This window comes from Mus caroli, unplaced genomic scaffold (genome assembly GCF_978045245.1).
Source record: "Mus caroli unplaced genomic scaffold, Mus_caroli_1 scaffold_15, whole genome shotgun sequence".
Taxonomy (NCBI): Eukaryota; Metazoa; Chordata; class Mammalia; order Rodentia; family Muridae; genus Mus; species Mus caroli.
In genome coordinates this window covers 341,906-413,994 of record NW_028227270.1, presented here as the reverse complement: position 1 = coordinate 413,994, position 72,089 = coordinate 341,906, and the positions used below count along the sequence as shown (strand labels likewise).

The 72,089-nt window shown below is 42.8% G+C and overlaps 2 pseudogenes; one reads left to right on the top strand and one right to left on the bottom strand.

Moving 5' to 3' along the window:
* Positions 1-28,856: 28,856 nt before the first annotated feature.
* LOC147000828 (annexin-2 receptor-like) lies at positions 28,857-29,441 on the top strand (annotated as a pseudogene).
* Positions 29,442-34,130: 4,689 nt separating this feature from the next.
* Positions 34,131-39,192, bottom strand: LOC147000827 (igE-binding protein pseudogene; annotated as a pseudogene).
* Positions 39,193-72,089: the final 32,897 nt, after the last annotated feature.

The following is a 72,089-nucleotide window of genomic DNA, read 5'->3' as shown; positions in this document are numbered from 1 at the left end:
TAACTTGATAGTCTTCAGACTGCCAGGATCATTGCTCTTTGGGATGCCTGTTTTTGGTGGTTAGATCTGCCATCTGATTTCTTTTGTTCACAGCATCTTAGGTCTTTTTCTGTAGATGTCAACAGCTCTCTTTGTCTGTATATTGTTCCATACAGTGGCAAAAGCATACCTGCTGTCAGTGTAGACTTTTATAAAGCTTGTATCAAAGCCACAAGTTTAGCTTTTTGGGCTGAAGTCCCTTTAGGGAGGCTGCTGGCCTAGATCACTTGCTTTTTGTCCACCACTGCACTGCTGTCCCCGCCTTCCGCTTACCTTCAATCGTGAGGCTACTGCCGTCCGTGTACCAGCTCAAACTCTCAGGCCAAGGCTGATCTGATCTTTACTTGCCGAGGTAAGTAGCCCCCTCTGTTGGTAGATGGCCCCATGGATATGAGCTGCTTTTCATCTACTACTGCTGCTCCTGTGACAAAGCTGCTGCCATCTGTATACCAGGCAGGCACACCTGGCCAAGGCTGATCAGTCAGATCTCTCCTTGTTCCAGTTTCCTCAGCCAGGACATCAGCACATTGATGTACAGGAGTGGAGTCATCCGCCAAGGAGCAGTAAACTCTGGTAGTGGGTATAGTCACATGCTGACCCAGAGTAAGCTTGTCAGCGTCTTTAACAAGCAGGGCTGCCTTTATGCTGTCAAAGGCTTTTTGGTGTTCCTCAGTCCAGGTGAATGGGACTTTTTCTTTCTGCAAAAGCCCGCCGTCCCCAGAAACTCACGTACTTGGCGTGGGGTGGTGGGGGTTGGGATCAGCATCACAGTCTTTTTTCTGGCCTCGGTGAGCCACCGCTTTTCGTCGTCTCGGCACCTCGGTACGACATAACTGAGCTTTCTTGGCTGATACTCGGTACCCCAACTCACCCAGTTCATTCAGGAGCTTCTAGGAGGGCCAGAATTTCTTCTTTGCCTTTGATGTCTCTGCCTTTAGCCAACCGCAGGGCTTGGGTTAGTGCCAGGAGTTCATGTTTTCCAGAGCATTAGTCAGCCATCGGTCAGGGGGCTGAACCACACTTTTAGGGCATGTGCCAAGTTTTGTCTCAGAGTCAGTTTATCTGCGTCCTTGACCCGAAGCCACTATGTGCAGACAAGCAGGTCATCTTACAGTCACCAGGTCTAATTTTTACAAGTATGCCACCGGTCTTTTTCAGGGTCCCAATCTCTGAGTAAGAACCTCTTTGGCAATACTTTTGTTCTCAGTCACATCTAGGAGTCCCAAAGTTAGGGACAACATTAGGGCAGTCTCAATAGCATCTAAGGCCATCCAAGGTTGTTCTTTTTATTTTTTATACGAAGGGCTGTTTATCTTTTTAATTCAGCAAAACCTGGAATCCACAGTTTGCAAAGGCCTGCAGTGTCCAGGGACCTTTTAAACTTGCTTTGCACTGGTCAGTGGAGGAATATGAAACACAGTCTCTTTTTAGCTGCTTTTAACAGGTAGACCACCGGTCTCTTTTAAGGACTCAGCTTCTGTGTTAGCACCCCTTCTGCTTTTTCTTTAGTTTCAGCCACAAACAGGTGAAGGGTTTGGTCATGAGGGGGGGCTCCTCTTTTTTTTGTTAGGGCAGTCTCTCACTCAGTGCTCTTTTTCTTTAACAGATAACAGTAAACACTTTGATCTTCAGCCAAAAGCTTGCTTTTGTTGCCGGGTACTAAGTTTTCTAGTCTCCCTGACTTTTGTGACCAGCATTTTATTTCTCTTATCTTTTTAGAAAATTTTCTGGCTCCTTATTTCTTGCAGATCATCTCTAAGTGCTAGTATTATTAGCAAGTGTCACTTTGCTAGGTTCTAGTCTTTGTCATTTATCTCTCTTTGCTCCTATTTCTTAACTGCAATGGAGATCTCATATAATGTCTCTCTTTCTATCTATAAATATCTCTTTCTTGTCTTTGCTTACTTTGAATGTTATCTAATTATTACATCTATATTCTGTCACTTAACTTTTTCATAGTTCACCTCTTTTTACTGTTAACCTATTTCTTTTGAGTCTGCTGAAGCTTTGCTCTCAGCTCTTTTTTGCAGACCTCTATCCTTTTCTTAACCAGATCGTTGGGGCACTTTTTAGTCCCACAGAGACGAGACCTTTATCAGAGCCTGGCAGTTAGACCCGTAGGTGCTCCTTACCTTGTATGTCTCCCTCACCGGAGCCCAGAACAGACTCACACAGCTCAGGGCAGTGCCTGAGAAGAGAAAACACATGGGGCAGAGAAGGGAGTGCAGTTCTCACATCAGACCACTGATATTTCAAAATGAACACAATTTTTTCTGTTTACAAGAGACAGGATACAGGGGGCAGGAGAATGAGCCTTTCTCCCACCCAAGAGGCAGGCAAAGGCTGAAAACAAATTCTTTGATGTGAAGAGCCCAGCGCCGAGTCTCCGCTGCGCGCCGCGCCGGAATGCGGTGTAAACTCCTGGGAGTGGCAAACAAACGCTGGCAGGCAGAGGCAGCAATTTAACTATTTAACTACCTGATAGATTCCTGGTGCTCTCTGCACTGTCTTTGGGGAGGGAGCACGCAGCCAGGCCGGCACAAGGGAGTGCGGGTAGACTCTGGGGGGGGGACCAAAAGAGGGACGCTGTAGTCGGCCCCTCCCCAGCTGTGGCAGGCTTCACAGCCACTCCGGGACTGGCAGGCGGGGGCGGCAGGCCGCTGCACTCATTATCAGCATTTTACAACTCATTCGCAGGGCACAGACAGCCTCCGTTGCTGCTGTGTCTGCAGAACTCAGAACCTCAGCACCACTGCGGCAGCTCTGGATCTCAGAGCTCTTTTGAGCAGCCTGGGGAGGACCGGCCTGGTGGTTTTCTTTCCTTTTTTAAAACCATTTCTGACAAATTCTGTCCTGACGTCAGTCCAAGTCTACAGTCGACAAAGGGTTAACACACACACACACACACAGTCTGTCATGTGGCCACAAACAAGCACACTCGTCCACGCCTGGACTTACACAACCAGCCAAACACTATTTTCTGACGGGGTCGGATTTCACATTGACTCCTTTTCCTGATAGGGGTGGGATTCCACATCCACTCCCGCCCTGGCAGAGAGAACACTCTCTCTCTCCTTCACTCTGCCAGGCAACAGCCAGGTCTTTTTGACTGTTCTGTACCCTGGGCACTCCTTCCAGGGTCTCCCTTGGAACATCTTTTTGGGGTGCAGATTGTGAGGCCATAGACAGTCGTCCTCTCACAGCCACTGACACGACAAGAGCAGACACGAGACTGAGATAAAAAGAAAAAAACCAAAGCACGAGGTGGGACTCGAACCCACGATCTCGCAACCTGAAGCACGAGGTGGGACTCGAACCCACGATCTCGCACAGAGGGGTCCACTAAGCGTCCTTAGTCCTCCCCTTGTCTTCCTGGGGCGTCCCCCAGGGCGATCGGACGGTGAGCACCAGACACGTCTGTCTCTACTCACCCCGTGCTCTCTATTGAGACCTGCTTGGTCTCCAGTCAGATGGCCTCTCCCAGGCCCACAGTCCCGGAGCACGGTCTCTGGTGCTCGTACTGAGCACAGAGCGTCACGCAAACCCAAAACAGCGATCGCACCAGATACAGATTCAGATGGCCTCTCCCAGGCCCACAGTAAACAGAACACAGACACTAGACCAAAGCAGAACAGTAATTTTCCTCTTTCAAGAGCTGAGTCAGGAAAGGGAGGAGAGGAGTTTATACTCTGCATAAAGGCCATGGCTGGAGAGAAAGTGGGAGAGACCACAGCAACTCACACCAGCTAAACACACACACACACACACACACACACACACACACACACACACACCACACTACAGTGGACTTTGGATGATAAGTCACTTCCTTTATCATTGTGAAAAAGGAGGCTGGCAATGGTCCTTCTGCCCTGCAGTCAACATTCTGGTCATGGAGGGAGATGTTGGCAAACTGCATCAAAATGGAATGGGAGGTCTTCGGTGTCTCCACCTTAGGAAAGAAACAAATACAGTCATCACAAATACATTCTTCTCTCTTCAGCCTTCATAGTAATTCTCTTAAATTGGCAGTGAATTGGAGGGGACAAGCATAGGTTAAAACTATCCTGGATATAAAGAGGAACACTCCTTCATTGTTGGTGGGATTGCAAACTAGTACAACCACTCTGGAAATCAGTTTGTTGGTTCCTCAGAAAATTGGACATAATACTACCAGAGGATCCAGCAATACTTCTCCTGGGCATATATCCAAAAGATGTTCCAACCGGTAAGGACCCATGCTCCACTATGTTCATAGCAGCCTTATTTATAATAGCCAGAAGATGGAAAGAACCCAGATGCCCCTCAACAGAGGAATGGATACAGAAAATATGGTACATTTACACAATGGAGTACTACTCAGCTATTAAAAGGAATGAATTTATGAAATTCCTAGGCAAATGGATGGACCTGGAGGGCATCATCCTGAGTGAGGTAACACAATCACAAAGGAACTCACACAATATGTACTCACTGATAAGTGGATATTAGCCCAAAAACTTAGGATACCCAAGATATAAGATACAATTTGTGAAACGCAAGAAACTCAAGAAGAACGAAGACCAAAGTGTGGACACTGTAGCCCTTCTTAGAATTGGGAACAAAACACCCATGGAAAGATTTACAGAGATAAAGTTTGGAGTTGTGACGAAAGGATGGACCATCTAAAGACTGTCATATCCAGGGTTCCATCACATAATCAGTTTCCAAACGCTGACACCATTGTATACACTAGCAAGATTCTGCTGAAAGGACCCAGATATAGCTGTCTCTTGTGAGACAATGCCGGGGCCTAGCAAACACAGAAGTGGATGCTCACAGTCAGCTAGTGGATGGATCACAGGGCCCCCAATGCAGGAGCTAGAGAAAGTACCCAAGGAGCTAAAGGGATGTGCAACCCTATAGGTGGAACAACATTATGAACTAACCAGTATCCCAGATCTCTTGACTCTAGCTGCATATGTATCAAAAGATGGCCTAGTAGGCCATCACTGGAAAGAGAGGCCCATGGACACACAAACTTTATATGCCCCAGTACAGGGGAACGGCAGGGCCAAAAAGAAGGAGTGGGTGTGTAGGGGGGGTAGTGTATTGGGGACTTTTTGGATAGCATTGGAAATGTAAATGAGAAAAATACCTAATAAAAAAATTAATTCAAAAAAAATCCAGCACACACAAAAATAATACATCATGTCTAACTTGTATGTATGTCCCAAGAACACATGGATCATTAGACAATCTATAAATGTAAGTTACCTAAAAATGTGTTAAAGAAGGAAACAATGTCATCATCTCAGCAGATGTAGAATAAAATGTATTAGTAAATTAATCATTTTAAAACAAAAAAAATAATTTTCACATATATAAGGCATTTCATATGAATATGCAAAAGAATACTACATTGGGGTTTCATTGCTGTGAAGGAAGAGACCATAACCATGGCAATTCAGAATTATATTTGATTTTACTATTATTCTGTTTTATTTATACACTTTACATCCCACTCACTCCACTGAGGACTTCCTTTGAAATGAACCACCAGTTAGTCCTGTAACCAACAGTAGGAAACAATGGAGTATCCTCATCTGTGTCCACTCCACCCCTTATCTTTTCCCTTGGGCCACTTTAAAAACATACAAATTTTCAGCTTTTTAACACTTTTATTAAGAAAGCTAAGCAAACAAACACACACAAAACCCAGATGGCTTCAAAGACACAACTACCTTTGTGTGCTTTTGCTGTAACACCAGGAGCTGACAGAAGATTCACTAATTGAAAGTCTTAGGAGGTATCAGGACTCCTGGGCTCCAAGCAGAGTTCTGGGTGGGTTTTTCACTTGTTCTGGCCAAATGAGCTTTGAAGCCATGCCCAGCAGCCTAGGTGCCTGGCACCATCAGAAGCAGGATCCTTGTCAGGGCAGTCTCCACCATCACAGGTCTCAACTTCCAGCCCTTTGTCCCTGAGCAAGCTTAGTGAGGGTTGATCTGGCTCCTCTGCATCTTTCTCTTTCTTATTGTCCACATCTCCTGGAGACACTTGTGGCTCCCTCTGACTCTCACTCTGGAAGACCTCTGTGCCCTTCTTCTTGGCAGAATTCAATCTGCGGTAGGATCTCAGGTAGTCCACGCTCTCAAATACACAAAAGGAGTATAGATCCCAATCTGCAATCCAGCCATCCTCAGAGCAGTGGCTTTGCTCTTTGCCTAAACAAATTGTCAAAGACTTGGAACACCTTGTACTCTGGGCTGCCACGGCTTGTGCACTGGGCAGTGCATGTTCTTCAGTATCAGATGTATCCTTGACAAAACTGGAAAAGGACTGCATCATCTTCTTGGCTTTATCCATTGATCGCTGAGGGTAAGTCCTAGACCTTCTGATTCAGAGAAGAATCAAATTAATTGTACACTATACTTCGTGACCCCTCCCAACCATGACACTGTGGGAAGCTGCATTTTAAACCCACAATCCTAGCATCTATTTGCCTTAACTAAAGAGGCAAGATTCTGCCCAGTCTAGTGGCAAAATCTTTTCATCCCAAATGTAAGGGAGAGAAGCAGATCAGATACAGATGCAGAGGCAGGTGAATCTCTGATCTCAAGGCCAGCCTGGTTGTCAGACCTAGTTTCAGATCAGGCAGTGCTACACAGGAAAACCTAGTCTCAAAAATCAAAACAAGCAAACAAAAAGGAGTGAAGCTTCTCAAATTAAGATGCTATCAGTCTAGTCTAGATGCAAATGTCTACAGTTATACATTATAGGCGACTCACTAGACAGGCAAAGTGCTAATGAACCATCAAATCTACTTGGGGAGCCTGATTTAGATAGTAAAATATTAAATATAATGATCCCTCTCTCTCTTTTCTGGAAGTTGATTTATTAGAATGACTTACAGGCTGCTGGTGAACTTATTCCTCAACAGCAGGATAGGAAGCAAAGTCCAAGAATCCAGAAGTTCTCAGTTCCTGAGGCTGGATGTGTCAGCTGGTCTTCAGCAAAGGATGGAGTCACACACAAGTAGGCTCTAGTGCCAGGTAAATAATAGACTAGCTAGCTAGGAGAGAGTAAGCAAGCAAAGTGAAAACTTTCTTCCTTTGTGTTCTTATATAGGCCTCCAGCTGAAGGTTTGGCCTGAATTAAAGGTGTGTGTTCCAGTTTCAACGTGTGGATTAAAGCTCAGTGTCTTCTGCTAGGTGTGGTGTCTCACGCCTTTAATCCATTCAGCATGGAATTGAATCAAGGAAGTGGATCTCTGTGAATAGTCTGGTCTACAAAGTGAGTTCCAGGAAAGCCAGGGGTAATATAGACAAACCCTGGCTTATAACAACAATCACATTAACAAAGATATGTGTCTTTCTAGCTTCACATCCTGATTAGAGGGAAGTGTCTTTCAAACTCAAAAAGATTTATATTAAAGACAAGTCTTCCTATCTCAAAGATATGGATTACTTTCTACTAATTAAGCAAAAGTTACTTACAGGTGTATCCTCCAATTTTGGATTTTATTTAATTTGAGATCTAATTAACTTGACATCAAGGACAGAGAATGTTTCTATGTGTAACTATGGCTGTTGTGAAACTCACTTTGTAGACCAAATTATATACCAAGTTAAAGGTCTCCCTGCCTCTGCCTCCCTTGTGCTGAGATTAAAGGCATGAGTCACTGGGTCCTGCTTGGAAGTCCTTTGTTCAGCTGGAGTCTTGAGCAGATGCTAATCCTCTATTGCCACCAGAGAAGTGGTTAGGGGAAACAGCTAAGTGTAGAGATGAAGCTTCAGAACATGGAATCTCCTCTCCACCTACCCACTCCCACAGCTCACTTTTCTATGCATGCATTTGAGATTAATGCAAATAACATTTGAATCCTCTATTCTCTGTGTCTGGACAAAAGGCAGGCAGGGGTCTGCTGGGATAGCTGTGCTCTAGGCTGGCCTGGACTGGAGTCATATTTGGAGGGAAGCAGACAGCAAGACTGGAAAGCAGTTTCTTAAGGGAGTTTCCAAATAATTTGGTATCAAAGTTGAATGGGGGATTATCTTGAAACTCATAGTTCAGCACTCTCTCTAAACCAACCTTGATTGGTTTCTGGGCATAGTAATGTTTTGAAAGGTGTAAATTTAATCAAGTAGAAGCCTCTTCAGTTCCGTTCCTCTGAAGCTGGACTAGATAATAAGAAAATATGGACTTTTTTTTTTTCATTGTGTTCACTCCTGTCCCTATGTATTTGAGATCTTGGACTGCCTGAGAAATCACCACAGATTGAATCGTGACATGAGAAAAGAGAATTAAATGAGAGACATTCTAAGTCAGGGATGTCAAGTGCAGAAAGCCATGGCTGAAGATCTGCTCAAGGCAGTACTGGAGGAGGCCAGGAGCCACTGGTGCAGAATCACAAGACAGCTTCTTCACACACAGGACCAAAAAAGCCAGCTCTACTGCTCTAGGCCCAGGTACACAAGGACCTCAGCAGAGTATATCTTGGGATGGGTCACATGAGTTTTCTGCAGTCACACTGTGGGTGGTATTCATATTCCTGAAGGAGGTGGAGGAGGTAAGCAAAGGGCCCTGAAACCTGGTGTTTACAAATCCACAACACAGATGAAGAAGTCAAAAAGGCACTAGTTCCTTTTAGAGTAGATAAAACAGAAACAACACACCAAGGAGAAGAGGGGCATAACAAGAATTTTAGTGCAAGAGAAATGTTAGCTATCTGAAAAATAACGGACAGGCTCCAATATAATGTAACTAATTTTAGGATTTTTATTTCATTTGAGTTAGCTTGGTCCCCTCCAATGAACCGCTGTTATCCAGGATGGCATTGGTAGTTGTAGGGCAATGCAGGAGCCAGGGCCAAGGAAGGAATCCTGGCAAGAAGCCAAAAGTCTCCATTGGCAGATCTACACTTCTACTTCAGAGGTGCAGCCCAGAGACTTCTTCACAACAGGGGCGCTGCAGAGCTGTTGCTCCAGCTGGTGGGGACCTCAGTGCTGACACTCTGGACTCCGTTCTCTAGTAACTATAACTTGTCTCCAAGCCAAGTTCGGCTGGGCTGTCCGCAGTCCAGAGCTGAAATAAGAAGGTGATTTCAAAGGTCGTTCATGATTTTGTTTCTCAGTACATTAACTGTGCTGACAGGATTTGACTCTGTCAAAAAGGAGGATGGGGGATTCTGTCCTGACTCCTGCTCAGGGAGATGTGCACCTAAACGCTGACCAAAACACTTGGCACCTGTGTGGGAGGATGTAGGAGATACTACTCAGGATCCGTGGATTTGGTTTGTTTTCTTGTCCACTCAGCCTCCCGACCTTTCGAAAATTAGACTTCATACCGTCTACCATCAGTAAATAGCCATCTTAGTCCTGCAAGTGTGCCAAGAATTGTGACACTGTCCCCCTATCCCAAAGAGGACAAACTCAGCACAAACACATATCTCCATCGTAGCTCCTTTTCTTTCTGTTAGCCTAAGGTTTTCGGGACGGTCCGGACCAGGGCTCCAATACCTTTCAGTATCAGCTTGTGTTTTCCATCTCACAGTACTTTCTCTGGTTGTCTCTTGGCCATGGCCCAAGAGTACATTTGTCCAACAGGTAAAACACGGGACGACCCCGGTTGACTCACTTGCACACCCCGACTTTTAGGTAAGTTGTGAAATCCTGGGCAAGTCCATAGTTAGTCCTATGTGCACTTGTCCACACTTGTAGTGACCATAGTTGGAGCAGGGACCTAGGAAGGAGCCAGAAGCCCCAAAGCTTCCTAGATTCCCCAGCTCTGTCTCTGAGCTCCAGGGACATCTTCACAGCAGGGGTCGCTGTGGCACTGCTCTTCTTCCAGCCAGGAATGTCAATCAATGATAAATGCCCGCCCTTTGGGTCTTCAGTGACCCAGTAACTGCTACTTTCTCACAGAGCCAAGTTCTTGGCTCTCAGCATGCTTGAGCTGAAATCCAATGGTCCTTTCAAACCGCGTTCGTGATTTTGTTTCTTGGTGCTTTCGTTTTGTCAACCAGATCAGATTCTGTATGTGGTGGGATTCAATTCAAACCCAGAGTGAGCTCCTAAACACTGACAGAAACACCTGGTGCCCAGGTATGAGTCTTTTGGAGACAGGATGCAGACACCCCGGTTTCCCATTGCCTGGCGTCCTCTCTGCTCTTTGTCCTTTCTAAACGCTGAAAATTCATCCAATTTCTTTTCATTACTAAACGCATGGCTAAGCTGTCCACGGTAAAGGCTCCCATTCTGCCCTACAAGTGTAACAAGGCATCTTCCCCATCCCACTGCCGCCCACCTTTGGAGGTCTACAAAATTGCTGTCTGCATGAGTTGAAGCTGTGTTCCTTTTGTTTTGAAAAGGTTTTTGTTGTTGTTGTTGTTGTTGTTTTGTTTTTTTAGGACAGCACTGCCCAGGACACTAAAGCTCTGCCTTCGGAGTTGTATTTCTCTGAGTGCAATTCCGTTCTGCAGTTGCTCCAATGATATGGCCTTGGTGTGCACTTGTCCATTGTGTAACAAGACAGATGATGCTAACTGATGGCTTCTCACTTGCACACCCAGGTTTTGGGGCCAGCTTTGTGATCCTGGCCAAGTCCATAGTTAGTAGTAGTTTGCTAGCTTGTCCACACTGATGGATCCCCACAAAGGGAGCCTGGGAAATGAATGAGTCTGGCCAGAAAGATAAAGGGTTCTGAGCTCCAAGATGCAATCCAGCAACTTCTTCACAGTAGAGGGCTCTCAGGTACCAGCAGTGTGTTTTGGCCCAATTTAGGAAGGCCAGAGTCTATCCCTAATAGAGAGTACTTGCTACTTGTAGCCAAGCAAAGTTCTGCTCTGATGTCAACAAGCCCGGACTGAAATCCAAAAGCAATTTCAAAACGGATATGTGATTTTCTTTCTCGGTGCTTTCATTTTGCTCACAGGATGAGACTCTGCCAGCCAGGCTGCAGTTCAATTCTGTCAGAACCCATGATCCAGACGTTGCACCTCAATGCTGACCTTCAAGGCATTGTCCCGGGCACTAAAACAGTGCCAGGATGCTGGACATCTCTCTACACACACTGTCTAATGAGGCCTCCAGGTTATTTCCCTGGCAGGCACTTGGTCTGGCTATAAGAAACAAAAGATGTTGGCCTGATGGATTTTCACTAGGACTGTCAGTGTTTTTCCTCAGCCTTGTGGTTCTGGATAAGTCCATGGTTACTGCACCCTCAGACGTTTCCATATCCATAGGGGAATGACTTCTGCAGCCGTGGACACCATGTCTCCAGGAATTGGCCTCTCCCACATTACCAATTTCCAGTGCCTGAACTTTGGGTTGTCTGATCTTAGATCAGGAGTGATGGCCACTTGTCAGCCAAGTTAAGTTCCCCTGTGCTATCAGCAGGCAGAGGCTGAATCTGATCTTGATTGCTAACAGCATGGTTGATTTTGTTGCCAGCTACTTTCGTTTTCAGATGGAGCCAGACATAGCCAGGGAGGCTACAGTGTGATCCATTGCAAATCCAGGGTCCAGAAGGGGTAGAAAAAACTCTGGATGAAACCCATGGCACCTATGCACCAGTGTGTAGGGAATGTGATCCAGAAACAATTTCATTTTCATTTCAGATCTTCTCTGCTCGCCATAGTTTCTAAATGCTGGAAAACAGTCTGAGTTCTAAAGATTGTGGACTGTCTGCCCATCACCTTAGAAAAAAGTGGGTTTTCAGTCTGGCAAGTTACCCAAAGCATCTGACACGGGCCCCTCTTGTAAACCTAATCTCAGTCATAGCTATGTCCAATTCTCGTATGAGAAATTTTTCTTTCTCTTTGAAAATCCTGTCTTTCACATAGAGTTTTCACACTATGTTGCCAGTTTCTGCATGAACTAGAATTTTTCAACTGTATCGATTGCAAAGCTCTGTGTTAGGTTTTGTCTGTGTAAATTTTTGATGCTGTATGGTTTCAATGCTGTACCTGGGTTGTGTAGCTAATATCTGGGAACTTTTAGATTTTTGAGATTTTTTAGTAAGAACATAGTTCTTCTGTTTCCTCTTTCCACTCCCTCCCAGGTACCTATTCCAGCTCTACTTCAAATTCCTAAATTTGTTGTTTAATTGATAGTCTATGCATAATTTTATTTATACATATATTAATAAGAATGATCTCCATAATGTTTTTAAACTTTGTCTTGATTCTTTTGACTTGTACATTTAAACCCAAATCCCACTCGCCTTCCCATCCCTCCATATCCTTACTCTGGTCTTGAAAACCCAACTGCAAAAGAAACCAAATATAAAAACAAATAAAGCCAAGCATTAAACAAAAGTCTAATCTGTTCAATAAAATGTAATCTTTTGAATGAAGACTCAGTCATTTACAAAGCAACAACACAAACCTCTACCCTATATTAAAGCACTGAAACACCAGATGGGAAACACACCCTGCAAAAGAAACCAAATAGAAAAATGAATAAATGAATAAAAAACATCTCTCCATAACAGCTGAGGTGTGTCACAAAATATACTCTTGCCCAAACAGCTTTACTTGAAAATGTTCATTGCAATGAGTCCTTGGTCTGGTTTGAGGCCTCTGGCCTCTCCTACTGTAGCACTACAGGATCCTCTTTGGGACTCTCAGAACATTGTAGCCCCTTTCTGCATGACTTTACAGTTTTAACTCTGTACCTGGCATGACACTGTATCAGGTCTCTATGTACATTTTCAGTTTTTAGTGTTGTAACTCACACAATGCTGCATCTGGTTTCTATGTATTGACCTGGTTTGATTTGGTGCTATTGTTGCTTGGAGCTTCATTTTACCTCTTTTGGATTTCAGTCTCTATGAATGGCTGACTACCATTTCCATGTGGTGTTTTTGGATCCTATAGAATCAACCCACCCCAAAGATACATAAATATCAAAGTCACCTGCAGCCCTGTTTCTAAAAGTTCATTGATACAACAACAACAAAAAGAATACAGAGGTAAAAGACTGAATGAAGAGGGTGTGGGGATCAGATGTGCACAAATTATTGTCCTTCACAAGAAGAATGAAGTTGTATGTTCTGCAGAAAGATGCTTGTGCCTGGAGACAGCCACACCCAATGGATGATCAAGTCTGCAGATGACAGATATCATTTTTGGTCCCAAAGCTTGCTACATAATTGAAATCATCATGTTTTCCTCTTCTCACATGAGAGTATCTGGGCAAAATGTGGAAAAAAATATTAGCAAATGATTTCCAGGATGAATGAGATGTAGGAGGGGCAAGAGTCAGAAAGAGAACTCATGGTTGTATGACATGAAACTCCACATCATCTGAAACAGAAAACTGGTGAATATGCCTATTACTTTTCAATGGCTCTGATAAAAGAACCCAATCAAAATCAAAACAAGTTATGAAAGAAGTGGTTAGTTTGGACTATAGTTTCAGACTGTAGAGTCCATGATCACAGAGAGATGAAATGGCTGAGATTGCTCACATCTTGATCCACCACTAGATGGCAGCACCACCAGAGGGAGGGAGAGAGGGAGAAAGAGGAGCAGAGACACACAGGAACAAAGAGAGACAGAGATGGAGAGAGAGAGAGAGAGGGAGACGGAGAGGGAGAGGGAGAGGGAGAGGGCGGGGGAGGGGGGAGAGAGAGAGACAGAGGGAGGGACAGAGGGAAGGAGGGATTGAGGGAGGGAGGGAGGGAGAGAGAGAGAGAGAGAGAGAGAGAGAGAGAGAGAGAGAGACAGAGAGAGAGAGAGAGACAGAGAGAGAGAGAGAACAAGTAAGGATACTTCCTTCCAAAAAGATCACATTTCTAAATCTTTCCAAAAGAGTTCAACCAACTAGGAAAAAACATTCAAATATGAGGCTGTGAAGACCACCTTTCTTTAAACACCACAGAATGAAGGAAAGAAATTTGAAGGATGAATGAAATGATGAATGAAACAATACATTTATAAAGGATGACACAGCTTCCATGCTTATACACTATCATTTAAAGTCAGGGTGCTTGCATCCACCACATCTGGGTGTCCAGATATTTAATGCAGCTCTTTGAAGACTGAAACACCAGAAAGTACTCAGGTTATCTCTGGTTCCATGCCTAGAAGAAACAGAGTCAATGTGAAGCACTTTAGGTCATTTTGTTTTTAAATTCTAAAATATATGTTGATTTGCTTGTCCCCTACCGAGAAGGTAAGAAAGGTTGATTTTATGTGAGAGAGTTCCAGTGGGATGCAGTTCATCACAGCAGGGTAGGCACAGCAGCAGGAAGAACAACCAGGTGTTCTCATTGCATGAGCACTTAAGAAATACAAGAAGTGGGCCCAGGATTTCAAACCTCTCAGCCAGTTTGAATCTCAGGGGATAGACTCCAGCATCACAGACAGAAGCATGATAGTCACATTGCTCAAAGTTCTTTCTTGTGTTATGTGACAGGAAACAGACCATTGATTTTGCAGCCAAGAATGCTTATGTGAGAGGATTTCACATGAGGCTCACTGGCTGTCCACTGAGCTCACCTTACTTCCTCTAGAGCCAGGAGTTATCTTCAAGATGCCCTTTCTGCATGGCCTGCTGCAGCTCTGCTCTCAGCCTCCTTCTTTCCTCAAAGCTTCTTTGATCTCTGCTTGAATGGAGGACATTGCCATAAGAATTCAAATTCTCCATATGAGATCACTAATGTCCCTTAGGATCTGTTATTGCACAGGTGGCCTGCAGTCTCACTTGCTAACCCTCCCATGCCTCTCTCTTCCTGAGTGAGTTCAGAGCACCTTTCTCCGTAAGTTATCATAATCAGGAACACTTTAGATCTTGGGACATCCCAATGCTACAGGAAACTATCCAGCTCTGTTTTGCTTTAAGACACATTTTATGCACAGGTCCTGCGGAAGACAGGATACTTAGGAATGACCCCAGAATAAAACAATAGACTTAAAATAATAATTAATAGGATAAATTAAATTAGACAATAAAAAGATCCTAGGTAGATTTGACTTTGTGAAAACTTATAAAAAGTATTTGGTGACCCATGAAAACAAGTTTCATAAAACCTAGCAATGTTGTAAGCACAATATAAGAAGTAAACCATCTCTGGTGTGAAGTAATGTAGGAGAATGTGAGATATTTGGATACTCCATGGAAAGTTGATTTCTTTAAAAAAGATCATTACATTATGTTTTAAATATTATTTCCTTTTTAAACATTATATCATAAAGGTCATTCATTATCCTTACAAAATAAAACTAGATCATATTTAAGCCAAATCATTACAGGAAAAATATCCTGAATGTATGCTACCCTATTTTTTTTAAATGTCTTTTTTTAATGTTTTTGACAGGGTTTCTTTGTATAGCCCTTGCTGTCCTGGAACTCACTCTGTAGGCCAGGCTGGCCTCAAACTCAGAAATCCACCTGCCTCTACCTCCCAAGTGCTGGGACTAAAGGCGTGCACCACCACACTCAGCTTGCTACCCTATTTTTTAAATTGAAGGATAATCTACATTTTAAAGAGACCCAAATGCTTGTGTGTGTGTGTGTGTGTGTGTGTGTGTGTGTTTCCTGCATGGATTAAGGTTCAAAATGTGTGTGGATGGTGCCCAAGAGTCCACAAGAGTGCTTCAGACACCCTGAGATGTGGGGAGTCACCATTTGTATGATGGGAACTAAACCTGGGTCCTCTGCAAAAGGTATTTGTACTCTTAACTACTTAGCCTCTCTCTACCCAGCAAGAGTATTTTAATTTGTTTTATTTGTTTATTTAATGCATACTGCTGAGTTGTATGCACGTTTTTCAGTTTACCAAATGAGTTCCTGGTACCTGTAGATCCCAAAAGAGAGTTTCTGATCCCCTGAAACTCGTCAAAGAGTATTCTCAACACACAGCTAACATATAGGTTTTAAAATCAAGGTTATTACAATTTGCGAAACACATGAAGCTCAGAAAGAATGAAGACCAAGGTGTGGATACTTTGCCCCTTCTTGAAATTGGGAGCAAGGCACCCATGGAAGGAGCTACAGAGACAGAGTTTGGAGCTGAAACAAAAGGATGGACCATCTAGAGGCTGCCATACTCGGAGATCCAGTCCATAATCAGCCTCCGAACGCTGACACCATTGCATACACTAGCAAGTTTTTGCTGAAAGGACCCTGATACAGCTGTCTCATGTGAGACTATGCCAGGGCCTAGCAAACACAGAAGTGGATGCTCACAGTCAGCTATTGGTTGGATCACAGAGCCCCCAATGGAGGAGCTGGAGGAAGTACCCAGGGAGCTGGGGGGATCTGCAACCCTATAGGTGGAACAACAATATGAACTAACCAGACCCCCCCCAGAGCTCCTGTCTCTAGCTGCATATGTATCAGAAGATGGCCTGGTCAGCCATCACTGGAAAGAGAGGCCCATTGGTCGTGCAGACTTTATATGCCTCAGTACAGAGGAACTCCAGGGCCAAGAGGTGGGAGTGGGTGGGTGGGGGAGTCGGTGTGGGAGGGTGTGGGGGACTTTTGGGATAGCATTGAAATGTAAATGAAATAAACACCCGATAATAATAATAATAGTAATAATAAAAGATTCAAACCTAAGAGTTTATAAAGAGGTATGTGCAAATAAAAATGTTTAAACTTCAAAAAAAAAAATCAAGGTTATTCTGTTTCTGAGTTTGAGGTCAGCATGGTCTACAGAGTGAGTTCCAATACAGCCAGGGCTATACGGAGAAACCCTGTCTGGAAAAATAATTCAAGGCTATAAAACACAGGATATGAAAGTAAAATATGAAATAAATAGAATTGAAATTAAATATAAATAAGAAAAATATCAATATATTAATCATTCTTTTTTATTTTGATGAAATCAAAAGACAAAATTACAGCCAATGGTAACATTCAGGTTTGAGACAATGTTCAGTTTTTAATTTTAGAGTCATTAGAAAGACTAATGTGGGCCTTCTTGGGGTGGCTGAATGCAAAAAACACAATGCTACTCTCTTTTTTTTCAGATACAGGCTTTCAATAATTTCTCTAAAGGAACAAAACAAAGCAGAGTTCTGAACAAAAACACAAATCAGTCTTAGTGGTGTGGTGATACATTACTCTGAGTTCAGAGGCCAGTGTGATCTACATATGAGTTTCAGGATACCCTAGGTTAAAAAGACAGATCCTAATTAGGAAGGAAGGAAGGAAGGAAGGAAGGAAGGAAGGAAGGAAGGAAGGAAGGAAGGAAGGAAGGAAGGAGGGAGGGAGGGAGGGAGAGAGGGAGGGAGGAAAGAAGGAAGGAAGGAGGAAAGAAAGAAAGAAAGAAAGAAAGAAAGAAAGAAAGAAAGAAAGAAAGAAAGAAAGAAAGAAAGAAAGAAAGAAAGGAAAGAAGAAGGCTGCATCTCTCTCTCTCTCTCTCTCTCTCTCTCTCTCTCTCTCTCTCTCTCTCTGTGTGTGTGTGTGTGTGTGTGTGTGTGTGTGTGTGTGTGTGTGTGTGTGAAAACCAAATATTTACAGTGGAAATTTTATCCTAAAATAAAGGATATTTTTCCAAAAGGGAAACAAAGAAAAGGACAGCACAGAGCTTTTAACTATGTTAAAAAATGTGTAATGAATTTGCGACTTGAAAGTAGGCTATGGGTAGTGTACAAAGATTACACCAGAGAAGAAGATAGGCTATGATATCCAGAGAATTCTGTACAGGCTCTAGTGTACTGCAGGCTCCATGGTCTTCTCCATCCTAGTGTGGCATCTACATGAGTGGTGGCAAGAAGGCCTCCATGTTCAGGTGCACAGTTCCATTCTGAAGAGATGTCTGTCCCTGCTCCAGGATGCAGTATCTTGCCTCAAGACATTTGCTTTCACCTTCTGATGGTGTCTCCTGGGACACTATGCTGATCTGGAAAATGGAGACAACCAATTTCTGAAGAAAACTAGTGTTCTTTGGACTTTAATGTTCTAATGTGTGAAGTTAAACTGGTAATTCAAGGAAACAACTTGAAACAACCCAGGATAAATCCATCCTGCACTTCCTTCAGTTTCATGATCTAAATTAGAAGTTGATGCTTCTCATAAAGGCTAAATTTTTCATAAAATTAGCCTTTCAAGTTAAAAGTCTGTAAAGAAACATTGAATCTGTAAGAATCAGTCATGCTCATGAAAAGTCAATCTATCTAATGGAGCATGAAATATCTAAGGTCTCACCACCCTATTCTGACTCAAATTGCTTTGCCCAGAGAGTTCTTATCCCTCTACCCCACCTTCCAATGTCCACATATTTGAGATTTCACTGGCCTTGACCATGGTCCAAATATAGTAACCAAAAGAATTAAAGTAAACTAAAATAACAAGAAAGATATCAGTAAAAACTAATTGACAAAATTATTTCTGTGTTGGTGGTGGTGCACGCCTTTAATCCCAGCACTCAGGAGGCAGAGGCAGGCAGATTTCTGAGTTCAAGGCCACCTGGTCTACAAAGTGAGTTCCAGGACAGCCAGGGCTATACAGAAAAACCCTGTCTCGAAAAACAAAACAAAACAAAGAAAAAAAAACCCAAAGTCTCCCTGATCATTATCTAACTTTGATGTCAATTTCTGGTTCTGCCTTTAAAACTTTTGTGCCTCTGAGCTTGGTTTTCGTTGAATTTTCAAAGGCACAAGACTGTTATTTATCTGACCATCAATAAAAAGGAATTAAAAGTTTTAGTTGGCTTCATTAATACGGTTGTCAGTCACTATTTTCTGGAATTACTATTAAGTCCATCCTTAAATATATATTCAACATGTACAAAAAAAAAAACCGTCTTCATTTGAATAAATTATCAAGGTATGAATGGCTCTCTTGGAATTTCCATTTCTTCCCAGAGAAGAAACTCCACTCTAAAATCTACTTAGACAATCTCCAGCAGATGGAGAATAGTGGGCATAATTGTTGACACATTTTACCTTGATATTTGGAGAATGCATTTTAATGAAGTAGAAAGAGAAAGAAGGAGGCAATGGGGGTGGAACTTCAATCCTGCTATCTACTCAGATATTTTCTGAGAATCTCCTATTCCACCTTCTCTTACTTATCAAGATTTAAACATCAAAGTGAGAAGGAGTCCTTATAAGTACAATGGAAATTGCTGAGGCAGAGAAATGGCTCTGCAGGAGAGTTCTGATTTTATGAGAACTGAAAATTACAAGGATATCAAATATTGTAAGATTAATAGTATGAGCAGGAAGAAATTACTGTCAATACCAAAATGGTAATCACAAAATTAATTTTAAATAGATCACATGGCAGTTGCAGATACTTGTGGGGAATAAGTCATCTGTAGTGGCTATTCCTGGCTGTCTACTTGAATATATTTGGAATGAACTACAATCCAGAATTGGAAGGCTCACCAGTGACCCTTATCTGGAGGCTTGGAGATAGAAGTTTCTGATCTGGATCTTGGTATGGAGATCTTGAGGCATAGTGGCTGTGGATTCCAGAAGATTAAATCTCTGTGTTCAAGGTCATCCGGGATTAAAGGTCCTTTAATCTGGGCTACACATTTCATCTGGGATTAAAGGTGTGATGGAGCACACCTTTAATCTGGGCTACATCTTCTGCTGGAGACAATATAAGGACATTGGAAGAAGGGAGTCTTGCTCTTGCTCCTTCTCCTGCTTGCTGCGTGAGATGAGTAACTGTTAGATCCTTGGACTTCCATTCACAGCTACTACTGAACCATTGTTGTGAATTGGGCTGCAAACTGTAAGTCATCAATAAATTATTTTATTATATAGAGACTATCCATAAGTTCTGTGACTCCTAGAGAACCCTGACTAATACAGTCATTCCAGAGCTGAAGTGAGGCAGATGGGACAGGAGTAAGAAATCCAAAGCTAAGCATTGCAATGAGTGGAGAGACCTTTGCTCACCAAACAGTGACAGAGGAAAAAAAAAAAAAAAAAAAAAAAAAAGGAGCAGGAACCAAGGAAGGTGTCCTAGCCAGAAGGGAAAAGGGTCCATATGCAGATGCCAATTCTGCTCCGGAGCTGCAGGCACTGACGACTTCTTTCCACTAGGGGGCGAAGCAGTGCTGGCGTTCGGACTGGTGCGGATTAATGATGGTCAGGACTGGAACTTTAAATTCTCTGAACCAGGTTCCCTAGTAGCTGTGCTGAAAGACTCCAAAACTCCCAAAGGGAGGCACTTACTCAAGCCTCGGGTCAGCCGCGCCCCCAAGAAGACACTGAGACCGGTACTTAAGATGTATAGGGAGTAAGATTTAATATAGCAACGACAAGGAAGCAAACAAAACAAACAAAAAGCACATATACCAGATATCTGGGGTCGGACCTCATGCAGCCTGCAAGGTGCAGAGGAGATCCGGCGATTAGCCCAAACTTTTCACAAGCTTTTATAGGTAGGAGGCAAGGGGGGGAGCAGGGCAGGGAAAATACAGTTTTTACGTCACTAAGTGATTCAACCAAGGGTTTTTCCAAAGTGCTTTTGCAACCGCGTCCCACACTTTGGCCATGTACTTGATTCATTGGAACTGAGGTTTTTACTCACACCCTTATCTCAAAAATGTCCCTGGCACAGTCCTTAGTTGGGAGGGGTAGGACTGGGTTCGTTCCAGGAAACCCTTATCTCAGAAATGTCCCCGGAACAGTTTTCATTTGAGAGGGGGTCTGACTCTGGTGTGAGAGTTCAGAATGTACTCTGGGGTGAGAGTTCTGGTGGTCAGTAATTTTCCTCTTTCATTCCCCCCTTCTTTTAGTAAATAATTCTAATCTTAGAATTTCAGATACTGCATAATGCACCAAATGAAAGACTCTATTTTAACATGGGAACAAAAACAGAACAAGAAGCATTAGTAAACAGAACTAGGCAGGGGCCCTTTTAGCGAGGCTTGAGGGTCTGGGCATGATGTAGGTGCACGTAGATTAGATCTCTGGCTGGAACTGGTGAGATGTCCTTGGGGTACCCAGCTCGTTCACTGTCTCAGCTGTTGGGATCCCTGGAGCAATGTCGTCCATGTACTCAGTCCGATTTTTCCCAGTTGTGACCAGACCACCTGCAAGCCTTTTAACTTAGCATACAGAGCATTATTAACAACATAGGTTTAAACACATCATTTGAGACTATGATGGGCATAGGAGTTTCATAAAGGATTTTAAACAGAGTAAAACTGAATCAAGAGATAGGGCATAGGGAAGGAACACCAAGTCTGTGCCAGTCTCCACGATTAATTTTGTCAAGGTCTGTCATAGAGTTTTAAACTAATTTCTTTTATCTGTCCTGAGCTCTGAGGTCTATACACACAATGTAATTTTTATTTGACCTCTGAATACTTGGCCACACACTGACTTACCTGGGCAACAAAGCAGGGCTATTATCTGACACTATTGCTTTTGGCACTCTGAACCTTGGAAAAATTTTCTTCAACAATCTTCTTGATGACTATGTGAGCAGTCTCATTTATCCATTTTGAGAACGTTTTTTCTCAGTAAAGTTTATTTCTCAGTTGATGTCAGGTCTGTCTTTTCAAGGGAGGACTAGTTTTCTTTCTTTCAGTTTTTACCATTTTATACAGGGTTTCTTTTACCAGTCTTAATTTGTCTATAACTTGATAGTCTTCAGACTGCCAGGATCATTGCTCTTTGGGATGCCTGTTTTTGGCAGTTAGATCTGCCATCTGATTTCTTTTGTTCACAGCATCTTAGGTCTTTTTCTGCAGATGTCAACAGCTCTCTTTGTCTGTATATTGTTCCATACAGTGGCAAAAGCATACCTGCTGTCAGTGTAGACTTTTATAAAGCTTGTATCAAAGCCACAAGTTTAGCTTTTTGGGCTGAAGTCCCTTCAGGGAGGCTGCTGGCCTAGATCACTTGCTTTCTGTCCACTGCTGCACTGCTGTCCCCGCCTTCCGCTTACCTTCAATCGCGAGGCTACTGCCGTCCGTGTACCAGCTCAAACTCTCAGGCCAAGGCTGATCTGATCTTTACTTGCCGAGGTAAGTAGCCCCCTCTGTTGGTAGATGGCCCCATGGATATGAGCTGCTTTTCATCAACTACTGCTGCTCCTGTGACAAAGCTGCTGCCATCTGTGTACCAGGCAGGCACACCAAGGCTGATCAGTCAGATCTCTCCTTGTTCCAGTTTCCTCAGCCAGGACATCAGCACATTGATGTACAGGAGTGGAGTCATCCGCCAAGGAGCAGTAAACTCTGGTAGTGGGTATAGTCACATGCTGACCCAGAGTAAGCTTGTCAGCGTCTTTAACAAGCAGGGCTGCCTTTATGCTGTCAAAGGCTTTTTGGTGTTTTTCAGTCCAGGTGAATGGGACTTTTTCTTTCTGCAAAAGCCCGCCGTCCCCAGAAACTCACGTACTTGGCGCGGGGTGGTGGGGGTTGGGATCAGCATCACAGTCTTTTTCTGGCCTCGGTGAGCCACCGCTTTTCGTCGTCTCGGCACCTCGGTACGACATAACTGAGCTTTACTCCAACTCACCCAGTCCATTCAGGAGCTTCTAGGAGGGCCAGAATTTCTTCTTTGTCTTTGATGTCTCTGCCTTCAGCCAACCGCAGGGCTTGGGTTAGTGCCAAGAGTTCATGTTTTCCAGAGCATTAGTCAGCCATCGGTCAGGGGGCTGAACCACACTTTTAGGGCATGTGCCAAGTTTTGTCTCAGAGTCAGTTTATCTGCGTCCTTGACCAGAAACCACTATGTGCAGACAAGCAGGTCATCTTACAGTCACCAGGTCTAAATTTCACAAGTATGCCACCGGTCTTTTTCAGGGTCCCAATTTCTGAGTAAGAACCTCTTTGGCAATACTTTTGTTCTCAGTCACATCTAGGAGTCCCAAAGTTAGGGACAACATTAGGGCAGTCTCAATAGCATCTAAGGCCATCCAAGGTTGTTCTTTATTTTTTATACGAAGGGCTGTTTATCTTTTTAATTCAGCAAAACCTGGAATCCACAGTCTGCAAAGGCCTGCAGTGTCCAGGAACCTTTTAAACTTGCTTTGCATTGGTCAGTGGAGGAATATGAAACACAGTCTCTTTTTAGCTGCTTTTAACAGGTAAACCACCGGTCTCTTTTAAGGACTCAGCTTCTGTGTTAGCACCCCTTCTGCTTTTTCTTTACTTTCAGCCACAAACAGGTGAAGGGTTTGGTCATGAGGGGGGGCTCCTCTTTTTTTTTGTTAGGGCAGTCTCTCACTCAGTGCTCTTCTTTTTCAACAGCAAACACTCTGATCTTTAGCCAAAAGCTTTCTTTTTTTCTGTTGCCAGGTACTAAGTTTTCTAGTCTCCCTGACTTTTGTGGCCGGCATTTTATTTCTCTTATCTTTTTAGAAAATTTTCTGGCTCCTTATTTCTTAACTGCAATGGAGATCTCATATAATGTCTCTCTTTCTATCTATATATATCTCTTTCTTGTCTTTGCTTACTTTGAATGTTATCTAATTATTACATCTATATTCTGTCACTTAACTTTTTTCATAGTTCGACTACCCTGGTTTATTTTTCTGTCTTACAGCACATTTCTGATTCTGACTCTGGTCTCTGTACTTGCCAGCCTCATTTTACTGGTTCCTCTTTTAAATATTTCTCATTTAGAGTATCTTTCTCATTTCAGACCTAATTTTCTTTATCTCTATTTTTACCTCTTTTCACTGTTAGGTCAGATTGTCGGGGCACTTTCAGTCCCACAGAGACGAGACCTCATCAGAGCCTGGCAGTTAGACCCATAGGTGCTCCTTACCTTGTATGTCTCCCTCACCGGAGCTTAAAACAGATTCACTGCTAGCAGCTCAGGGCGATGCCTGAGAAGAGAAAACACACGGGGCAGAGAAGGGAGTGCAGCTCTATTTGGCCGCACACTGATATCTCAAAATGAACACAATTTTTTTCTCTGTTAACAAGAGACAAGATACAGAGGGCAGGAGAATGAGCCTTTCTCCCACCCAAGAGGCAGGCAAAGGCTGAAAACAGATCCTTTGATGTGAAGAGCCCAGCGCCGAGTCTCCGCTGCGTGCCGGAATGCGGTGTAAACTCCTGGGAGTGGCAAACGAACGCTGGCAGGCAGAGGCTGCAATTTAACTATGTAACTACCTGATAGATTCCTGGTGCTCTCTGCACTGTCTTTGGGGAGGGAGCACGCAGCCAGGCCGGCACAAGGGAGTGCGGGTAGACTCTGGGGGGGGGACCAAAAGAGGGACGCTGAAGTCGGCCCCTCCCCAGCTGTGGCAGGCTTCACGGCCACTCCGGGACTGGCAGGCGGGGGCTGGCAGGCCGCTGCACTCACTATCAGCATGTTACAACTCATTCGCAGGGCACAGACAGCCTCCGTTGCTGCTGTGTCTGCAGAACTCAGAACCTCAGCACCACTGCGGCAGCTCTGGATCTCAGAGCTCTTTTGAGCAGCCTGGGACTCACCAGCACTGAGTTTTTTTTTTTTTTTTTCTTTTAAAACCATTGATGACAGATTCTGTCCTGACGTCAGTCCAAGTCTACAGTCGACAAAGGGTTAACACACACACACACACACAGTCTTGTCACGTGACACAAACACAACCAGCCAAACGCCACTTTTTGACGGGGTCGGATTTCACATTGACTCTTTTTCCTGATAGGGGTGGGATTCCACATCCACTCCCGCTCTGGCAGAGAGAATACTCTCTCTCTCTCTCACTCTGCCAGGCAACAGCCAGGTCTTTTTGACTGTTCTGTACCCTGGGCACTCCTTCCAGGGTCTCCCTTGGAACATCTTTTTTTGGGGTGCAGATTGTGAGGCCATAGACAGCCGTCCTCTCACAGCCACTGCCAGAATAAACCCACAATCTCAGAATACACAAATGCAGCAGTTCCACACTTACACACCCAGCAGATTGTCCCATTTCTAGAATAATAGCAGACACGACAAAAGCAGACACGAGACTGAGATAAGAAGAAAAAAACCAAAGCACGAGGTGGGACTCGAACCCACGATCTCGCAACCAGAAGCACGAGGTGGGACTCGAACCCACGATCTCGCACCCTGAAGCACGAGGTGGGACTCGAACCCACGATCTCGCACAGAGGGGTCCACTAAGCGTCCTTAGTCCTCCCCTTGTCCTCCTGGGACGTCTCCCAGGGCGCACAGACGGTGGACACCTGGACACGTCTGTCTATCCACACCCTGCGCTCCTACCCGGAGCGCGGTCTCACTGTGCACATTGCACACTGAGCGTCTGCAAAACCGAAACTGCGATCGCACCAGATACAGAACAGCCTATCTGGCCTCTCAGAGACAAACAAAACACAGACACCAGACCAAAACAGAACAGCAGAATAGTAAATCTTACTTCTGAGTGGGTCCAGGACTTCTGGGTGGTCGCGCTGATTCCCGGCCAATGCACCAAATGAAAGACTCCAAAACTCCCAAAGGGAGGCACTTACTCAAGCCTCGGGTCAGCCGCGCCCCCAAGAAGACACTGAGACCGGTACTTAAGATGTATAGGGAGTAAGATTTAATATAGCAACGACAAGGAAGCAAACAAAACAAACAAAAAGCACATATACCAGATATCTGGGGTCGGACCTCATGCAGCCTGCAAGGTGCAGAGGAGATCCGGCGATTAGCCCAAACTTTTCACAAGCTTTTATAGGTAGGAGGCAAGGGGGGGAGCAGGGCAGGGAAAATACAGTTTTTACGTCACTAAGTGATTCAACCAAGGGTTTTTCCAAAGTGCTTTTGCAACCGCGTCCCACACTTTGGCCATGTACTTGATTCATTGGAACTGAGGTTTTTACTCACACCCTTATCTCAAAAATGTCCCTGGCACAGTCCTTAGTTGGGAGGGGTAGGACTGGGTTCGTTCCAGGAAACCCTTATCTCAGAAATGTCCCCGGAACAGTTTTCATTTGAGAGGGGGTCTGACTCTGGTGTGAGAGTTCAGAATGTACTCTGGGGTGAGAGTTCTGGTGGTCAGTAATTTTCCTCTTTCAGTGCCTTGTCAGACTTGCCAAGTTCTGCTTGTCTCTTTTCAATAGAGTGGAGCTGAAATCCGACCATATGCGGATTTCAAGCCCCATACGCGATTTGGTTTCATGATTTTTAAATTTTGTACGTGATTGTACTTTTGTGTTAGACTGGGATCAGACTCTTCCAGGCAGGCTCCAGTGGAATTCTGGGGGAATCCACTGTTCCCATAGCGAGTACTCAGGGGATCTATGCGATCGCCAGGGTTTCAGTTTGATTGGTCTATCGGCCTCCTGGTATTTCTTCTAAACACAGAAAAATCAATCATCTGGCCCTGTCAATCAGAGGATTTCCTGGGTCCGCAGTAGGTAAAGATACTTTTTCAGCATGTTTAATATCCAAAGAGCCAAGTTCCATTCAGAGCTCAGTAGAGTTAGATAGGAATCAGACTTTGATTTCAAAGTTCATAGGCGATTTTGTTTCCCCCTTTTTTTTTTTCCAGATTTCTTGCCTACTACCGTCGATAAAATTATATTTCATGGGGTTAAGTGTCCAAAGGGCCAAGTTCCATTTAGTGCTCCTCGGACGAAATCCCACAGTGATTACAAACACCATAAGCGGTTCCTTTTCGGTTCTGTGGTTTTGTATTTGATTGTGCCTTTGTGTTGCGACCAGGATTAGACTCTGTCCCCATAGCAAGTAAGAAGAGATGTGAGGCGATCACTAGGTTTTAGGTTAGTTTATTTGATCTCTTCGGGCCCGGTGTTTCTAAACGCAGGAAGATCAATGCACCGATTCCTGTTCATAAGCAGATTTCGTGCAGTCTGCTTTCGATAAAGTTATGGTTTTGAACCGGCTAAGTGTCCAAAGAGGCAGGTTCTGTTCAGCACTAAGCTTACTGCGGACTAAATGACAGTGATTAAAAACTCTTTGGGCGGTTTCTTATCTGTTCAGTGGTTTTCTATGTGATTGTGCTTTTTTGTTGGGACCAGGATCATAGTCTGGCAGGCAGGCGAATTTACTTTTTCTACACAGCAAGTAGGAAGGGATGTGATGTGATGCGATCTCTTGGTTTTTCCGTTTGTTTATTCTATCTCTCTGGCACCCTATGTTTCTAAACGCAGAAAGATCAATACTCCGATTCCTGTTCATAAGCAGATTTTGTGCAGTTGGTCGTCGGTAATGTTACGTTTTTAGACAGCTAAGTGTCCAAAGTGCCATGTTCCGTTCAGCAGTCAGCGGAGTATATACAAAATCCGACAGGGATTACTAACACCATACGCGGTTTCTTATTGGTTCCCGTGGATTTGTCCGTAATTGTCCATTTGTGTTGCGACCACCATTAGACTTTGACAGGCAGGCGAATCCACTGTTCCTAAAGCAATTAAGAAGGGATGCGCTGCAATCGCCGCGTTTTCCCATTTTGTTTATCCCATTTTTCTGGAGCCCGGTGTTTCTAAACACTCAAAGTTCAATGTTCCCATTCTGGTTCATGAACAGATTTCTTGCAGTTGGTCATTGGTAAAGTTACGGGTTATAGAGGGCTAAGTGTCCAAAGAGCCAAGTTCCCTTTTGCACTCAGTGGACTGCCAATGAAATCCGACAGTGATTAAAAACACCTTAGGCGACTTCTTTTCCGTTCCGTGGTTTTGTCCGTGATTATGCTTTTGTGTTGGGACCAGGATCATAGTCTGACAGGCAGGCGAATTCACTTTTCATACAGCAAGTAGGAAGGGATGTAGTGCGATCGCTAGGTTTTCCATTGGTTTATTCGATCTCTCTGGCGCTAGATGTTTCTAAACGCTAATAGATCAATGCTCGGATTGGTAATCATAAACAGATTTCGTGCAGTTGGTCCTCGGTAATGCTACATTTTTTTGGCAGTCCAAGTGTCCAAAAAGCCAAGTTCCGTTCAGCACTCAGCGGACTATGGACGAAATCCGACAGTGAATACAAACACCATATGCGGTATCTTATGCGTTGTGTTCCCTTCGATTTGTCCATAATTGTCCTTTTGTGTTGCGACCACCATTAGACTCTGACAGGCAGGCGAATCCACTGTTCCCAAAGCAATTAAGAAGGGATGCGCTGCAATCGCTGCGTTTTCCGTTTTTATTTATTCCATCTTTCTGGAGCCTGGTGTTTCTAAACACTGAAAGTTCAATGCTCCGTTTCCGGTTCACGAGCAGATTTCATGCAGTTGGTCGTCGATAAACTTACGTTTTTAGGAAGCTAAGTGTCCAAAGGATCATGTTCCGTTTCATACGAAATCCGACTGTGATTACAAACACCGTTATGCGGTTTCTTATCCTTTCTTGTGGATTTGTCAGTCCTTTTGAGTTGTGATCAAATTCAGATTCTGCCAGGCAGGCTCCTGTGGGATTCTGGAAGAACCCACTGTTCTGATACCAGTACACACGCAATTCAATGCGACCCCCAGTGTGTTGGTTTTTCCCCCTTGGCCTCACTGCCTTCCAGTGCGTCTAACCACAGAAAAATCCATAGTCGGAATTCTTTTGATAAGTGGATTTCGTGACACATGTGGTCCATACAGTTACGTTTTCATTCGGTTAAGTGTTCCAAGAGACAGGTTTCGTTCCGCGCTCAGCGGACTATGGACAAAAAACGAAGGAGCTTTCAAACCGCTTACCGGATTTTGTTCCTCTGTGATTTCCTTAGGTCGCAGGAATCAGCGTGCAACAAACAGGCTTCGAAAATTCGTCCGATTTCTTTCGTTTCCCGATTTCATTCGGAGGTTTGTCAAAACAAAACAAAACAAAACAAAACAAAACGGAATTTTTCAGCGGGGAGAATTTCCCAATTCACCCGACCCCGCCCTCCTCGAAGACTACAAAATACCCAGCGCAGGGAACCTACAGAAGACTGTTCTGCCTGCACTGGTGCACGTGCTGCTGTCTTCTGGATTCACTTGCTGCAACGTGGAATGGAGTCGAATTTCTGGTCAGTGCAAGTGAAGCAGGCCTGGGATTCTGTCCCTCCGGTGCAAGAGGCCCAGCCACCTCTGCTCCCCAGTTTTTCAGAGGACCGCGGTCCCTGGCCTCTCCCTTTCTATCCAGTCCTTGGCAAGATCTCTTCCTATGATGGCTGTGACTACCAGGAACAACCACTTCCAGTTTGGATGAATAACATCGCGGGAATCTACCCCAGGACCGACTCTTGCAGGATCCAGAGCACCTCGGATCCCAGCATTCCTGACTCTGTGGGCGCCATTCATGAGGAACAGCCAGAGAAACCCACCACTCTGGGAACCTGGGAGGATGCTGCAGAAGAATCACTCACAGTAGCAATGCAGCCCTGGTCCTGTTCCAGAGCGCCCCACCATAGCGACGACGCAAAGGATGCGGGGACCTGTGGCGGGAGTTGCTCCACAGAGTGTGAGCGACCAGCCATCAGAAATTGGAGAAGTAGACTCTGGACTTTGCCATGACTCTTTGAGTGCATTCCTAGCTCTCTAAGCCGCCTGTTCTGGGGCTTGTTCCCGCCAGACAGTGGCAGCAGTGAGCCTTAGAGAGCAGCAGGCGCCTTTCTGGCCTTTTATAGTGAGAGTTTTCCCTGTCAATGAGGAGCTGTGCCCTCTTCATTCCCTGAAGCCAGTGAGGTTCAGTGCAGGTCCCCTGCTTCCACACTAAAGAAGCAGTGATTTGTATTCGATGGTCCGTTTCATTTCTTAATTCTTTAATAAATAATCTTAATTCTTAATTAATTAATTAATTCTTAATTCTTTAATTCTTAATTCTTTAATAAATAATCTCAAATGGAATGTTTGGGGTTGTGTCTGTTTCCCAAGGCACTGATTGCAGACAGGATCGCTGGTTTCTAGGATTCATGGAAAGGCCTGGAAGGGGGCAATGGCAATTCGGTCTGCAATGGGAAGGCCAGTCTGGCTTCAGGTTTTCAAGATAAAGGGCTTTGTCCCAGGCGCTGTCCTGGTCTGCTGTCCTATTGATAGCCATGTTTTCTGAGGTGGCCTCCAGGGTATCTGCTGTGAGCAAGCAGCCTAAGTTATCCGACCAGATAAATTCTTCTTGGCTCTCAATAGTGTGGAGCTGAAATTCGATGGCGACATCAAACCTAGATACACAATTTTGTTTCGTGAGTTTTTTTCCCTGGGGTTTTTGTATGTGATTGTTCGTTTGAGTTGCAACAGGGATCAGACTCTGCCAGCAGGCTCAGGTGGGATTCTGTGGAAAGCCACTGTTCCTATTAGGAGTAAGCAGGTGGTGTGATGCTGTGATGTGATCTCTGGAGTTTCCCTTTGTTTACTCTGCTTCTTGACATCCCAGTGTTTCTAAACGCTGAAAAACCAATGATCCGATTATTTTTGCAGTCAGTCATCAGCAAAGTTACATTTTCAGCCTGTTAAGTGTCCAAAGAGCCAAGTTCTGTTCAGCGCTCAGCAGATGAAATCCAATGGTGTATAGAAACACCATAAGTGATGTTTTTATTCCTCCTGATTTGGCACGAGATTGTACTTTTGTGTTGTGACCAGAATGAGATTCTACCAGGCAGGCTTTGGTGGGATTCTGGGCAAGCCCACTATTCCCACAGTAAGGATGCAAGGCGATGCAAGGCGAGCCCTGGTGTTTCTAAAGGCAGAAAAGCCGAAATTTCAAGCCATTGGCAGTCGGTAAATTTAGGTTTTCAGCCAAATAGACAAATTGCTTTCAGCACTCAGCAGACTACTAACGAAATCCGACAGTGATTAGAAACACAGCATGCGATTTTTTCCCCGTGATTTTGTAAGTGATTGTACTTCGGTGTTGAGACCTGGATCGAATTCTGCCAGGCAGGTTCAAATGGGATTCTGGGCAAAACCCACTGTTCCCTTAGCGAGTAAGCAGGGAATGTGATGCAATTGTCAGGGTGTCGGTTTGTTTACTAGGCCTCTCCCTCTCCCGGTTTTTCTAAACGCAGAAAAATCATTGGTCCCATTTATTCTGATAAGCAGATTTCGAGCCATCGGCCATCAGTAAAGCTGTGTTTTCATGTAGTTAAGTAATTATGTGTTCCGGGACACCCTGCGGACTACGGAAGAAATCCGATGGTGATTTCAAACCGCTTACCAGATTTTGTTCCACAGTGCCTTAGAGAGCAGCTGGCACCTTTCTGGCATTTGAGAGAGAGAGAGAGAGAGAGAGAGAGAGAGAGAGAGAGAGAGAGAGAGAGAGATCTGTGTCAAAGAGGTTCCGGGCCTAAACCTCTCTATTCCCTGCTATCTACAGTGCAGCCCCCCTGCTTGACAATAAAGAAACAAAAAGATTTGTATTCCATGCTCCCTGTCATTTCTTAAATCTTTTGATAAATGATTTCATGGGGAATGTTTTGGGTTGTGGGACATGTTTTCTGAGACACTGGTTTCAGCCAAGATCGCTGGTTTCTAGGATTCAGGAAAAGGCCAGGAAGGGGGCAAGGCAACCATAATACAACTTGCAATGGGAAAGCAGGTCTGGCTTTAGGTTTTGGGGATTCAGAGATGGCGACCTCCATACCCTATTGGCTGACATCTCTCTACTCATACTTTATAAGGAGGCCTCCTCCTTATTTCCCTGGCATGCTCTTGATCCAGTCACAAACAGCCTAAGACAGGCCTGATGACTTACCACTCTCACTGGCCAGCCTGATTTTACTCCAGCCTTGTGGTCCTGGATAAGTCAATGGTTACTGCACCCCATGACTTTTCCATATCAATAGGGGAGCAGGAGACAATGGAAGTCCTAAACTAGAATCATTCATTTTCAGAGACCTGCAGCTCTGTATGCAAGATCCAGGCCAGCAACTTCTGCAGCAGTGGGCACTATGTCCCCAGGAATGCACCTCTCCCATATAACCAATATGCTGTACCTGAGCTTTAAGTTGTGTGATCCTGGCTCACTAGTGGCTGGGACTAGTGTCAGCCAAGTCAAGTTCCCCTGTGCTATCAGCAGGCAGAGGCTGAATCTGACCTTGATTGATAACAGCATAGTTGATTTTGTTTCCAGGTGCTTTCATTTTCAGATAGAACCAGACTTTTCCAGGGAGGCTGTAGTTGGATCCATTGTAAACATATGGTCCAGAAAGGATGGAGAATACCCTGGATGGGACCCCTGGGGTGCCTTGGATCCAGTATGCAGGAGATGTGATCCAGAACCAATTTCATTTTGTTTTCTTGATCTCTCTGCTCGCCATCATTTTGAAATGGTGGAAATTCACGCAAATACTAAGGTTTGTGGATAACAGGGTGCCTCAGTAAAAGGCATGTTTTAAGTCTGGCAAGTCACCTAAGGCATCCTACCCATGCCCCCAGACCACTAAATTGGTGTCTGCACCAAATCTCAGTCACAGCTGTGTTCATTTCTTGTATAAGAAAATTTCCTTCTCTGTGGAAAGCTTTTCTTTCACATAGATATTTCAAAATATATTGGCAGTTTTTATGTGAACTAGATCTTTTCAACTATCACTTGAGAGGCTCTGTGTTAGGTTTGTATTTGTCTGTATGTTGTTGTTTATTATTTGTTTTGTTTTGTTTTTTTAATGCTGTATGGTTTCAATGTTTGCTTAGTGTAGCCAATATCTGATAACGTTTATATAGTTTTGTACAATATTGAGATGACAGGTTAGTAACATGTTTCTACTCTTTTCTCTCCCAAACCCTCCCATGCATGCATCTCAGCTCTCCTTTAAACATGTAGACAATTTGTTCTCTAAGTGCTATTCCATGCATATTTTATTTATACAGATATGAGTAAGTATAACCTCCTTAATGTTCTTAAACTTTCTATTGATTCCTTGTGAATTGCATATTTGCACCCAAATACCACTCATGTTCCAATCCCTCCATATCTCTCCCCTGCCATTGAGACCCCCCAAAAAACAAAAAATAAAAACGAATAAATGAGTAAAAACATCTCTCTGTGACAGCTGAGGTATGTCATGGTGTGTCACACAATACACTCATTTGCCCAAACAGCTTTATCTGAAAATGTTCATTGCAATGAGTCATTGGTCTGGTGTGAGGCCTCTGGCTTCTCCTACTGTACCACTACAGGATCCTCTCTGGGACTCTCCTCATAACACTGTAGCCCCTTTCCATGTGCCTTTACAGTTTGAACCATATGCCTGGCTTTAGGCTGTAGCAGGTCTCTATGCACATTTTCAGTTGTTAATGTAATAAGTCAAATGATGCCTCTGTTTACTAAAGCATTTACCTGTTTTGGTTTGGTGTTATTGTTGGTTGGAGTTCCAGTTTACCTCTCAAGGTTGTTAAGCCTCCATGGATTGCTGAGTAGCATTTATGTGAAGAATGTTCTTGGAGCCCAGAGAATCAACACACCCCAAAGATACTTAAACAGTGACATTACTTGCAGCCCTGTTTCTAAACGCTAAGTGATATAGCCGATGAAAGTTTCCTTTGCACTGGTGAAAGACTTAATGAGGAGGATGTGGAGATCAATGTTCACGAATTATTATCCTTAATAAGAAGCGTAAAGTATCCTATGCAGAATGATGCTTGTGCCTGGAGACAGGCACACGAAGGGGATGACCAAGCCTCAAAATAATAGATATCCAATATCTTTCATTTGTAGGCTCTATGCTTTCAAGATACATGACATCATGTTTTTCTCTTGTCACATGTGAGTAGCTGAGTGAAGTGTGTGGAGGAAAGTTGGATAATGAACTCAAGGATGATTGAGTTAGGAGGGGAAGTAGCCAGAATGGGAACACATAGTTGCGTGACATGAAACTCCACATCATCTGAAACAGAACGTTCCTGACTATGTCTATTTCTTTTCCATGGCTCAGAATAAACAACATAATCAAAATCAAAGCAACTTATGAAAAAAGTGGTTAGTTTGGATTATTAATAGTGTTAGAGTCCTTGAACACAGAGAGGAGATGCTGAGATTGCTCACACCTTGATTCACCACCAGATGGCAGCAGCACTGGAGGTGGGGGGGGGGAGAAAACACATGGAGTCACTTTCTTCTAAAAGAGATCACATCTCCTTATCTTTCCAAAAGAGTTCAACCAACCAGGAATCAAATATTCAAATATGAACTTGTGAGGACCTCCTTCCTTTAAACCACCACAGAAAAAATGAATGAAAAAAAGTATGAATGAATGAATGAAACAATATATTCATAACGAATGACAAATCTTCCATGCTGATAATCTATCAATTAAAGCCAGGTTGCATGCATTGGGAGGTGCAGCAGATGCACTACCACATCTGAGGGTCCATGTTTTTCCTGCAGCTCTCTGAAGACTGAAACACCAGCAAGTTCTCAGTTAATCTCTGGTTCCATACCTAGGAAAAACAGAGTCAATGTCAAGCACATTTGGTCATTTTGATTTTAAGTTCTAAATATGTTGTTTATTTGTTCCTCCTACCCACAAGGCACAAAAGGTTTATTTTGGGTGAGAGGATTCAGTGGAATGCAGTCCATCACATCAGGGTAGGCACAGCAGGAGGAAGAACAGCCAGGTGTTCTCACTGCATGAGCACTTAAGAAATACAAAAGTGGGTCCAGGTTTTCAAACCTCTCAGCCAGTTTGAATCTCAGGGGATAGACTCCAGCATCACAGACAGAAAGCATGGCACCATGACACAGAAGCATGATAGTCATGTTGCTCAAAGTTCTTTCTTGTGTTATGTGGCAGGAAGCAGACCATTGCTTTTCCAGCCCAGGGATGCATATGTGAGAGGATTTCACATGAGCCTCATTGGCTGTCCATTGAGCTCACCTTACTTCCTCTAGAGCCAGGAGTTCTCTTCAAGATGCCCTTTCTGCATGGCCTGCTGCAGCTCTGCTCTCAGCCTCCTTCTTTCCTCAAAGCTTCTTTGATCTCTGCTTGAATGGAGGACGTTTGCATGAGAATTCAAATTCTCCATATGAGATCACTAATGTCCCTTAGGATCTGTTATTGCACAGATGGCCTGCACTCTCACTTGCTGACCCTCCCATACCTCTCTCCTCCTGAGTGAGTTCAGAGCACCTTTTTCCCTAAGTTATCATGTTCTGGAACACTTTAGATCTTGGGACATCCCAATGCTACAGGTAACTATCCAGCTTTGACTTACTTTAACAGACATCTTTTCCTGCACAGTTCATGTGGGAGACAAGTGACTTAGAATGATTGCTGAATAAATTATTAAACTGAAAAAAAATATTAAGAGAATAAATTAAATTAGACAATTCAAAAGTTCCTATGTAGTTTTGACTTTGAGAAAACTTATAAACATTATTTGGATACCCATAAAACAATTTTCAGAAAACCTAGACATATTGTAAGCACAACATAAAGAAGTAAACCATCTCTCAAGAGAAGAAATGTAGGAGAATGTCATATACTTTATGGAAAGTTATGATTCTTTATAAGACAGTCTTCTTCTGCTGGGGTGTTGGTGGCACACATCTTTAATCCCAGCACTCAGGAGGCAGAGGCAGGTGGATTTCTGAGTTCAGGGCCAGCCTGGTCTACAGAGTGAGTTCTAAGACAACCAGGGTTACACAGAAAAACCCTGTCTCAAAAAAAAAAAAAGAAAAGAAAAGAAAAGAAAAGAAAAGAAGAAAAGAAAAAAGTCTTTTTCCTCTTCCTCCTCCTTCTCCTCCTTCTCCTCCTCCTCCACCTCTTCTTCTTCCTCTTCCTCTCCTTCTCCTTCTCCTTCTCCTTCTCCTTCTCCTTCTCCTTCTCCTTCTCCTTCTCCTTCTCCTTCTCCTTCTCCTTCTCCTTCTCCTTCTCCTTCTCCTTCTCCTTCTCCTTCTCCTTCTCCTTCTCCTTCTCCTTCTCCTTCTCCTTCTTCTTCTTCTTCTTCTTCTTCTTCTTCTTCTTCTTCTTCTTCTTCGTTTTGTTTTTTGTTTTTTGAGACAGGGTTTCTCCATATAGTCTTGGCTGTCCTGGAACTCACTTTGTAGACCAAGCTGGCCTTGAATTCTCCTGGACTGTCTTCTTTTATAACAGATCATTACATGATGTTTTAAATGTTATTTCCTTTTAAAATGTTTTATCCTCAAAATCATCGTCGTTACAAAATATACCTATATAATAAAGTCATTTTATTAGAGGAAATACTATCTTAAATCTGTACTATACTTTATTTTAAATTTAAGTATATTCTATATTTTAAAGAGATACTTTTGTTTTTATCTTATATGTATGAGTATTTCCTGCATTTATATGGGTTCATAATGTGTGTGCATGGTGCCCACAGAGCTCTCCAGTGCTTTAGATACACTAAAATGTGGTGAGTGTCCACATGCATGATAGGAACTAAACCTGGGTCCTCTGCACATTATTTTTTACTCTTAATTACTGACTTTCTACCTCTAGCCCCTACAAGCATATTTTGATTTGTTTTATTTGTTTATTTAATGCATACTGGTATATTGCATGCAGATGTATCTGTGTACCAAATGTGTGCCTCATTCCTGCAGATCCCTAAAGAGAGTTTCTGATCCCCTGGAACTTTTACAAAACATAGTTGACATTTATGAGATTTAAAAATCAAGGCTATAAAATACAGGATATAGAATTGCTGTTTTTCTTTGTTTTTCATTTTTTTCTTTTTCATATTTTAAATTTTAATTTCATTTGTAATTCATTTTTTGAAAATAGCTGTTTTAATATATAGATACATACACATATGTATAGATACATATATAGATATATACACATATGTGTATATATGTGTGTTATATACATATGTGTATATATATATATATATATATATATATATATAAAACTTCTGATTCATCCATAGAAATGGTAACATTCAGATTCTAGAAATGTTCAGTTTGTAATTTTAGAGTCATTTGAAAGACTAACTTGGGGCCTTCTTCGCGATGGCTGTATGCAAGAAACACAATGCTACTCTCTGCTTCTTTCATATATATGCTTTCAATAATTTCTCTAAAAGAACAAAAGAAAGCAGACATTAGAATAAAAACGTAAATCATTCTTAGTGGTGTTGTGGTACATGACTTTGACCTCAGTACTCTTGAGTTTAGAAGCCAGCCTGATCTACATGTGAGTTTAAGGATAGACACCATGGGACACATCAAGAGATCCTAATTAAAAGAAAGTAAAGCAAAGAAGGAAGGAAGGAAGGAAAGAAGGGAGGAAGGAAGGAAGATAGGTAGGAGGGAAGACAGAAAGAAGCTCTAATCTCTCTCTCTCTCTCTCTCTCTCTCTCTGTATGTGTGTGTGTCTATGTGTAAAAATATTTCGTGGGAAGATGGATTAAAAATACTTTTAGAAGAAAACCAAATGTTTACAATCTAAATATCATCCTAAAAGACCAGCAGTGTCAACTAACCTGGACCCTTGGGGACTGTCAGAGATGTAACCACCAACCAAAAAGCACTCACAGACTAGACTTAGGCTGCCTGCACATATGTAACAGATGTGCAGCTTGGCATGTGCACTTCCCAACTACTGGAACAGAGATATCTCTAATCCTGTTGCATGTCTGTGGACTATGCTTCCCAAACTGCATTGAGTTGATGTGCCAGGGTCAGGGGGCCACCATCTTATCAATGGAGAAGTGGAGGAGATAACGGGGAGGACTGTGTGAGGGGGCTCAGGAAAGGGGATAGCAGTTGGGATGTAAAATGAATTTAAAAAGTATTCCATTCACCAGAGTGTCAGATTCCCATGCCATCCTGACCATTGGGGGTGTCAGCATGAATAGAATTGTGGAACAGAGATCCACTCCTGCTGAGACTTTTGCAGCTCTGTGGACTGTAGTCTGTCTGTTGTGAGCTGGGATCCCATATTTTGGGGGGCCCTGAGACCTGGGGCCCAGAAACTCGTTTTTTGAATTGTCTTCACTTCTTTCTGCCTGAGGAGGTCCAGACTGAATAAGTCTGCCTTTGATGTCTCAATTGAGCGACACTCACTGGCTTGATGATATCCTTTCCCACACCTAGTACACGGTCCTAGCACTTTCTTTTTTATGGGGGCCTGGCAGTCCCTTCTTATATGTCCTGGTTTGCCACAGTTATAGAAGACCTTGTGATTACTTGTATCTGAACGCCTTTGGCTCTGCAGGACGGCAGCAGCTAACCCTGCATTAGTTAAGGGGCCTCCAAGCTCAGGACATACCCTTAACCAGTCCTGCAGTCTTTACTCTTTCTGGGTGTAATCGCTGCTCTGCATTCCTGTGTGGCTTGCTCATAAATCAACTGTTCCACTAAAGGCATTGCCTGTTCAGGGTCTCCAAAGATTCTGCCTGCTGCCTCTGTCATTCTAGCTACAAAATTTGAGAATGACTCCTGAGGATTTTGTATGATTTTTGTCAAGTATCCTCCAGCCTCTCCCTTTCTGGAAAGTGCTTTCCACGCCTTAATGGCAGCAGCGGAGATTTGATTGTATGCTCCCCAATCATAATTCATCTGATTATTAACGTACTGCCCTTGTCCTGTTAACAATTCAAATGTCCAATTTCTCTGACCGCCTTCAGCAGTGGCATTAACTTTTGCCTGTGCCTGAAAAGCATCATACCACAGCGCCTTCCATTCCATGTACTGCCCCATATTAGGGAGTACAGCCTTCACTGTTGTCTGCCAGTCTCCTGGAGTCATGGCCAAGGTCATAAGCCTTTCAACTTGAGATATGGTAAAATTGGCACTAACTCCGTAATTACGTACAGACTCAGCAAGTTCTTTTATCTGGATATACTCCACAGGTGCATGTACTCGCCCTCCATTAGCAACTTCATAGACAGGGAATGCCTGATAAAGTTTTTTCTTTTCCTCCCTGGAGAGGAAAGAATCAGAAAAATTCTCCACATAAGGTGGAGGAGTATTGAGACCAGAAGGCCTAGAGGTGGCCTGCTCTGTGTCCCCAGTAACTTTTAATTTTTTCTCTGCTTTTTTTACTTGCCTTTTTTTTGGATGATATCTTTCTTTTTTATAGTGAGCTGTCTCATATTCTAACTCTTCTTCCTCAGAGGAGCTAAGCTCTTCTGTTTTTAATCTATCAAGCTTCAAAGCCTCCAGTTCCTTTACTGGATAAAGGCTTTTCTTTTCCTGAACTTTCTCCTTATCTTTTTTCTCTCCCTGGGAATTTATTCCCAAACCTTTCACTTCCTCAGATCCAAGGTCTGTGGAAGGGCTTAGCTTTTCACGTGCACGTTTCCTTTTTTGAGCTCTTAACCTATGGTCCCGCTCCAATTCTGGCATACTGTCTTGTAATTCTTCTAAAATCCCTTGTCCTGTACTAACAATTGAAAGATACTTCTCATCTTCCAGGCATGTTTTCACTAGTTTCCAAAATGCCATGGTCCCTATCTTTAATTTCCCATTCTGTTGTTCCTTAATTAAGTCTTCCCTTAATTTCTCCCAAGAGGTAGGTGTTAATGATCCTGAACACGCGTACCAAGGTGAGATACGTTCAATTTCCTTAATGAATGTTTGTAGTGTTTTTGTAGATACTTTATGTCACGTTGTTTTAAGACAGACTGCAAAGCTATAATCACAGAATGTGAAGTTCCCATACTGCTCTTTATATACAGGAGAGCTTAAGTACAGGACAAGCACCGTGGCTTATGAACGTCCATCTGAGCGTGCTTAGCAGCAGTCAAAATTCAGAACCACCTCTGGTGAATGTAGGAAAGAACCGGGAGGTATAGGGTTAACTCCACCAACTTGAGAACAAAAGCTTTCAGTTACAGGGAGGAATTAGAGAGATCAAAGCCAGTATGTCTTTTGGAGCTTACCTTCCACCACCATCAGATCAGGTCTTCCTCCAATGTTGTGGGAGGGGTTCTCCTCTGGCCTCTGCGTGTTGGTCAGGCATCTTTTTCCCGGGATTTCGGCACCAATATGTCCTGAGCTATTCCCGTCCCGCAGGAATGCACACAGAACACAAGTCAAGACCTTTCGTGGTTACACTTTATTCATAATCGTGAGGTAGAACAAAGAAGGATAGAAACGTGTTGCTATATATACCCACAGGTGTGACGTGTTAATACTACTGGCGGTTCCACCCACAGTCTCAAATGTCCCGAGGGACGGACTAGTGACTTGGCGGGCATTTGCTCTGGCAAATGCGCACAATGGAGCTTAGCGCCATCTAGTGACGGCACGTAATATCACGGCTTCCCACATATGTGAAGAAGCTGTCTTTGGATTCTGCACCAGTGACTCCTGGCCTCTTCTAGTACTGCCATGAGAAGATTTTTGTGCCATGGCTTTTTGCCCTTGACATCTGTACTGGCTAGTTTTGTGTCAACATGACATAGCTGGAGTTATCACAAAGAAAGGCACTTCAGTTAAGGAAATGCCTCTATGAGCTCCAACTGTAAGGCATTTTCTCAATCAGTGATCAAGTGGGAAAGGCCCCCTGTGGATGGGACCTTCTCTGGGCTGGTTGGTAGTCTTGGGTTCTATAAGAGAACAGGCTGAGCAAACCAGAGCAAGCAAGCCAGTAAAGAACATCCCTCCATGGCTTCTGCATCAGCTCCTGCTTTCTGACCTGCTTGAGTTCCAGTCCTGACTTCCTTTGGCGAGGAACAGCAGTATGGAAGTGTAAGCTGAATAAACCCTTTCCTCCCCAACTTGCTTCTTGGTCATGATGTTTGTGCAGGAATAGAAACCCTGACTAAGACAACATCCCTGACTTAGAAGGTCTCTCATTTAATTCTCTTTTCTCCTGTTATGAATCTGCAGGGGTATCTCAGGAAGTCCAAGATCTCAAATATGACAAGTCCCTTTCAGTCCACGGCAGCACTGGAGTTCCTGGCTCGGGGAGTCCCTGGACACCTGCAAGGACCCACACAGGGTCCTCCACGGGATCCTAAGACCTCTGGTGAGTGGAACACAGCATCTCCAATCACGTGGGACCTGAGACTGCATTAAGCAGGGAAGCAGATAACCCGGCCTGATCAGGGGGACAAGTCCCTTCCGGTCCACTGCAGCACTGGGTTTACTTGCCCCGTGAGTCTCTAGACACCCGCAAGGACCCACACAGGATCCACCACGGGATGCTAAGACCTCTCATGAGTGGAATACAACTTCTGCCAGGAGGCAGGTTCGAACACCAGATATCTGGGCACCTTCCCTGCAAGAGGAGATCTTGCCTGCAGAGAGTACTCTGACCACTGATACTAAGGAGAGAGCTAGTCTCCCAGGTCTGCTGATAGAGGCTAACATAATCACCTGAGGAACAAGCTCTAACCAGAGACAGCTATAACAACTAGCTCCAGAGATTACCAGATGGCGAAAGGCAAACCTAAGAATCCTATTAACAGAAATCAAGACCACTCACCATCATCAGAACTCAGCACTCCCACCCCCACCTAGTCCTGGGCACGCCAACACAACCGAAAAGCTAGACCCGGATTTAAAAGCATATCTCATGATGATGGTAGAGGACATCAAGAAGGACTTTAATAACTCACTTAAAGAAATACAAAAGAACACTGCTAAAGAGTTACAAGTCCTTAAAGAAAAACAGGAAAAGACAACCAAACAGGTAGAAGTCCTTAAAGAAAACCAGGAAAACACATCCAAACAGGTGATGGAAATGAACAAAACCATACTAGACCTAAAAAGGGAAGTAGACACAATAAAGAAAACCCAAAGTGAGGCAACGCTGGAGATAGAAACGCTAGGAAAGAAATCTGGAAACATAGATGTGAGCATCAGCAACAGAATACAAGAGATCACAGAGAGACTCTCAGGTGCAGAAGATTCCATAGAGAACATCGGCACAACAATCAAAGAATATACAAAACACAAAATGATCCTAACTCAAAACATCCAGGAAATACAGGACACAATGAGAAGACCAAACCTATGGATAATAGGAGTTGATGAGAATGAAGATTTTCAACTTAAAGGAGCAGCAAATATCTTCAACAAAATTATAGAAGAAAACTTCCCAAACCTAAAGAAAGAGATGCCCATGAACATACAAGAAGCCTACAGAACTCCAAATAAACTGGACCAGAAAAGAAATTCCTCCCGACACATAATAATCAGAATAACAAATGCACTAAATAAAGATAGAATATTAAAAGCAATAAGGGAGAAAGTAACATATAAAGGCAGGCCTATCAGAATTATACCAGACTTTTCACCAGAGACTATGAAAGCCAGAAGAGCCTGGACAGATGTTATACAGACACTAAGAGAACACAAATGCCAGCCCAGGCTACTATACCCGGCCAAACTCTCAATTACCATAGATGGAGAAACTAAAGTATTCTACGACAAAATCAAATTCACACATTATCTTTCCACGAATCCAGCCCTTCAAAGGATAATCACAGAAAAAAATCCAATACAAGGACGGAAATCACGCGCTAGAAAAAGCAAGAAAGTAATCCCTCAACAAACCAAAAAGAAGACAGCCACAATAACAGAATGCCAACTCTAACAACAAAAATAAAAGGAAGCAACAATTACTTTTCCTTAATATCTCTTAATATCAATGAACTCAATTCCCCAATAAAAAGACATAGACTAACAGACTGGATACACAAACAGGACCCAACATTCTACTGCTTACAGGAACACCATCTCAGGGAAAAAGACAGACACTACCTCATAGTAAAAGGCTGGAAAACAATTTTCCAAGCAAATGGTCTGAAGCAACAAGCTGGAGTAGCCATTCTAATATCGAATAAAATCGACTTCCAACCAAAACTTATCAAAAAAGACAAGGAGGGACACTTCATACTTATCAAAGGTAAAATGTTCCAAGAGGAACTCTCAATTCTGAATATCTATGCTCCAAATACAAGGGCAGTCACATTCATTGAAGAAACTTTACTAAAGCTCAAAGCACACATTGCACCTCACACAATAATAGTGGGAGACTTCAACACACCACTTTCATCAATAGACAGATCATGGAAACAGAAACTAAACAGGGACACAGTGAAACTAACAGAAGTTATGAAACAAATGGATCTAACAGATATCTACAGAACATTTTATCCTAAAACAAATGGATATACCTTCTTCTCAGCACCTCACGGGACCTTCTCCAAAACTGACCATATCATTGGTAACAAAACAGGACTCAACAGATACAAAAATATTGAAATTGTCCCATGCATTCTATCAGACCACCATGGCCTAAGGCTGATTTTCAATAACAACATAAATAATGGAAAGCCAACATTCATGTGAAAACTAAAAAACACTCTTCTCAATGACACCTTGGTCAAGGAAGGAATAAAGAAAGAAATTAAAGACTTTTAGAGTTTAATGAAAATGAAGCCACAACATACCCAAACCTATGGAACACAATGAAAGCATTTCTAAGAGGGAAACTCATAGCTCTGAGTGCCTCCAAAAAGAAACTGGAGAGAGCACACACTCGGAGCTTGACAACACATCTAAAAGCTCAAGAAAAAAAGGAAGAAAATTCACCCAAGAGGAGTAGATGGAAGGAAATAATCGAAATCAGGGGTGAAATCAACCAAGTGGAAACAAGAAGGACTATTCAAAGAATTAACCAAACGAGGAGTTGGTTCTTTGAGAAAATCAACAAGATAGATAAACCCTTAGCTAGACTCACTTGAGGGCACAGGGACAACATCCTAATTAACAAAATCAGAAATGAAAAGGGAGACATAACAACAGATCCTGAAGAAATCCAAAACACCATCAGATCCTTCTACAAAAGGCTATACTCAACAAACCTGGAAAACCTGGATGAAATGGACAAATTTCTAGACAGATACCAGGTACCAAAGTTAAATTAGGATCAAGTTAACGATCTAAACAGTCCCATATCCCCTAAAGAAAGAGAAGCAGTCATTAATAGTCTCCCAGCCAAAAAAAAGCCCAGGACCAGATGGGGTTAGTGCAGAGTTCTACCAGACCTTCAAAGAAGATCTAATTCCAGTTCTGCACAAACTATTCCACAAAATAGAGGTAGAGGAAACTCTACCCAACTCGTTCTATGAAGCCACAATTACTCTGATAGCTAAACCACAGAAAGATCCAACAAAGATAGAGAACTTCAGACCAATTTCCCTTATGAATATTGATGCAAAAATACTCAATAAAATTCTTGCTAACCAAATCAAAGAACACATTAAAGCAATTATCCATCCTGACCAAGTAGGTTTTATTTCAGGGATGCAGGGATGGTTTAACATACCTGAATCCATCATTGTAATCCATTATATAAACAAACTCAAAGACATAAACCACACGATCATCTCCTTAGATGCGGAAAAAGCAGTTGACAAGATCCAACACCCATTCATGATAAAAGTCTTGGAAAGATCAGGAATTCAAGGCCCATACCTAACCATGATAAAAGCAATCTACAGCAAACCAGTAGCCAACATCAAAGTAATTGGTGAGAAGTTGAAGCAATCCCACTAAAATCAGGGACTAGACAAGGCTGCCCACTTTCTCCCTACCTATTCAACATAGTACTTGAAGTCCTAGCCAGAGCAATTGGACAACAAAAGGAGATCAAGGGGATACAAATTAGAAAAGATGAAGTCAAAATATCACTTTTTGCAGATGATATGATAGTATATATAAGTGACCCTAAAAATTCCACTAGAGAACTCCTAAGCCTGATAAACAGCTTCGGTGAAGTAGCTGGATATAAAATTAACTCAAACAAGTCAATGACCTTTCTCTACACAAAGAATAAACAGGCTGAGAAAGAAATTAGGGAAACAACACCCTTCTCAATAGTCACAAATAATATAAAATATCTTGGCGTGACTCTAACTAAGGAAGTGAAAGATCTGTATGATAAAAATTTCAAGTCTCTGAAGAAAGATATTAAAGAAGATCTCAGAAGATGGAAAGATCTCCCATGCTCATCGATGGGCAGGATCAACATTGTAAAAATGTCTATCTTGCCAAAAGCAATCTACAGATTCAATGCAATACCCATCAAAATTCCAAATCAATTCTTTAACGAATTAGAAAGAGCAATCTGCAAATTCATGTGGAATAACAAAAAACCTAGGATAGCAAAAACTCTTCTCAAGGATAAAAAAACCTCTGGTGGAATCACCATGCCTGACCTAAAGCTTTACCACAGAGCAATTGTGATAAAAACTGCATCATACTGGTATAGGGACACACAAGTAGACCAATGGAATAGAATTGAAGACCCAGAAATGAACAAACACACCTATGGTCACTTGATCTTCGTCAAGGGAGCTAAAACCATCCAGTTGAAGAAAGACAGCATTTTCATCAAATGGTGCTGGCACAACTGGTTGTTATCACGTACAAGAATGCGAATCCATCCATTCCTATCTCCTTGTACTAAGGTCAAATCTAAGTAGATCAAGGAACCTCACATAAAACCAGAGACACGGAAACTTATAGAGGAGAAAGTGGGGAAAAGCCTTGAAGATATGGGCACAGGGTAAAAATTCCTGAATAGAACAGCAATGGCTTGTGTTGTAAGATCGAGAATTGACAAATGGGACCTCATGAAACTGCAAAGCTTCTGCAAGACAAAGGCACCGGCAATAAGACAAAAAGACCACCAACAGATTGGGAAAGGATCTTTACCTATCCTAAATCAGATAGGGGACTAATATCCAATATATATAAAGAACTCAAGAAGGTGGACTCTAGAAAATCAAATAACCCCATTAAAAAATGGGGCTCAGAACTGAACAAAGAATTCTCACCTGAGGAATACCTAATGGCAGAGAAGAACCTGAAAAAAATGGTCAACGTCCTTAACATCAAGGAAATGCAAATCAAAACAACCCTGAAATTCCTCCTCACACCAGTCAGAATAGCTAAGATCAAAAATTCAGGTGACAGCAGATGCTGGCGAGGATGTGGAGAAAGAGGAACACTCTTCCATTGTTGGTGGGATTGCAAGCCTGTACAACCACTCTGGAAATCAGTCTGGTGGTTCCTTAGAAAATTGGACATAGTACTACCGGAGGATCCAGCAATACCTCTCTTGGGCATATATCCAGAAGATATCCCAACCGGTAAGGAGGACACATGCTCCACTATGTTCATAGCAGCCTTATTTATAATAGCCAGAAGCTGGAAAGAACCCAGATGCCCCTCAACAGAGGAATGGATACAGAAAATGTGGTACATTTACACAATGGAGTACTACTCAGCTATTAAAAAGAATGAATTTATGAAATTCCTAGTCAAATGGATGGACCTGGAGGGAATCATCCTGAGTGAGGTAGCACAATCACAAAGGAACTCACACAATATGTACTCACTGATAAGTGGATATTATCCCAAAACGTAAGTTACCCAAGATATAAGATACAATTTGCTAAACGCATGAAACTCAAGAAGAATGAAGACCAAAGTGTGGACACTATGCCCCTTCTTAGAATTGGGAACAAAACACCCATAGAAGGAGTTACAGATACAAAATTTGGAACTGTGATGAAAGGATGGACCATGAGAGACTGTCATATCCAGGGATCCATCCCATAATCAGCTTCCAAACGCTGACACCATTGCATACACTAGCAAGATTTTGCTGAAAGGACCCAGATATAGCTGTCTCTTGTGAGACTATGCCAGGGCCTAGCAAACACAGAAGTGGATGCTCACAGTCAGCTATTGAATGGATCACAGGGCTCCCAATGGAGGAGCTAGAGAAAGTACCCAAGGAGCTAAAGGGATCTGCAACCCTATAGGTGGAACAACATTATGAACTAACCAGTACCCCGGAGCTCTTGACTCTAGCTGCATATGTATCAAAAGATGTCCTAGTCGGCCATCACTGGAAAGAGAGGTCCATTGGACACACAAACTTTATATGCCCCAGTACAGGGGAACGCCAGGGCCAAAAAATGGGAATGGGTGGGTAGGGAAGTGGGGGGGAGGGTATGGGGGACTTTTGGGATAGCATTGGAAATGTAATTGAGGAAAATACGTAATAAAAAATATTAAAAATTTAAAGAAAAACAATAAAACAAACTGGTGGAATCAGAATGCCTGACCTCAAGCTGTACTACAGAACAACTGTGATAAAAAAACAAAAACAAAACAAAACAAAAACTACTGCATGGTACTGTTAGAGCAACAGACAGGTAGAACAAATGGAATAGAATTGAAGACCCAGAAATGAACTCAAACACCTATGGTCAATTGGTCTTTGACAAGGGAGCTAAAACCATCCAGTGGAAATGTTGCTGGCCCAACAGGCAGTTATCATGTAGAAGAATGCAAATTGATCCATTCTTATCTCCTTGTACAAAGCTCAAGTCTATGTGGATCAAGGAACTCCATATAAAACCAGAGACACTGAAACTTATCGAGGAGAAATTGGGGAAAAGACTCAAAGATATGGGCACAGGCGGAAAATTCCTGAACAAAACAGCAATGCCTTGTGCTGTAAGATCAAGAATTGACAAATGGGACCTTATAAAATTGCAAAGCTTATGTAAGCAAAAGACACTGCTAATAAGACCAAAAAGCAACCAACAGATTGGGAAAAGATCTTTACCACTCCTAAATCAGATAGGGGACTAATATCCAATATATACAAAGAACTCAAGAAGCTGGACTCCAGAAAATCAAATAACCCCATTAAAAAATGGGGCACAGAGCTAAACAAAGAATTCTCAACTGAAGAATACCGAGTGGCTGAGAAGCACCTGAAAAAATGCTCAACACCTTTAATCATCAGGGAAATACAAATCAAAATAACCCTGAGATTCTACCTTACACCAGTCAGAATGGCTACGTTCAAAAATACAGGTGACAGCAGATGTTGGCAAGAATGTGGAGAAAGAGGAACACTCCTCCATTGTTGGTGGGATTGCAAGTTTGTACAACGACTCTGGAAATCAGTCTGGCAGTTCCTCAGAAACTTGGACATAGTATTACCTCAAGATCCTACAATACCACTCCTGGGCATATAGTCTGAAGAAGTTCCAATTTTTAATAAAGACACATGCTCCACTATGTTCACAGCAACATTATTTATAATAGCCAGAAACTTCAAAGAAGCCAGATGTCCCTCAAGAGAGGAATGGATACAGAAATTGTGGTACATTTACACAATGGAATACTACTCAGCTATTAAAAAGAATGAATTTATGAAATACTTAGGCAAATGGATCGATCTGAATGATATCATCCTGAGTGAGGTAACTCACTCACAAAAGAACACACTTGATATGCACTCACTGATAAGTAGATATTAGTCCAGAAACTTAGAATTCCCAAGATACAATTGGCAAAACACATGAAACACAAGATGAAGGAAGACCAAAGTGTGGACACTTTGTACCTTCTTAGAATGGGGAACAAAATACCCATGGAAGGTGTTACAGAGATAAAATTCGGAGTGGAAACAGAAGGAAGGACCATCCAGAGATTGCCCTACCCAAGGATCCATCCCATAAACAACCACGAAGCCCAGACACTATTGCATATTCCAGCAAGATTTTGCGGACAGGATACTAATATAGCTGTAAGGCTATGCTGGTGCCTGGCAAATACAGAAGTGGATGGTCAACGTCATCTATTGGATGAAATACAGGGCCCCAAAAGAAGGAACTACAGAAAGTAGCCAAGGAGCTAAAGGGGTCTGCAAGCCTATAGGAGCAACATCAATGTGAACTAACCAGTACCCTCAGAGCTCCTTGCAACTATACCACCAGTGTAAGAATCACATGCCTGAGTGAACATACTTACCTCAGCTCAATATCTTACTGAGAAGCTCCACTTTTTGGAAGACCAACAGGTAAACTAAGTCTTACAAAATGTGAAGCTCTTCCAAAACTGGAAGCACATAAAAGCCACCCTCTCAAGGCCAGGTTGCTGGGTTTCCTGTGTTGGGGCCAGTACTGTCCCAACTTTTCACTTTAGGCAATCCTGTTTATGCAGTTGAGTACACTTATGATGCAGAAATTTGCTCTGGAAATTTCTAAACATTGAAAGTATCACCTCTGCAGAAGTGGTGGCAAGGTCCTCTACTCCTCGTAATAGAGAAGCAAGGCAAAGTGAATCTGAATTCAGGGGTAGCCTAGTCTACACATAAGGAAGAAGGAGTAAAATGGAAGTTGCAGGTGTCCCCTAGATTAATTTGGATGGAAAGCATCAGGGTGGATCAGTCATCATCCATGGTGATTTAGCAGAAGGATTTCCCAAAGTGCTCAAGGTTGCTCCCTGTGTGCTGGTTGTCTTATGGCACACCACACAGGAGAACTAAAATGCCTAAGTTTCCCTGAGGAATTCCGTTAAAAAGAACCACGAGTTAGTCCTGTAAACAACAGGATGAAAAAATGAAGAATCCTCATCTGTGTCAACTTCACACTTTATATTTTCCCTTAGGCCACTTTAGGAAGAACACAATATTCAGCTTTTTAACACTTTTATTAAGAAAGCTGTAAACAAACAAACAAATAAACAAATACAACCAAAAACCAGATGGCTGCAAAGGCAGAACTGCCTCGTGTGCCTTTGCTGTAACAGCAGGAGCTGACATAAGATTCCCTAATTGCAAGTCTTAGCAGGCATCAGGGTTCCTGGTTTCCAGACACAGTTCTTAGTGACTTTCTTACTTCTTCTTCTGGCCAAAAGCCCTTTGAAGCCAAGCCCAACAGCCTAGGTGCCTGGAACTGTCAGAAGCAGGATCCTGGTCAGGGCAGTCTCCACCCTCACAGGCTGCAAGTTCCAGCCTTTTCTCCCTGAGCAAGCTTGGGGAGCGTTGTTCTGGCTCCTGTGTATCTTTGTCTTTGTAGTTTCCCACATCTCCGGGGGACACTTGTGGCTTCCTCTTACTCACCCTTTGAAAGACTTCTGTGCCCTTCTTCATGTCAGAATTTAATCTGTGGTAGGATCTCAGGTAGTCCACACTCTCAAATACACAAAAGGAGTATAGATCCCATTCGGCAATCCAGCCATCCTCAGAGCAGAGGCTTTGCTCTTTGCCTAAACAAAGTGTCTCAGACTTCGAACACCTTGTACTCTGGGCTGGCAAGACCTGTGCATTGGGCAGGGCATGTTCTTCAATATCTGATGTATCCTTGACAAAACTGGGAATGGACTGCATCATCTTCTTGGCTTTATCCATGGATCCCTGAGGGTAAGTCCTCCACCTTCTGATTCAGAGAAGAGTCCAGTTAATTAATTGTGCTCTATACTTCTTGACCTCTCCCAACCATTACACAGTGGGATGCTGCATTTTAAACCCACAATCCTAGAATCTATTTGTATTGCCTAAGGAGGCAAGATTCTGCCCAATGTGGTGGCAAAATCCTTTCATACCAGAACCTAAGGGAAAGAGCAGATCAAACACAGAAGCAGAGGCAGGTGGATCTCTGATCTGAAGGCTAGCCTGGATGTCAAGCCTAGTTTCAGTTCAGCTAGTGCTACACAGGAAAACCTAGCCTCAAAAATCATAAGGAAACAAAAAGGAGTGGAGCTTCTCAACGTAAGATCCTGCCACTCTGGATGCAATTGTCTACACTTAAACATTATAGGCGACTGACTAGACAGGCAATGGGAAAAGTTCTAATGGACCATCAAATCTACTTGGGTGCCTGGTTTAGGGATTAAAATATTAAATATAATGATCCCTCACTCCTCTTTCCTGGCAGGACATTCATTAGAATGACTTACAGGCTGCAGTTGAACTTAATCCTCAACAGCTGGATAGGAAGCAAAGTCCAAGAATCCAGAAGTTCTCAGTTCCTGACGCTGGATATCTCAGCTGGTCTTCAGTAGAAGATGGAATCAAAGAAAAGGAGACTCTAGTGCTAGCAAAGTAATAGACTTGCTACCTAGGAGAGAGCAAGCAGCAAAATGAAAACTTTCTTCCTCCCTGTTCTTATATAGGCCTCCAGCTGAAGGTGTGGCCTGAATTAAAGGTGTGTGTTCCAGCTTCAATGTCTGGATTAAAACTCAGTGTCTTCTGCTAGGTGTGGTGGCTCACGCCTTTAACCCAAGAACTATGGAATTGAATCAAGGAAGTGGATCTCTGTGAGTATTCTGGTCTACAAACTGAGTTCCAGGACATCCAGGTACATTATAGACAAACCCTGGCTTATAACAATAAACACATGAACAAAGGCACATGTACTTCTTGCTTCAGATCCAGATTAGAGGCTGTGTCATTCAAGCCCAATAAGATCTGCATTAAAAGCAAGTCTTCCTATCTCAAAAAATATGAATTACTTTCTACAGATAAAGCAAATGCTAGTTACAGGTGTATCCTTCATTTTTGGATTTTGCTTAATTCTAGATATAATCAAGTTGACAACAGTGAATAGCCACCACAGAGAGTGTTTCTTTGTGTAACTCTGTCTGTTATGAAACTAACTCTGTAGACCAAACTATGCACGAAGTGAAATGTCCCTACCCCTGCCTCTGCCTCTCATGTGCTTAGATTAAGGGCATGTGTTACCAGGTCCTTCTTTGAAATTATGTTAAAAGTCCTTTGGTCAGATGGAGCCTTGAGTAGGTGCTAATCCTGTATTCCCACCAGAGAAGTGGTTATGGGAAACAGCCGAGTGTAGAGGTGAAACTTCAGGACAGGGAATCTCCTCTCTACCTGCACACTCCCCAGCCCCATTTTCTATGTATGTGTTTGAGTTGATGTACATTATATTTCCATCCTCTAGTTTCTATTAATGGACAGAGGGCAGGCAGGGATCTGCTGGGATAGCTGGGCTACCGGCTGCCCTGAACTGGATTCATATTTGCCAGGCACCAGGCAGCAAGACTGGAAAGCAGTTTCCTAAAGGACTATCAAAATAATTCGGTATCAACGTTGAATGGGAAGTATCTTGAAACTCACAGTTCAGCACTCTCTCTAAAGCAGCCTTGCTTGGTTTCTGGGCATTGAAATATTTTGAAAAGTGTAAATTTAAGCAAGTAAAAGCGTCTTTAATTTAGTTCCCCTGGGGCTGGACTAGAGAATAAGCAAATATGGAGGATTTTCCTTGTGTTCACTTCTCTCCATATGTATTGAGAAAGTGTATTTCTTATAGCCTGGAAAAAGTCATTATACAACCTCCCCCAGGCTCTGACCAGACTCTTCCCAAGAACTCCCTTCCCTCTAAAGCAATTGGAGCTAATTTTAATAGAGGTACTGTCACATTCAAGTAATGACTTTAAACTGTTGCTACTGTAATGAAGGAGGTTACAACACATGAGGTGATAAGCCACCCAGAAGGGCATGGCAGAACCTCTTTACACAAGATACATTCGTTACACTAAGCAGGAAAACCTCAGGTCTTTCTGTTACAATAGTCAGTGTGTGTGAACAGAAACAGGGTGTGGGAGCTGCAGTGAGAAAAGTGGAAGCAGGACTAAAATAGATATAAGGACCTTAGGGCTGGAGCCATAGACTCAGGACCACCACTTCAGAGTTGGCTGTAGCCTGAGAGCTGAGTCAGGGAAGGGAGGAGAGGTGTTTATACTCTGCACAAAGGCCATGGCTGGAAAGACAGTGGGAGAGACCACGGCAACTCACATCCAAAACACACACACACACACACACACACACACACACACACACACACACTTCAGTGAACTTTGGATGATGAGTCTCTTCCTTTGTCATGGTGACAACTGCTCTGTTCTTTCACAACTACTGCATTCTTTTAGCCTACTTGGTATTTGTCAGGAAGCTGGCAATGGTCCCTGTGCCTCAGAGTCCAAATTGTCTGAGTAGAAAGCAAGTTCTAGATCCCAGCCTGGTGGTCGACATCTTTAATCTGAGCCATGCCTTCTGCTGGAGGGCTATATAAGGACAGTGGAAGAAGGAGGGCTCTGTCTTTGCCTGGTTGCACTTACTTGCAAGCACATCTGTTTGAACCTACTTCTTCAGGGTTCCAGTTTATACAGAAGACCACATGAAATTACTAGACTTTTATACTTCCAATTCACAGTTGCCCAACTGCTGCTAAACTGCTGCTTGGTTGGGAAACAGAAGCAATGGCTTTAGTTGAATCAGCCTTGGAAGAGCTGCCTGGAAGGAAGGACCACCCAGAGCCCCACATGCCACCAGACATGACCTGAGAATAGGCATGGGCCTGGGCAATGGATGACTTTGAGGCACTGAGCCATCACTCCTGCCAGCATCCTGGTGCTGTGGACATGGGAACCCCAACATAGCCACACTGCTGGATGCATTTGAAGATGAGAGGGGACAGAAAGGGTATAGAGAGCCATATTTTGATGAGCCAATGCCTGAAACTGAAGAGAGACTTTGGGGCATTCAAAAAGTAGGAACCACTTCCAGGAGAAGAGTTCAATGGGCTCTGAACCAGCCAGAAGATGACAGCGCCCATCAAGTGGTGGAAACAGGTTTGCCCCAGGTAAATTCTGGAGCCGGGGGGGGGGGGGCTCCAAGAAATGAATCAAAACAGAGTCTTACATGAGAGAGGTACCTGGAAAGGAAAGACAAGCAAGCCTTGAGGAGAACATACACCTTGATGTCCTTCAATAGACTTGCTGGGAGGAGCCAGAGAAAAACTGAGCAAAAGCCTTATGCTGCTTCTGTGGACTTATGAGTTGGGACTGTGCCCTACATGCTCAGGAGCCTGGAAGTCTCTTTCTTTTGTCCTCCTGACTGTTCAATTGATATGAAATTTTCCTTAAATCTATGTAGAATCATTGCATTCTGATTGAAAGTGTACATAATTAAAATTTTCCTCTGTAATAGCTGTGTATTTTTTTTTTCAGTAGAAAAGTGAGGGTTCGAATCTAGGGTAGGAAATAATCACTAATCAGGTCAGAGGATTTTTCCTATAGGTGGAGTTTAACTGAGGTGGAGGGATGTGTACATTAACAGTCTTTATAGTGACAAAAGTGTGGTCCATCCACTAGGATTTCTTAAGATGGTTTTCTAGAATAGGGCAGAGTGGAAGTGTAGGTACTTGGGGTTGTAAGTGATCTGCAGGTTACAGTCACAGGAAAGGAACTATCTGACTTCAGATCTTCTGTATTGGCCACCTAGAGATGGCAAGATAATAAGTCCAGGCAAGAACAAAACACTTCCCTTTAAGCCATGCCCATTTCAGAAGTTACTGTGTAAGTCTGACTGCCAGAGCCAACAGATGGGGTTCATGGATGGAGTCTGAGGAACAGCAAAGGGTCGCTAAGATTTATAGTTAAATATTGAGAATTTGCAGAGCCAGGCATGCTGTGAACTCTTTTAATTTTAAAACTTTAGAGACAGGAAGTTCTCTCGAGTTCAAGGTTTGTCTGGTCTACAGAGCTATTTAATGGACAGCAAGAACTGCAAAGTTATGCCCTGTGTCAAAACATAATGGATTCTTTTCATGTTGGGTATAGAGATTCAATGAAAAGAATTTCAGATGGTCAGGTTCTTTAATAATCTGAGCACTTGCAAGGCTGTGGGGTGGTGTCTGTGTACAGAGAGGTGAAGATCAGTAGCAATTCTCAAAATGAGGAAATGAATCCCTTATGCTAATAGACTTATAGGAAAGGTCTCTGAACTGGGCAGATCAGTGAAGGAATTGAACACAATGTAAATCAGCAACTGAGATAGCTAATCATAAGGTCCCATTCAGTGATTTCCACATCCATTGGAGTGAAAGAGCTTAGTGAAGTTGTTAGATAGGATGTAAGGCATGGCTACATCCCTTCTCCAACAGCAGCCTCTGGGGTTGGACAGTTTAGAGCTGCCTGAATTAGAAGATCAGTGAAACTCCCAGGACTATGGTGGCTCACATGAGATCTGGATACCTATGTTCTATAGTTAGGTAAATTTTCTTTTCTTTTTCAATTCATTTGTTTGTGTGTGTTTTTTTTTTTCTCATGTATTCTTGGTTGTCCTGGATGATATTCTCTAAACACTATTTCAGAACAAAATCAACTGGAAGGAATCAGAACCATCATTTAAACTGGCAGAGCTTGCCTCCTTGTAAGTACATCCACTTGCCCATAAAAGTCCTGCCCAGTGTGTAAAACCTCCTCCCTACTTCATTATGTGCTCTTGATGGATGGATTTCCACAAGAAGTCTTAATGCTGAAGTCTCCTGCTGATCAAGAAAGCCCATCATCCCTTGTCAAAGATCAAGTGTCCTTAGGTGTGTGGGTTCATTTCTGGTTCTTCAATTCTATTCCATTCGTCTACTTGTCTGTCGCTATACCAGTAACATGCAGTTTTTATCACAATTGCTCTGTAGTAAAGCTTTATGTCAGGTATGGTGATTCCACCAGAGGTTCTTTTATCCTCGAGAAGAGTTTTTGCTATCCTACATTTTTTGTTATTCCAGATGAATTTGCAGATTGCCCTTTCTAATTCATTAAAGAATTGAGTTGGGTTTTTGATGGGGATTGCATTGAATCTGTAGATTGCTTTTGGCAAGATATCCATTTTTACTATTTTGATCCTTCCAATCCATGAGCATGGGAGATCTTTCCATCTTCTGAGATCTTCTTTAATTTCTTTCTTCAGAGACTTGAAGTTCATATCATACAGATCTTTCACTTCCTTAGTTAGAGTCACACCAAAGTATTTTATATTATTTGTGACTATTGAGAAGGGTGTTGTTTCTCTAATTTCTTTCTCAGCCTGTTTATCCTTTGTGTACAGAAAGGCCATTGACTTGTTTGAGTTAATTTTATATCCAGCTACTTAATTGAAGCTGTTTATCATGCTTAGGAGTTCTCTGGTGGAATTTTTAGGATCACTTATATAAACTGTAGATTGCCAAAAGCAATCTAGAGATTCAATGCAATCCCCATCAAAATCCCAACTCAATTCTTTAATGAATTAGAAAGGGCAATCTGCAAATTCATCTGGAATAACAAAAAATGTAGGATAGCAAAAACTCTTCTCGAGGATAAAAGAACCTCTGGTGGAATCACCATACCTGACATAAAGCTTTACTACAGAGCAATTGTGATAAAAACTGCATGTTACTGGTATAGCGACAGACAAGTAGACGAATGGAATAGAATTGAAGAACCAGAAATGAACCCACACAAATCATCTGCAAAAAGTGATATTTTGACTTCTTCCTTTCCAATATGTATCCCCTTTATCTCCTTTTGTTGTCGAATTGCTCTGGCTAGGACTTCAAGTACAATGTTGAATAGGTAGGGCGAAAGTGGACAGCCTTGTCTAGTCCCTGATTTTAGTGGGATTGCTTTTAGCTTCTCACCATTTACTTTGATGTTGGCTACTGGTTTGCTGTAGATTGCTTTTATCATGTTTAGGTATGGGCCTTGAATTTCTGTTCTTTCCAAGAGTTTTATCATGAATGGGTTTTGGATTTTGTCAAATGGTTTCTCAGCATCTAACGAGATGATCATGTAGTTTTTGTCTTTGAGTTTGTTTACATACTGGATTATGTTGATGGATTTCTATATATTGAACCATCCCTGCATCCCTAGGATGAAACCTACCTGGTCATGATGGATGATTGTTTTGATCTGTTCTTGTATTCGGTTAGGGAGAACGTTATTGAGGATTTTTGCATTGATATAAATAAGGGAAATTGGTCTGAAATTCTCTATCTTTCTTGGGTCTTTTTGTGGTTTAGGTATCAGAGTAATTGTGGCTTCATAGAATGAGTTGGGTAGAGTACCTTTTGCTTCTATTTTGTGGAATAGTTTGTGAAGAACTGGGATTAGATCTTCTTTGAAGGTCTGATAGAACTCTGCACTAAAGCCATCTGTTCCTGGGCTTTTTTGGTTGGGAGACTATTAATGACTGCTTCTATTTCATGAGGGGATATAGGACTGTTTAGATCATTAACCTGATCTTGGTTTAACTTTGGTACCTGGAATCTGTCTAGAAATTTGTCCATTTCATCCAGGTTCTCCAGTTTTGTTGAGTTCTTCATGTTTCCACTTGGTTGATTTCGCCCCTGCGTTTGATTATTTCCTGGTGTCTACTCCTCTTGGGTGAATTTTCTTCCTTTTGTTCTAGAGCTTTTAGGTGTGTTGTCAAGCTGCTAGTGTGTGCTCTCTCTAGTTTCTTTTTGGAGGCACTCAGAGCTATGAGTTTTCCTCTTAGAAATGCTTTCATTGTGTCCCATAATTTTGGGTGTGTTGTGACTTCATTTTCATTAAACTCTAAAAAGTCTTTAATTTCTTTCTTTATTCCTTCCTTGACCGATGTATCATTGAGAAGAGTGTTGTTCAGTTTCCATGTGAATGTTGGCTTTCTATTATTTATTTAGTTATTGAAGATCAGCCTTAATCCATGGTGATCTGATAGGATGCATGGGGCAATTTCAATGTTTTTGTATATGTTGAGGCTTGTTTTGTGACCAATAATGTGGTCAGTTTTGGAGAAGGTACCATGAGGTGCTGAGAAGAAGGTATATCCTTTTGTTATAGGATAAAATTTTCTTTAGATATCTGTTAGATCCATTTGTTTCATAACTTCTGTTAGCTTCACTGTGTCCCTGTTTAGTTTCTGTTTCCATGATCTGTCCATTGGTGAAAGTGGTGTGTTGAAATCTCCCACTATTATTGTGTGAGGTGCAATGTGTGCTTTGAGCTTTACTAAAGTTTCTTCAATGAATGTGACTGCCCTTGTATTTGGAGCATAGATATTCAGAATTGAGAGTTCCTCTTGGAACATTTTACCTTTGATAAGTATGAAGTGCCCCTCTTTGTCTTTTTTGATGACTTTGGGTTGGAAGTCGATTTTATTAGATATTAGAATCGCTACTCTAGCTTGTTTCTTCAGACAATTTACTTGGAAAATTGTTTTCCAGCCTTTCATTCTGAGGTAGTGTCTGTCTTTTTCCCTGAGATGGGTTTCCTGTAAGCATCAAAATGTTGGGTTCTGTTTGTGTAGCCAGTCTGTTAGTCTATGTCTTTTTATTGGGGAGTTGAGTCCATTGATACTAAGAGATATTAAGGAAAAGTAATTGTTGCTTCCTATTATTTTTGTTGTTAACATTGGCATTCTGTTCTTGGACTGTCTTCTTTTAGGTTAGTTGAAGCATTACTTTCTTGCTCTTTCTAGAGCATGGTTTCCGTCCTTGTATTTTTTTTTTCTGTGATTATCCTTTGAAGGGCTGGATTTGTGGATAGATAATGTGTGAATTTGGTTTTGTCATGGAATACTTTGGTTTCTCCATCTACAGTAATTGAAAGTTTGGCTGGGTATAGTAGCTTGGGTTGGCATTTGTGTTCTCTTAGTGTCTGTATAACATCTGTCCAGGCTCTTCTGACTTTCATAGTCTCTGGTGAAAAATCTGGTGTAATTCTGATATGTTTGCCTTTATATATTACTTGACCTTTTTCCCTTACTGCTTTTAATATTCTATCTTTATTTAGTGCATTTGTTGTTCTGATTATTATGTGTTGGGAGGAATTTCTTTTCTGGTCCAGTTTATTTGGAGTTCTGTAGGCTTCTTGTATATTCATGGGCATCTCTTTCTTTAGGTTTGGGAAGTTTTCTTCTATAATTTTGTTGAAGATATTTGCTGGCCCTTTAAGTTGAAAATCTTCATTCTCATCAACTCCTATTATCCGTAGGTTTGGTCTTCTCATTGTGTCCTGGATTTCCTGGATGTTTTGAGTTAGGATCCTTTTGCGTTTTGTATTTTCTTTGATTGTTGTGCTGATGTTCTCTATGGAATCTTCTGCACCTGAGATTCTCTCTTCCATCTCTTCTATTCTGTTGCTGATGCTCGAATCTATGGTTCCATATTTCTTTCCTAGGGTTTTGATCCCCAGCATTGCCTCACTTTGGGTTTTCTTTATTGTGTCTACTTCCCTTTTTAGGTCTAGTATGGTTTTGTTCATTTCCATCATCTGTTTGGATGTGTTTTCCTGTTTTTTTTTTTTTTTCTATAAGGATTTGCAACTCTTAGCAGTGTTCTCTTGTATTTCTTTAAGTGAGTTATTAAAGACCTTCTTGATGTCTTCTACCATCATCATGAGATATGCCTTTCAATCCGGATATAGGTTTTCGGGTGTGTTGGGGTGCCCTGGACTGACTGACGTGGGAGTACTGAGTTCTGATGATGGTGAGTGGTCTTGGTTTTTTTTTTTTTTAGTAAAATTCTTACATCTGCCTTTTGCCATCTGGTAAACTCTGGAGTCAGTAGTTATAGTTGTCTCTAGTTACAGCTTGCTCCTCTCCTGATTCTGTTATTCTCTATCAGCAGACTGGGGAGACTAGCTCTCTCCTGAGTTTCAGTGGTCAGAGCCCTCTCTGCAGGCAGGCTCTCCTCTTTCACAGAAGGTGCAAAGATATCTAGTGTTCAGACTTGCCTCCTGGCAGAATATGAAGGCCCAAAACAGGACCTATCCCAGAATCTGTTAGCTTCTGTAGTCCACACTCTCACCTGTGCAGACTAGTCTCCATGGAGTCCGATAGCCAAGATGTTTCCCACAGATTCTCAGGCAAAACCCTCCCAGACCCGACAGACACCTATCCTCTGGCAGGGAAGGTACCCGGATGTCTGGAGCCTGAAAAGCGGGCTGCCTCAGAAGCTCTGTGGTTCCCACCTGTCCCAGAAGCTTTTAGCTTTTGTAATCCATACTCTCAGCTGTGCAGACTAGTCTCAGTTGAGTCCGGGATCCAAGATATTTTTCGAAAATGCTCTGGCAATTCCCTCCCAGGTCGGGCAGACACCTATCCTCTGTGCAGACTAGTCTCCGTGGAGTCCAAGATTGGTCATTTTGTTTTTAAGTTCTAAAATAGATATATATTTGCTCCCTCACACCCCCCCCCAAGGTAAAAAAGATTTCTTTTTGGGTAGAGAGTTCTGGTGGAATGCAGTCCATCACAACAGGGTAGGCACAGCATCAGGAAGAACAGGCCAGTTGTTCTCACTGCATGATCACTTTAGAAATACAAGAAGTGGACCCAGGCTTTCAAACATCTAAGGCAGTTTGAATCTCAGGGGACAGACTCCACCATCACAGACAGAAGGCACGCACCATGACACAGAAGCATAATAGTCACATTGCTCAAAATTCTTTCATGTGTTATGTGACAGGAAGCAGACTATTCTTTTTGCAGCCCAGAGATGCTTATGTGAGAGGATTTCACATGAGACTCACTGGCTGTCCACTGAGCTCACCTTACTTCCTCTAGAGCCAGGAGTTCTCTTCAAAATGTCCTCCCTCCCATACATCTCTATTCCTGAGTGAGTTCAGAGCAGATTTCTCCTTAAGTTATACTCAGGAACACTTTAGATCTTGGGACATCCCAATGCTACAGGAAACTATGTAGCTTTGTTTTGCTTTAAGACACATGTTCTCCTGTATAGCTCATGTGGGAGATAGGAGTCTTAGGAATGAACCCTGAGTAAATAAAGAAGTTGAAAAATAAAAATACAACAGAATAAATTAAATTAGAAAATGAAAAAGATCCGAGTTAGTTTTGATGTTATGAAAACTTGTAGATAGTCTTTGGGGACACATCAAACAAGTTTCACAAAACTATGCTGATCAGAAAATGTAGACATCCAGGGTCTGAATAAAAGTAGTGTTTCTTGGACTTTAATGTGCTACTGTGTCAAGTTAAACTGGTAATCTGAAGGAAACAACTAGAAACAACTCATTATAAATTCAATCTGCACTTCCTTTGCCTTCATGTACTACATGAGACATCAATGCTTCTTGGAAAAGCTAAATTTTTCATAAAATCAGCCTTTCAAGTTAAAAGACTCTTCTGTAAATAAGTGTTAAATGTGTAAGAACCAGTCAGTCATGGTCAAGAAAAGAGGAAGGGATGGGTGGGTGGAGTAAAACCCTCATAGAAGCAGGGGGGGGGAGGGGGAATGGGATAAGGTGTTTCCAGGGAAGGGGGCAATCAGGAAAGGGACAACATTTGAAATGTAAGTAAAGAAAATATCCAATTTTTTACAAAAAGATTAAATAAGTGAAAAAATGAAAATTCAATCTCTTTAATGGAGTCTGAAATATCTAAGTTCTCAGACTCTATTCTCATTCAATTTTGTTTGCCCATACAGTTTCAGCCCTCTGCCCCACACTCCAATGTTCACACTGAAAGACTCTAAGACTCCCAAGGGGAGACACCCACTCAAGCCTCGGGACAGCCGCGCACCCAAGAAGACACTGGGACTAAACTTAAGATGTAGAGAGTAAGATTTAATACAGCAGCTACAAGAAAGCACATAAAAAGCACATAAACCAGAGCTCTATAAAGCAACAGCAAGCAAATACATGAACTAGAGCTCTGGGGTCGAAACCCACACACCCAGCATGGTGTAGAGGAGATTCGACCACCGGCCCAAACTTTTCACAAGCTTTTATAGGAAGGAGGCAAGGGGGGAGCAGGGCAGGGAAAATACAGGTTTACATCACTAAGAGATTCAGCCAAGGGTTTTTTCAAAGTGCTTTTCGCAACCGCGTCCCACACTTTGGCCATGTACTTGATTCATTGGAACTGAGGTTTACTCACACCCTTATCTCAAAAATGTCCCTGGCACAGTCCTTAGTTGGGAGGGGTTAGACTGGGTTCGTTCCAGGAAACCCCTATCTCAGAAATGTTCCTGAGGTTGCTCTAAGAAGCCTCTATCTCAAAAATGTTCTTGGAGCAGTCTTCAGTTGGGAGGGGTAGGACTCTGGGGTGAGAGTTCTGGTGGTCAGTAATTTTCCTCTTTCAACACATTGCAGATGTCCTAAGCCATCATCATGGTCCAGATATAGTCACCAAAATAATTAAAGTGACTTAAATTAACAAGAAAGATATAGGTTTAAAACTGACAAAATTAAATTATGAAAGTTTCAAGGTTACTCTGAACATTATCTAACTTTGATGTCAATTTGTGGTTCTCCCAAAGTAAATAAATAACTATCTTAAACAGCAACAACAACAAAACCTCAAATAATCTGAGTCCAAGAGAAAGTCTTTTCCAGAGAAGAGCTCCCAAATCTATTATCCAAAATTAAGATCTCAGCCTTGAAATCACATATCATTTGAAAAAAAAAAGTTCATCCTCTAAATGAAACACTGTCTTCTTCCTAGAGAGTCTGCAATTTAAGTGTTGCTATAATTATAAAACATATGTATTTTCTGTCAGAATGGAGCTTCAAAATCATGTTTAGAGGAACAAACACAAGGATACAACCAGAAATTTAACTCTGTGACAAAGAAGTTCTTAAAGTTTAAAACTTGAACCTGGGATGAGCCTTCCAATACTTACCCAGGACCAGCGTTCACTGCCTACACTGGGAGAATTATTGTTTCTCCCGAGGTTCAGGATCCTGAATCAGAAACTGGGTCTTGGCAGAGATAGGATTGATTCTGTTGCTGCTTACACTCAGTCTACTTTGCACCTCCCTATTGGGAAATTCAGTTGCTTTTTCTTAACTAGTTCAAATGCCCTGCTGGGTAGATAAGGGTTTGTCTGTCTTGTTGATTTTCTGAAAAACACAAACAAACAAACAAACAAACAAACAAAAAACAGTTCTTGGTTTGGTTAATTCGTTGTAATGTTTTTGTTTCTAATTGATGGCTTACAGCCCTGATTTTGATTATTTCCTGCCTACTACTCCTCTGTAGCGTGCTTCCTTTTTCTTTTCTAGAGCTTTCAGGTGTACTTTGGGGATGGCTATTTCTGGTTGTCAACTTGACTACATCTGGAATGAAGTACAAAACAGAAATTGAGGGCACAACTGTGATGCAGATCTTGAGGGCAGAAGACACAGGCTTCTGAAACAGATCTTGGCATGGATATCCGGAAGCAGAGTAGCCAGGAAAGCCTTAGCCCCAGGCAAAGTAGTTCATGCTTTTAATCCTCAGAAACTGAGTCAATCAGACCTAAATCCAAGGCCAGCCTGGGATAATGCAAGTTCCAGATCCAGGCCTGCTGGTACACACCTTTAATCTGAGCCACAGCTTCTTCTGGAGGCCTATATAAAGACAGTGGATGAAGGAGGACTCACTCTGCCTGCTTGCCATTATTTGCCAGCACTTCTTTCAACCTACCTCTTCAGGGTTCCAGCTTATTCAGAAGACCAGCTGAAACTACTAGATTTTGGATTTTCCAATCTCAGTTGCCCATCAGCTGCTAAACTCTGCTGCTTGGTTGGGAAGCAGAAGCCATGTCTTCAGGTGCATCACCATTGGAAGAGCTGCCTGGAAGGATGTACCAACCAGACCCAGTTGTGCCGCCAGACATGACCGGAGAACAGGCATGGGCATGGGCCATGGATAATTTTGAGGCCCTGAGCCATCACTTCTGCCAGCACCCCTGGTGCTGTGGACCTGGGAACCCCAGCATTTCCACACTGATGGATGGAGCTGAATTTGAAGATAAGAGGGGACAGAAACGCTGTAGAGAGCCATATGTTGAAGATCCAATGGCTGAAACATCAGTGAGACTTTGGGGTCCTCAAGAAGTAGGAGCCATTCCAGGACAAGGGTCCAATGGGCTCTGAATCAGCCAGAAGATGGCAGTGCCCACAGCAGTGGAGATATGCCTGCCCAGGTGAATTCTGGAGCCAAGGGGGCTCTCAGAAACGACTAAAAACAGAATCTTCCATGAGAGAAGAATCTGGAAATTAAAGACACCTGAGCAATGTGGAGAGAAATCCGTCAATATACTTTTCGTAAAATGCCAGAGGAAAACTAAGCAAGAGCCTCCTGCTGCTTCTGTGGACTTATGAGGGCACACCTGTGATGCAGATCTTGAGGGTAGAAGACATAGGCTTCTGAAAAAGAACTTGGCATGGAGATCTGGAAGCAGAGTGGCCATGAAAAGCTTAATCCCAGGCAGTGTAGTTCATGCCTTTAATCCTAGGAGACTGAGGCAATCAGATTTCCGAGTTCAATGTCAGCCAGGGACAAAGCAAGTTGCAGATCCAGGCCTGCTGGTACACACCTTTAATCTGAGCCACATGTCCTGCTGGAAGCTTATATAAGGAAAGTGGAAGAAGGAGGACTTGGTCTTTGCCTGCTTGCCATTACTTGTCAGCACATCTATTTAACTTACCACTTCGAGGTTCCAGCTTATATAGAAAACCAGCTGAAACTACTAGACTTTTGGACTTCCCATTCTCAGTTGCCCCTCAGCTGCTAAACTCTGCTGCTTGGTTGGGAAACAGAAACCGTGGCTTCAGTTGCACCACCCTTGGAAAAGCTGCCTGAGAGGATGTACCACCCAGAGCCCCACATTCCACCAGGCATGACCCGAGAACAGGCATGGGCATGGGCAATGGATAATTTTGAGGCACTGAGCCATTAGAACCCCAACATAGCCACAGTGATGGATGGAGGTGCATTTGGAGAGGAGAGATAGGACAGAAATGCTGTATAGAGTCATATAGAGAGGAGACAATGGCTGGACTATCAGTGAGATTTTGGGGTCCTCAAGAAGTAGGAGCCACTTCCAGGAGAAGGGTTCAATGTGCTCCGAACCAGTCAGAAGATGGCAGTGCCCACAGAGGTTGAGATATGCCTACCCAGGTGAATTCTGGAGCCAAGGGGGCTCCCAGAAAGAACTAAAACAGAGTATTCCATGAGAGAGGAACCTGGAAAGGAAAGACACCCCAGCATTGTTGAGAGCATACACCTTGAAGTCCTTCAATACATTTGCTGAGGAGCCAGAGGAATACTGAGCAATAGCCTCATGCTGCCTCTGTGGACTTATGAGCTAGGAGTGTGCCCTACATGCCTAAGAGCCTTGAAGTCTCTATTTTGTCCTCCAGACATTTCAATGCATATGTTAATGAGTTTTTCCTTAAATCTATGTAGAATCATTAAATTCTGATAGCAAATGTACATAATTAAAATCTTTCCTCCTCACTCCCTGTGTAATTGTTTTCAGGGGCAACTTCAGGATTTGAATCTTGGATAGGACCTGGTCATTAATCAAGTCAGAGGATTTTCTCTGTGCGTGGAGTTTCAATAGGGGTGGGATGTGGTCACTAACAGGCTTGGTGGGGCCAAAAGAGTGGCCCACCTACTAGGATTTCTTATATTGTTTCCCAGAAGAAAGCAGAGTGGAAGTGTGGATACATGAGGGGCAATAAGTAATCTGCAGGTTACAATGACAAGAAAGGAACAATCTGACTTCAGATCTTCTGAATTGGCCACCAAGATATGACAGGTTATCAGGTCCAGGCAAGAACAAAACACTTCCCTTTAAGCTATGCCTGTTTCAGGTGTTACTGAGTCAGTTTGACTGACAGATCCAACAAATGGGGTTTATGGAATGGGTACAAGAAGCAGCAAAAGTTTATAACCTCTAAGGTTCATAATTAAATAATAAGGATTTCTAGATGCAGGAATTCTTGTACACACCTTTAATGCTAGCACATTAGAGGCATGAAGGTCAAGAGTTCAAGATCAGTCTGCTTGCTCTACAGAGTAAATTACAGGACAGCAAGGACTGCATAGAGAGACCCTGTCTGAAGATGAAGGTTTTTTTTTTTCTTGTTAGGTAGTGAAATTCATTGATAAAAATTGCAGGTGGTCAGGTTCTTTGATAATCCAATCACTTGAAAGGATGTATGGTGTTGCCTGTGTGCAGAGAGAAGGTGGAGGTAAATAGCAACTCTCAGAACAAGGAAATGAACCACTCATGCTAATAGACTTATAGGAAAGGTGTCTGAGCTGGGCAGATCAGTGAAGGAATTGGACACAATGTAAAGCAGCAACTGGGACAGCAGCTAATCATAGTGTCCCATTATAGGACTTCAGTGAGTTCCACATCCATAGGAGTAAAACAGCTTAGGAAAGTTGTTTCATAGAAAGTAAGGCATGGCTAATCCCTCTACAATAGCAGCCTCTGGGGTTTGACAGTTCAGAGGTGCCTGATGTAGAAAGGCAATGAAACTCCAAGGACTATGGTGGCTCAGATGAGATCTGCTTACCTGTGTTCTATAGGTAGGTAATTTTTCTATTTCTTTTTCTTTCTTTCTCCCTTTCCTTTCCTTTCCTTTCCTTTCCTTTCCTTTCCTTTCCTTTCCTTTCCTTTCCTTTCCTTTCCTTTCCTTTTTTTCTCTTTGTATTTGGTTGTTTGTGTTTTCTCTGTGTATCCTAGCTTGTCTTGGCTGATTTTCTCTAGAACACTTTTTCAGAACAAAATCAACTGGCAGTTGAAACATCATTTTAAGGGCAACAGCTTTCTTCCCTGAAAGTACATCCTGCCCAGTGGTTAAAACCTCCTCCCTACTTCACTCTGTGTTCGTGGTGGATGGATTTCCACAAAGACTTATTGCTGAAGTCTGCTGCTGAGTGGGAAAGCCCTTCCTGTACTCCTGAGTTGGAGTATCCCGAGCTTTTGTCCCCGCCGGCAAGAACACACTCAGGACAACCGGAATCTTCTGCAGCAAAGCTTTATTGCTTACTTCTCAGGAAGATCTCGACCCCAGAAAATGGAGTCCGTTATATAGCACTCAGCCATGACGTTTCAGCACCTGATGTGGCGTGACAGCTCTTGATTCGTTGCTCGCTCATCACACCACTATTACACCCCGAGAATGGGCAGTGACTAGGAGTGAGTTCACTCTCGCACTTGCGCACAAGGCTTGTTTACTAGTTTGTCACAGCGGAGGCCAGCGCCATCTTATAATGGTGATTGCTCGCGGCACGCGCACGGCTCTCCACAGCGATTGCTCGCTGCACGCTGCACGCTGCACGCTGCACGGCTTTCCACATCTCCCCCTTTTTATTTTATTAAATTGAGGCTGGACTAGGTCTGTGTAATTATGCCCATCCGCTGTGGCTCCTGTCTTAGGTCGTTCCTCCAATGTCACAGCCTTTTCCTGTCATAGGGTAACCCTATCGCCACTGGGCCCCGTGTCTTAGGATGATCTGTGCATGAGGAAAGTTGCCCGTCCCTGGATACCGCAGTGCTATGTGACAGTAACTACTAAATGACCTAGGGCGAACTCTACAAAAGAGGCCAGCCACCAATGTCAACTAATTTTTGAGCATAGATAGCCAGATTTCGGGGGAGGCGCCTTGCTCAATGGCAGCAAGTGCTTGAGCTATCACAACCTTGTCACGTGTTTGTTGGGTTCTGAGCTTGCAAACCAACCAGAGCATGAACACAAGTCCACAGCAGGTGGCAACGCCAAATAAACCCACCCCCACCCATTCCTTAAAATAAGAAAATGCAGATGAAATCCAGGAGGAGAGGCCCTCTGTCAATGACAGGTCCACTCGCGTTGAGTTGATCTTTAAAACTGCCACCCTCAGGGCCTCAAGAGTCTCATCGAATCCCTCAGACCAATTTCCTGCAAGATACAAGGAAAGCTGTCTAGACAGATTAGCTGCATAAGTAAAATTTTCATATTGGACACTGGTAATACACAGGGCTTCCAGTTTTCTTTCACAACCCAACTGGGCCATCTGGTATAGAACTCCTATCTGTTCTTCTGCCAAGTCAAGGCGCTGATTCAATATCATCAGCCCTCCCTTTAACTTGGTACTAGCAGAAGTTTGGACAGTGATGGCATCAGCCAGATCTGCTGAAAGCTGATTTAATTTTGTGCCTGATTGAACCGTACTAACCATAGCATACCCTGCAGCTGTAGCAGCAGCTGCACTGGCTGAAATTGCTATGATCACGGCAGCAGTAATTCCAAAATCTCTTTTTTGTCGAAACAGGGATAAGGTGGAGGGTGTTTCCACCGGAACCGGGATCCAACGTGGGATCCGTGCTACCATGGCACGGGTGTTCTTTGTTATGTCCCAACATTGAGAAATCCAACAAGAATCATTGGAACAGACTTCAAATGAATCATTTGAAAGAATAAACAAGAAAGGGGGGTAAACACAGACTGGGGTAGATGGATAATTAATCTGGTTTACCAAAGTTTTATTGAACCCAGTGATCTCTACACTGGTATTAGTATATCCATAAGAATCCTGGGAGGCAGCATGTATTCCCCAATACTGAGCAAATCTTGAGATGCCATTAAAAGAAGCCTTTCCAACTGCTCCTCCCTGGATAAAGATCAAAGGATTGAGTTCTGTACAACTGCCATTGACTCCACAAAGCACCCACTTGTGAAAGGGATGCATTCTAAAGTCCTGTATGAAAAGTCCCTTTTTCATAACAAATTCCTTCTCTGGATCATCTATCATGTTGGGAGAAAAGGAAAAGGTTTTACTCTGATCTGCCCAACGAGTGATGGAGGATTGACAATCAGACCAAGGCAATATCAGCCCTTCATCTTCCAAGCTACAATGAGGGGCTATTTTTGGTTGGTGGGGACGTTCTTTGTCTGAAAAGTTAGGTGGTAGAAATGTACCATTAACCCAAATTGCCTCCTGCCAAAAGGTCCGATTTGTAAAGGTTATATCTGCATTGGAAGTATCTTGGGTTGTGCTTACCCAACCTCCTCGGTGCTCATTAAACTTCCCCAAAGCTCAAGCTGTGAGGTTGATACATTTTCCTGGTCCATTCATTTGAAAACATAAAGAACCCTGTTCTAATAAAGAGCGATTTTCCCCTAATGGTGCTCGGGTGGGATCATAGGGTAGATATGGCAAATCTAATGTTTTATTAGTAGTAAAGAATTTTGGAAAAACTATAGCATTATGGCGAACTGGCATTGGTTTAGGGAAAGTCGAGAGAATGGCCCATCTCTGTTCGCCCCTCATACTAGGAACCTGAGACAAGTTCAGCATTGTCAGGATCAGGAGCAGTCCTCGGGAGGTCTGCATCTTCTGCACCATCCTTGATGAATATCTTGTGGGTGAGTCGTTCCGGCAGCCAAAATGGGTTGTCTTCACTCTGTGGAAAAACACAAACAGCTCCCCTGGATCTTATCAAAATAGGATCCGGGCCTTTCCACAGACCAGTTAAGACATCCTTCCATTTGACCATTTCTTTTGGTCTATCAGGGTCTGAGCTATGTCGATCAGATGCAGAGCGACCTTGCTCGTCAAGATTCAAAAAATTGAGTGTAAAGAGTGCCATAGATACAGCTACTCTTGGCACTGAGGGCAGAGTCTCATCAACTCCCCTTTTTTGTTTTATGAGATAAGACTTAAGTGTACGGTGAGCACGTTCCACAATGCCTTGTCCTTGAGGATTATAAGGAAGGCCAGTCAAGTGAGTGACATCCATTTGATGACAAAATTGCTGAAATTTAGTAGAGGTATATGCTGGCCCATTATCAGTTTTAAGAATTGTGGGCTTGCCCCAAGCACTCCATGCTTCTAAACAGTGCTGTATAACATGAGAGGCTTTCTCACCTGTTAAAGGTGTAGCAAACATAACACCAGAGCAGGTGTCAATGGAAACATGTAAATATTGATTTCTTCCAAAGGAGGAAATATGAGTGACATCCATTTGCCAGACCTGTAATGGTCTGATGCCTCGGGGGTTTACCCCTACATGAGGAGTAGGCAGAAATTGACAACAGTTTTGACATTGGGTGACAATGTCACGAGCTTCTTTCCTAGTTAAAGTGAAACGGCGGCGTAATGTTTCAGCCGTCACGTGGAAGCGTTTATGAAACTCCCTTGCAGCCTCTGACTGCGAGGACAGAGCAGCAGCCACTATTCTAGTAGCTTTGTCTGCCAAGTCATTTCCATGAGACATGGGGCCAGGAAGGCCAGAATGAGCCCTAACATGAGTAATATACACAAGATGTCTTCTATGTAACAAGGCTGACTGAATTTGCTGAAAAATGTGAGCAAGCTTGCTAGAGGGTCTAATTAAGCCAGCAACTTCAAGCATATTAACTGCATTGACCACATATGAAGAGTCAGATACAATATTGAGCGGTCCCGGAAAAGTTTCAAGGACTTCTAGAACTACCAAACACTCTACAATCTGGGGTGATGTCTCATTATATTGTTTAGATGTTACTTGGCCATTTACTACATATGCACCTATGCCAGATTTGGATCCATCTGTATACACTACTACCCCATCCGGAAGTGGGTGTTTGGCTGTTATTACTGGAAACACTATGGCTTGGCTTAAGGCAAATTGTAAAATTGGATGTTTTGGATAATGATTATCAATTTGTCCTGAATAAGAGGCAACCAAGACTGCCCAATCGTTTGTTGTTGCTGCCAGGGTTTGAACTTGAGCAGAAGTATAAGGTATGATTAGCATATGAGGTTCTTTCCCAAAATAAGTAATAGCTGCTTTTATCTCCCTAAGTGCAAGTTGAGCAATTGCATTAGGATACCACTCAATGATTTTTGCAGGGGAAGCATTAGGATGGACCCACAATAAGGGTCCTTTTTGCCATAAGACTGCTGTTGGTAACTGTGCAGTTTTTAATATGCACAATTCAAATGATTTTGACTCCTCAATGCGTTGTAATTGAGCATCTTGTAAGGCCTTTTCTATCGTTTGTAAAGCTTGACATGCAGCTGGGGTAAGTGCTCTGTGGGAGGAGATGTGGGTATCTCCCTCTAATATGTCAAATAAGGGCTTTAATTCTGCTGATGGAATTTTCAAAAATGGTCTTAGCCAATTAATATCTCCTAGCAATTTTTGGAAATCATTCAAGGTATGTAGTTGATCTTTGCGAATCTCTAATTTTTGAGGAACAATTTTGTCAGGATAAATGAGTGACCCTAGGAAGGCTCCCATTCGAGCAACTTGCACCTTTTCAGTGGCCACCTGCAATCCCCATTGCCCTAACGTTTTTATTAATATAGGGTATGCATCTTGCAATAACTTTGAATTTTTATGGCAAATCAAAATGTCATCCATATAAATTATCACCTGTAATGATGGAAAATGCTCTCTAACTGACTTAAGTGCCAATTGCACATACAGTTGACACATGGTGGGGCTATTCGCCATCCCCTGAGGTAGGACCTTCCATTGGTATCTTTGATCCGGTTCTAAATGATTAATGGCTGGGATGGTAAATGCAAATCTTTGCCTATCTTGAGGGCATAAAGGTATAGAGAAAAAGCAATCTTTAATATCTATAATTATAATTTCCCAATTTTTGGGTAAGGCAGAAAGCAATGGTAGCCCTCGCTGAACTGGTCCAAATAGACGCATTTGTGCATTAATGGCTCTAAGATCATGTAATAAGCGCCATTTGCCAGATTTTTTCTTAATTACGAAAATAGGTGTATTCCAGGGTGAGGTAGAGGGCTCTAAATGACCCAAGCGTAGCTGTTCAGAAATTAGTTTTGTAGCTGCTTCTAACTTTTCAGAGGAGAGAGGCCATTGAGGAACCCATACAACTTCCTCTGTAAGCCATGGTATGGGCATGGAGCCCTCAACGGCCCCTAGAAAAAACCCAAACCTTGTCTCCCATTATTACCTTTTTGAGGGATAGGTTCAAGTTTACCCTGCTCTCCTTTCCCTAATCCCCTTCCTTCTTTATAGCCCATTTTCTTCATTATTTGAACAGCTTGTGGCGAGTATTCATTAGTCAAGGTCAGTCCTAGTGCCTGTAAAATGTCTCTCCCCCAGAGATTTACTGGGAGTGGTAAAACATAGGGAGTGAATCGTCCTGTTTGACCTTCAGGAGCTGTCCAGCTCAAAGAATGGGAACTAATAGTGGGACAGGACTGATAACCTAAACCTTGCAAAGAACGTGATGACTGAGTAACGGGCCAAGTTTTTGGCCACCATTGGGAAGACAGGATACTTTTATCTGCTCCTGTGTCTAAAATCCCTTTAAATTGTTTTCCTTCTATAACTAATTCTAAGAATGGCCTGGAGTCAAGAGGCATCACTAAGTAAGCAGAATCATTTCCAGTAGAACCAATCCCTCTGGTAGCTCGAGGGACACCAGAGGAAGGAAAACAGCCATGTAGGCTTGGCAAAATTATTAACTGAGCTATTCTATCCCCTTGTGAAATAGAAAAGACACCCTGAGGACAGGAACAGAGAACTTGAAGTTCCCCTTCATAGTCTTGATCTACGACTCCAGGGTGAACAATAAGACCTTGTAAGGTAAGGGAGGCCCGGCCCAATATTAGGCCAACACTCCCGGATGGCAGAGGTCCTTTATAATCAGTAGGAATAGGCTGTACCCCCATTTGGGGCATTAGCATGAATCGGGTGGTGGTACGGAGGTCCAACCCAGCTGATCCTTCTGTTGCCCTGCGGACTGTGGGGTCCACCTTTTGCCTGTCGAGGTCCCATATGTTTTCGGGCCCTGAGACCTGAGGGCCCTGTACTGGTTTTTTGGAACGGTCTCATTATCTACTGCTTGAGGGAATCCTGGCTGCAGGGGCCTGCCTCGAATGTCCCTGACTGAACGACAATCTCTAGCCCAATGATATCCTTTTCCACACTTAGTACACAGTCCTGGTGCTCTCCTTTTGACAAGGGCTCTACAGTCCTTTTTTAAATGTCCTGGTTTGCCACAAT